Genomic DNA, 71,798 nt, shown 5'->3' on the forward strand with positions numbered 1-71,798 from the left:
TATGGAGGCGAAAACCCAACACTACCTCCTTTTAAAAGAGAACTTACTTCACTCCAACAGTGAAGGCTTTTTATAATCTCTCGCTTTCAGGCATCTGAGCCAGGGAGTCTTACCGGAAGATTGGAGATACTTCAGCCTACAGCCATCCTTAGGGGACAGTGGCCAGTGAACCTTATCAGCAAGAATGAAAATATCCTCCATTCTGCCCTTAACCATTTAATTGCTCAACTTATTAAGGCTATTTCCAGCACGGAGGCAGCTTACTGCTGTCCTGAGGCTCCGTGCCATACAGTGATTGGTGGAAGTCTCGTGCTCCCCCATCCTACCCTATATTAGAGTCAGAAGATTCTGTGCTCAAGTCCTGCTCCTGACACTTTGAGCAGAACATCTAGGCTGACACTCTAAGGGAACGTTGCACTGCCAAAGAGGTCGTACTGAGGGAGTGCTGCTCTGTCAAATGTGCCGTCTTACAGATGAGACGTTAAACCGAAGCTCAGTCTGCCCTCTCAGGAGCACGCAAGCAATCCCACTGCCACTATTTTGAAGAAGAGCAGGGGAATTCTCCATGGCGTCTTGGCCAATAATAATCCCTCAATCAACATCACAAAAACAGATGACCTGGTTATTGCTATTTGCAAATTGGCTGCCACATTTTCTACATTATAACAAAAATACTTCAATGGCTGTAAAACACTTTGAGATGGCCTGAGTTGGTGAAAGGCACTATACAAATGCCCTGAAGACACTTCTTGAAATCTACCTCTTTGACCAAGCATTCAGTTACTCACCCGAATATCTCATTTGGTTTGGTGTCAAATTTTTCACTGATTCGCTCCTGTAAAGTGCCTTGGGATGTTTTGCTATATTAAAGGCACCACCTAGTTCTCTCCGCTGTTTAGTTTATCTGTTATCTGACACAGCGGCCCCGATATTTACGGACAGGCAGGGAAAGTGGAGGAGTGAGAAGAGAAACCCAACAATCTCCGAGATGCAGAGGCCCTGCTGAATTTAGTGGTAGCTCCTCATTATCATTTTCTTCTTCCACATGCAGAGGTCATTGGGGGCTTGGTGATCGGTGGTAGGGGATAAGGGGTGGGAGCCTGGTAATCAGGAGGGAAAGAAAGATCAGGGTTTGGAGGCAGGCCAATTGTGACAGAAATGAGAGGTTGCAATAGGTGGCAGGGAGGCCAAAGATTTGCACAACCAGCCCACAAGCAGTACTATAAAAAAAAACACTTCACCCACTGCAGTCAGCTTCTCCTGTCTACCTCTTACTACCAGGGTTTCCGAGCCCTGTGAAATTTAAATTAAGCTCTCAGCTATACTGTGGGAGCAAGTTTTAAATATCATAATGAAGTGTCCCGCCTGTGCAAGAGGGGACACAAGCACATCTCACAGCACATCACTGTAAAGAAACCAGCCACATAAATACTGTGGCTGCAAGTGCAGGTCAGAGGCTGGGAATTCTGCGGCAGGTAACTCATCTCCTGACTTCCCAAAGCCTGTCTACCATCTACAAGGCACCAGTCAGGAGTTTGATGAAATATTCTCCATTAGGGCGGCACAGTGGCGCAGTGGTTAGCACCGCAGCCTCACAGCTCCAGTGACCCGGGTTCAATTCTGGGTACTGCCTGTGTGGAGTTTGCAAGTTCTCCCTGTGTCTGCGTGGGTTTCCTCCGGGTGCTCCGGTTTCCTCCCACATGCCAAAGACTTGCAGGTTGATAGGTAAATTGGCCATTAGCAATTGCCCCTAGTATAGGTAGGTGGTAGGGAAAATATAGGGACAGGTGGGGATGTGGTAGGAATATGGAATTAGTGTAGGATTAGTGTAAATAGGTGGTTGATGGTCGGCACAGACTCGGTGGGCCGAAGGGCCTGTTTCAGTGCTGTATCTCTAAACTAAACAAACATGAGTGCAGCTCCAACAACACACAAGAATCTCGACACCATCCAGGACAAAGCAGCCCACTTGATCGGCACCCCATCCACCACCTTCAACATTTACTCCCTACACCATCGGCACACAGTAGCAACAGTGTTTACCATTTACAAGATGTACTGCAGCAACTCACGAAGGTTCCTTTAACAGCACCATCAATACCCACGACCTCTAGCACCTAGAAGGACAAGGGCAGCAGACACATGAGAACACCACCACCTGCAAGTTCTCTTCCAAGCCAAACACCACCCTGACTTGGAACTATATCGCCGTTCCTTCACAGTCGCTGGGTCAAAATCCTGGAACTCCTCCACTAACAGCACTGTGGGTGTACCTACACCACACAGACTGCAGCAGTTCAAGAAGGCAGCTCACCTCCACCTTCTCAAGGGCAATTAGTGATGGGGAAAAATTGCTGGCCTGGCCAGCGACACCCTTAAACGAACAAAAAAAGGCAACTGGCACGTTTGCAACTTTTTATCTCTGCCCCACTCTGACCCATCATGACCCTAGTCCCTTAGGACTGGTGAACTCCTCATTCCCCATTCTTCCCTTCCTCCTTTACAACCCAAGCCGCAATGTCACTGCCTCTCAATTTACCTCACCCTCTCTGCTATCCTCTTTAAACTTAATGGTGTGCTGTACTGTGGGCCTTTGGCATTTAAGTAACTTTCTCGAAAGTTTGCGCGTGTAATGTGCACTAGTCAATCTCCAGTCATATTGCACAAGGGACGTTTAAGACCAAGTGTGCTCTTAAGGTGAAGTGATGAAGTTAATCAGACCAGAGCTTATCGATGTAATTGTGTTGCTATTTTAAAGTCATGCAGTCTTTCCTAATTTTATATTTCCATTACATAAATTCCTATGTTCATATTTGTAATGAAAATGTCCTATGTAAATTTGACTTGCTGTAATTATACTCTCCTACCAGCTGCAGCACCCCAACTGGCAAAAAGGTGTAATTAAAGCATGACAAGTTTACATAGGCAGTTGTTGAAAGTTGACATGAAGTGGACACAGATATAAAATGTTTGATATACTACCTAGCTAGCAGCAGGATACGAAAGCGTTGGCATCATAGAAGGTTCAGCTGACAGTACCAACAATGAGTGATTGCATTGATCACTATTTTATGTGCATTACAAGGCTAATTCTGTTCAGGAAGTTGCCAGGTTATTTGCTGCCTTGCATGCATGCAGTTATCGACGGCTGTGAGTGAGCACTTAATTGAAGGGTTCACATACAAGCCAGGAGAGCAAAGCTAAAATAGTTCTCTGGCATCTCCTGAACCCTCGAGATTAAGTTACAATGTAATAGTCACTTTCTACCAGTGACCTTAGGCAGTGAAAGCAATGCTAATGGTAAGTTAAAGTGGAGTGAAGTGGCACGATAGGCAGTGAGGCTATCAGCAGCACATCATTGTCAAGGGGACAGAATAAGGGAAGAATTATGTAGATCTAAAGTAGAATTAAATGGATGTTACCTCTTACATATATTAGGCGCAGAATCTGCCATTTGTGAGTGTGAGTTATCATGTCGCGTCTTGTAGTAATGTTCTGACTTAGGGACCATAGATTATTATACAGTGCTGTACAGTGGAGATTCCGGCACACACTCTGCACCTACATTTACACGACAGGTCCTGCTGTCTGAGGCTCTCCACCAGGAATGCAAAGTCACAAAGAGGACACCTTCTGTATCAAGGACTGTGTCTAGAATGTGGGTAAAACCCATTCTTGGAGTGTGGGCATCGCTGGCAAGGCTGCTGTTTGTTGCCCATCGCTAGAAGGTGACGATGGACCTTCTACTTGAACAGTTGGTGTTCATGAATGCCATGAATGCGTGTGGTGGACAGAGGGGATGTTTAAGGTGGTGGATGAACTGCTGATCAGGTTGATCAGAAGCTACTACTGATCCACACTCACCAGGAAGCACGGTCACATATCCCACTAACATTCAATGTCTCGTCTCACATATGAAGAATAAGCACTGGGGTCAGCACAAGATGAGATCCTAAAGGTCTATTGGAGCTACTAATGAAAAAAGGGCTCCTCTAGTAACAATGGTGCCGGCAAAAGTGGTTTCTGACCAAACCCTACCCTCACACTAAACCCTAATAACTTACCCTGACCCTGAACTACTAACCCTCTTTTTTTTATTCTTGGTGGGCGTCACTGGCAAGGCCAGCATTTGTTGCTCATCCTTAATCTCCCTTGACAACTGAGTGGCTTGCTAGGCCATTTCAGAGGGCAGTTAAGAGTCAACCACATTGCTGTGGGTCCAGAGTCACATGTAGGCCAGACCAGGCAAGGATGGCAGATTTCCTTCCCTAATGGGTATTAGTGAACCAGATGGGTTTTTATGACAATTGATGATAGTTTCATGGCGCCATTACTAAGACTGCCTTTCAATTCCAGACTTTTATTAATTAATTGAATTTAAATTCCACCAGTTGCCATGGTGTCCCCAGTGCATTAGTCTGGGCCTCTGGATTACCAGCTCAGTGACATTACCACTATGCCACTGTCTCCACCATCTTTATGGGAAGCTACTTTAATGTCTGAGTGGGTGTTCTACTGACCCATAAATCCCAAGAAAGTCCCAGATACCACCATTCATCTATACTGAGTTAAGCTGAATTGAACCCAGGTGAAGATGCAGGCTCTATGTCCCTGAGCTAAGGCAGTTTGTTAATCTTTATTGCAATCTGGTGATCCATCCTGCAATGTGCATGTGCGAACAGGATTAGGGCCAAGTGTTGTACAGGCTGGTCCTTGTACAGGGAAAGTGATAGTAGAGGGCCACCCACACCCAACATGGGTCATCAGCTCCACCAGCGAACAGGAAACAGCTGAGAGGAAAAGACACTCTCTTTGGAATTGTGAATGTTTTCCAGCCTACTCTGATCAATGAAGACAGAACTGCAAGATGATTAGTTCTAGGATAGGGGAATTTATTTGTTTCGGTGCTAGTTATAATTCCTAGGACTGAACACTTGCTTTAATTCCTAGTGATATCCATGAAGGCACTCTGATCTTGACAGGCTGTGCGTCTCTGACAGAGGATATGCCACCTTGTCCTTGATACAGAGATTGATTTACAAGGGGCCCTGAGTGCCATGACGGGATTGACAGAATCATACACACTACACCCCAGCGGATTCAGGGCAGATCTTTTATTTTCTTAAAATTCACCGTCTAAAAATGCTCTAATTCAGGATCAGAAGAGTTTTCCAAAGCTATGGTGCCGAGATTGACAACAGAGCTGGTTATGTGAGACTGCAGCACCTATGACTTCCGGATCTGCTGATCAATTGGGTAAGAGAGGAAGACCGAAAGAAAGATTTGCAATTACCTAGCGCCTTGTATGACCTCAAAGCTTTTGTAGTCATTGTTGTAACGTAGGAAATGTGGTGGCAAATTTGTGCATAGCACAAACAGCAATGAGAGAATGACTGGATAATCTGTTTTTAGTAATGTCAGTTGAGGAATAAATATTGGCTAGGCACTGGGGATAACTCCCCTCATCTTCTTCCAAAAGATGCCATGGCATCTTTTACATCTACCTGAGAGGGCAACAGGGCATCAGTTTAACATCTCCTCCAAGAGGCAACACCTCTGACAGTGCAGCACTCCCTCAGTAGTGCACTGGAATTATCAAACTGGATTATTGGCTCAAGTCTTTGGAGTGGGACTTAAACCTATAACCTTCTGACTCAGAGACAAGAGTGCTACCCGTAGAGCCACGGCTGACACCATCTTCAGGAGCTTGGAAAATGGACTCTAACAAGTGGACAGAAAATTATCATCAAAGCTGCAGCAGATTTTACTGAAAAAGAACTCTGGAACTCTCTCTCCAACAGGCTATGGATGCTGGGGATCAATTTTCAAGACTGAGATCAATAGATATTTGTTGGGTAAAGGTATCACAGGATATGGAACCAAGGAGGGTAAATGGGGTTGAGTTACAAAGCAGCTATGATCTCAGAGAATGGCGAAGCAGGTCCAAGGGGCTGAATTGCCTCCTCCTGCTCCTAATGTCTCTATCTCTTTCTGTCTTTCTTTCTATTTCTCTCTCTTTGGCTCTCTGTCCCTCTTCCTTTCTGTCTGTTGTTCTACTTCTGTCTTCCTTCCATCCATCTGCCTAAATCAGAGAATGATACAGCTCAGGAGGAGATCATTCAGCCCATCACGTCTGTGCTGGCTTTTTGAAAGTGCTATCCAATTCGTTCCACCACCATCCCTAACTGATTCTTCCCCCATATCCCAGCACTGTTTCCTTTTTCAAGTATTTATCCAATTCCCTTTTGAAAGTTATTATTGAATCTGCTTCCACCACTCTTTCAGGCAGCGCATTCCAGATCACAACAATTCACCATATAAAAGCAAATTCTCATTCCGCTTTGGTTCTTTTACTAATTACCTTTTACTAATTATGGCACAGTGGTTAGCACTGCACCCTCACAGCTCCAGTGACCCGGGTTCAATTCTGAGTACTGTCTGTGTGGAGTTTGCAAGTTCTCCCTGTGACCATGTGGGTTTCCTCCCACATGCCAAAGACTTGTGGGTTGATAGGTAAATTGGCCATTCTAAAAAAAAAATTGCCCCTAGTGTAGGTAGGAGAATTGTGGGGATGTGAGAGGGAAAAATGGGATTAATGTAGGATTAGTATAAGTGGGTGGTTGATGGTTGGTGTGGACTCGGTGGGCCGAAGGGCCTGTTTCAGTGCTGTATCTCTCTATGATCTTAAGTCTGTGTCCTCTGGTTACCAAACCTTCAGGCAATGGAAACAGTTTCTCCCTATCTACACTATGAAAACCCATCATGATTTTGAACACCTCTCTCAAATATCCCCTTTCTTAAAATTTATTAATTCATAGGATAGGGGTGGGGCATGGGGAAGAGGAGTGAGAGAGGGACGAGGAAGAGCTGACAGTATTGCCATGTCTTTGCAACAAAGGAAAAGTCTCAGTTCAGGTTCCAATTGGATTTATATTGGCCTGGTATGATTAAAACACAACCTTCAATCTGAAACGGTTCACAACTCTCCATGCTGAATGGAGCAAGGGAATTAGGACCGGCTGGGCCAGGAGCAGCAGATGCAGTGGGAGGCCCCAGGCATCTGGGCTTGAAGCCGTTTGGCAGCGGACCTGAGGTTGCCTTGGCCAGCAACAGCGGATGGAACAAGGGACGGTCCAAAAGTATATTTATTAGCAAATGTATGACGTTCTCAATCTGTCCGATAACATCTTTGGCATCGCTGGACAAGCTGCTCCATCAACAACTAAAGCCAATGTAAGAGAAGTTTGTAAATAAGAAGCATTCAGAACATAGAGACTGTGTTTAAGGTGTATTTAAGAGGAAGCTGGATAAGAATGCAGAGCAGTGACCTACTAAGAGGACTATTATGAAGGAGATAGATAGGGTAGAGGTAGAAAAAATATTTCCACTTGTGGGGGAGACCAGAAATAGAGGCCATAAATAAAAGACATTCACTAATAAATCCAATAGGAAATTCAGAAGAAACTTCTTTACCCAGAGAGTGGTGAGAATGTGGAACTCGCTACCACAGGGAGCGGCTGAGGCATTTAAGGGGAAGCTGGATAAACACATGAGAGAGAAAGGAATAGAATTATATGTTGATGGAGTGAGATGAAGAGGGGGTGGGAAAGGCTCATGTGGAGCATAAACACTGGCATGGACCTGATGGGGCCGAATGGCTTGCTTCTGTGCAGTAGACTTGATGTAACTTGGTGTGTTTATCTATGCAGTTATTCATCCTCCTCCAACCCCCAATCACATTTTCTCTGCTCTTTCCCCAGGAGTGCTGAATAATGCAGAGGGAGCTCTCCAGCGCCTTGGCACAAAGTGCCCCTTTTGATCCCAGACATTGAACATGACCAGGGTAGTGGCAGCTGAGCCTGGTTGGTAGCACTCTTACGACTGAGTTAAGGTTTGTGGGCACAAGTCTCACACCACATACTCCAGTGCTGGGGATGTTGCATCATTAATCATGCCATCTTTTGGATGAGACGTTGAACCAAGACCCTATCCACCTGCTGAGGTGGAAATTGAGGTTCCTGTGGCCCTATTCAACGAACAGCAGGAAAGCTTTCCTGGTGGCCTGGCCAATATTTATCAAGCAACTCCACCAAAACAAATTAACTGGTCATTTATTGCATTGCTGTTTGTGGGATCTTGCTGCGTGCAAGTTAGCTGCCAATGAAACAACTGGCATTTATATAGCACCTTTAGCAACAGTAAAACATCCCAAGGCGCTTCACAGCAATGTAATTGAAAAATAATTGGCAACAAGCAAAAGAAGGAGATATTAAGACAATTGCCTCAAAGCTCGGTCAAAGAAGCAGGTTCTGTGTCTTAAAGGAGGAGGAGAAAGCGGTGGCGAGGTCTAGGGAGGGAATTCCAGAGCTTTAGGTGTAAACAGCTAAAGGCACGGCTTTTAATGATAAAGCAAAGGGAGTGGAAGATGCACAAGAGGCCAGAGTTGGAGGAGCACAGAGAACTCAGAGGATTTTGGGTTGCAGGAACTGGAGGATAGGGAGTAGCGAGATCGTAGAGGGATTTGAAAACAAGGATGAGAACTTTAGAATCGAGGTGCTGTTGGGCTGAGAGCCAATGCAGGTCAGCGAGAACAGACTACACTTGAAAAGTATAAGTAAAGTGCTTTGGGTCATCCTGAGGTGTTAGAAATGTTATTTTTACATTGATCTGAGAGAAGAACGAAACTGTCAGCGCGAGACACTGAGGAAATGAATTAAGCGAATTGGTTGACTTGTTTCCTGGCACTTGCTCATTCTAGATTGCTGCCTTTGAAAAATGAATAATTTAATGTTTTGTCATATTTGTTGGTTGCTGATTGGAAGCTTTCCCTCTATTTAGAAAATGGATCTAGTTTTTGATATCTCATTGACTAAATACTGAGCAATCTGAATCAATCAGCATTGCTAATATAACTAAGAGTGGATAGTTAGTTAGTTTGCTGCCACGTCCTGCCTATCAGAAGTGTGATATTGTGAGTGCTAAATGTAAGATATTTCACTGTATAGATATTACAATTGTGCTCTCCTACACCTGCTATCCTTATGCCCTCTGAAACACATTGCGCAGTTACTACTAATTGTTGCTGAATTATGGCACAGTGCTGTAGACGCATGGCCACTGGGAATTGGGTTATCGTTCCCCAAACTCCTTTTAATCAGGTCAGTCAACAGCTGCCAGAAATAGAGACAGAAGTAAGGAGTGAGAGTGAGGGTGAGAGAGATACAGAAACAAAGAGACAGATCTCATTGAAACATATAATTCTTAGAGGGCTTGAAAGGGTAGATGCTGAGAGGCTGTTTCCCCTGGCTGGAGAGTTTAGAACTAGAGGTCATAGTGTTAGGATAAGGGGTCAGCCATTTAGGACTGAAATGAGGAGAACTTTCTTCACTCAGAGGATGGAGACTCTTTGGAATTCTCTACCTCAGAGAGCTGCGGATGTTCGGTCGTTGAATATATTCAAGGCTGAGAGCGATAGATTTTGGGCACTAAGGGAATTAAGGGATATGGGGATCGGTGGGAAAGTGGATTGAGGTAAAGATCAGCCATGATCTTATTAAATGTGCATCAGGTTTGAAGGGCCGAATGGCCTGTTCTTGCTCCTATTTCTTATGCTGTTAGTGGGATCTTGCTGTGCACAAATTGGCTGTCGCGTTTGCTACAACAGCGACTTCGCTTCAAATGTTCTTCGTTCAATGTAAAGCACTTTGGAATGTCTTAAGGTCATGAAAGGCACTATAGAAATGCAAGTCTTTGCTATCTTCCCCTTATCAGTCGATTACCGAGAGAGCTCCTATTGAGAGAGCTCCTATGATTATTAGGTTGAATACAGCATCCGGTTGATTTCAGATTCAGAATGGCTTTAGTTCATCAGCCGGCGAATGTTGATCACTGATGCAGCATCCAATGTGTTGAAGGGTCTAATTCCCTACCAGCCCCTGAAATATTTGTTTTATTAGCAGGTGGCTGTTGCAGATAGAGCAGAAAAACTCAACAATAAAATGAAATAAAATATTCAGAGCAAGGTTCAGCTTCAGAATCATTCAGTAACAGCCAGCGTTCACAATGACAACTCATGAAAAGCAGACAGGAAATTTACAAAAAAAAACTATTGGGCCACGCACAATGGAGGAAACAAAATCTAAAAATAACAAGATTTAATTGTTTTCAGCATTTAATCTTGTTTGAGCAAAGTGTCTAAGCAGCTTTGTCTAGAAGGAAGTCAGGTTTATTTTTGTGCTGCTGATGTTTGCATTGGGGCCAGAGTGGAATATTTATGACATAGTTTCCGACTGATTTCATATTATTGGCCAGCCTGAGTCAGTGAGTCAGGCCTAAGCAGTTCATTGGAGACTGGAGAATGGCAGAATGAGCTTGCATTTATAAAGCGTCTTTCACATCCTTGGGACATCCCTAAGCGCCTTACAGCCAATGAAGTACTTTTTGAAGTGTAGTCACTGTTGCAATGTAGGAAACATGACAATTTACACACAGCAAGCTCCCACAAACAGCAATGTGATAATGGCCAAATAATCTCTTTTTGTGATGTTGATTGAGGGATAAATATTGGCCAGGACACCAGGAAAAACTCCACTGCTCTTCTTCGAAATAGTGGCCATGGGATCTTTTACATCCACCTGAGAGTACCAACAGGGCCCTCGGTTTAATGTCTCATCCAAAAGATGACACCTCCAACAGTGCAGTGTTCCCTCAGTACTGCAATGAGAGTGTTGTTCTGGATTATGTACTCAAGTCTCGAGTAGGGCTCAAACCCATGATATTCTGATTTACAGGCTGGAATGCTAAACACTGAGCCACGGCTGACAGATTACGCAAAACCTCCTTGATGCAATATTGCTGCAATGACAGTGTCATCAAGTTCACAGCAAGCTAGGAGCAGACAAATAGATTTAACGTAAGGGGCAATAGATTTAAGGTAAGGGGCAGGAGGTTTAGATGGGAATTGAAGAAAAAAATATTCACCCAGAGGGTGGTTGGAATCTGGAACGTACAGCCTGAAGGGGTGGTAGAGGCAGGAACCCTCACAACATTTAAGAAGTATTTAGACGAGCACTTGAAGCGTCATAGCATACAAGGCTACGGGCCAAGTGCTGGAAAATGGGATTAGGATAGGTGCTTGATGGCCAACACGGACACGATGGGCCAAAGGGCCTGTTTCTGTGCTGTATAACTCTATGACTCTATGTGCCTTGATAGTAGAGGCTCGATGGTTCAGCTGGCCATTTCCTGTCCATCATTTTCATCTGTTCCTAAGTGTGAGAAGGTGAGAAACTTGACCAACGTTCTAATGACTAAGATCACTGACAATGTGATACACACACCTAGAATGTAGGGTTACCAACTCTGATTGATAGTATAGCTGGAGATTCATCACATTTCCTCCCATCACAAAGTGCCCTGCCCTCGCATTCCCACCATTGGTCCATCCTCTGAATGCCCTGCCTTCTCACAGCCAATTGGAAAAGGCAACAAGACTTTTTGTTGTTCAATTGGATTAATCTTGACTGTTAATGAAACAGCCCATTTCCAATATGTTTATAACAAATCAAAGTCTTTGAAGAAATTGAAAAAAATAACAATTCTGTTTAACACCTCTATGATTTTACTCCGGGAGATGCTCACAGGAGTGACCTGAAGATCAATTCATGGAAACTCCAGGACAATCCTGGAGGGTTGGCAACTCTGACTACAAGGGCCCAGGTTCAGTGCCTTGTTCTGCACCAAGTTTTTTTTTTTGCGTACTTTAATAACAAACAACAGCAAAGTGCCTTTCACTTGGCCAAAATGCTATCACTGAGAAAGTGAGAGGCGACCTGCATGCTATCAGTCTCCTGCCAGAATGTGGCAATGTGGGGCTGTGTCAAGAGCTCAGAAATGTGACATTTACGTTGGCTGGAGATTAGTGGCGAGTCAGCAATGTTACTGTAAACTCACCCTAATTGGGAAAACAATCACAGATTAGTGTTTGTAACACACAGAACAGGGTCATTAATCTGCAGTTTATGTGTATGCTGCTTACATGAATCGCACAGCTATACATTTCAGAGCACATTACCCAATTCATTAATACAGTAATACTCTTAATATGTCATTTGTGGCTTAGTGTATTGCACTCTCGCCTCTGAGCCTAAAGGTTGTGGGTTCAAATCCCCACTCCAGAGAATTGAGTCCATAATCCAAGCTGACACTTCCAGTGCAGTATTGAGAGAGAGTGCTGCACTGTCAGGGGTGCTGTCTTTCAGATGAGTTACTAAACTCATCTCTCACAGGTGGATGAAAAAGATCCCAAGGCACTTCTGAGGAAGAGCAGGGTAGTCCTCCCTGGTGACCTGGCCAGTATTTATCACATTGTTGAATGTGGGAGCTTGCTGTGCACAGTTTGGGTGTCACATTTCCTACATTACACAGTGACTACACGTGAAAAAGTACTTTATTGGCTGTAAAGCACTTTGGGACATCTTGAGATTGTGAAAGGTGCTATTAGAAATGGGAGTTCTTTCTTTGAATTAAATTGGTTCGTACAACTTTCTGATTCAGAGGCACGAGTGCTGCACACTGAGTCATGGCTAACACTTAATTCACTGCTACGTTCACTTCAACTTTTTTCTTCATCTCAGTGAATGGAAAACCACTGAGATCAACTCACCAACGACAAGTGACAGGTCGATAAATATTTGGAGTTGTTGATGCTGGCATTAGCTTCAGAATAGAGCATGCCAGGAGCTAAAATCCGAGATCAGAACATAAAATCAAAGTCCCACAACCCCCTGTTGAGAGCAGAACAAAGCTCTCAGGCGGGATGCCTGCAGTCTGACTGTGTTCGATAGATCAAATTGTGGCTTTGAAGAAACAGAATAGGGTCATGTTATGACTTTCCTTAACTCCTTTGTGTCCTTCCCAACACTGAGGTCAACAGATTTTTTTTAGTTGGTCAAGGGTATGAGGGACATAAAACTAAGGCGGGTACTGTGGAGTGAAGGTGCAGATCAGCTGTGATCTAATAGAATGGCGGAGCAGCTTTGCGGGGCTGAATGGCTTCCTAATATTCCTCTAAAAGTATTCCAACTCCCTGATAATCCTCACGTCGATACGTACAATTTCAGAAGAAGCATGTTGCATGACAGATTAATATTTGAATTTGCAGTGAATCTGGTCATGTTTGCCTGCTACAGGTCCTGTAACTCCACCAGAATTGTAAGCCTTGTAGATCTCTTTTTTTTTTAGGAAAGAGTTTGATACCCAATAACTAACTGCCCAAGGTATCAACACAGGAACTGAGCTGGTGGGTCACTGTGACGACAGTCCATGGTGCATTGCCCAGAATGGCCCTTGGCTGGGATTCTGCCATTCAATAAGTAAGTAGTGACTAACCGTGTTGTTCTGACATTGGGATTTTAGAGAGCAGAATTCAATACGCAAGAAAATAGCAAAACAAAAATGGCAAAAGCGCTACCAGTCACAGAATTTGAGTTTCATCCAATGGAGGGAGAGATTTAATAGAGGTGTTCAAAATCACGACTCCAGGACGTCCCAAAGCACTTTACAACCAATTAAGTACTTTCTGAAATGCAGTCACTATTGTAATGGAGGAAACATGAAAAGATAGGGAGACATTGTTTCCTGTGGCAGGAGGGTCAGTAACCACAGCACACAGGTTTGTAAATGGCAAAAGAACTAGAGGGGAGATGAAATTTCTTTTTAGTTGTTGTTGATATGGAACATACCTTCTGAAAGGGCAGTGGAAGCAGATTCAACAGTAGCTTTCAAAAGGGAATTGGAGGGGGAAAATCTACAGGACTATGGGGAAAGAACAGTGGAGTGGAGTGGAATTAATTTGATAGCTCTACCAAAGAGCTGGCACAGGAACGATGGGATGAATGGCCTCCTTCTGTGCTGTACAGTTCTATGATTCTCGGAGTATGCATTATCCAAGACATGCAACATAGCACAGATGCCAGCTAACTGGGCCCTGACAGCTGTGGCTCAGTGGGTTGCACTCTTGACTCTGAGTCAGAGGTTGTGGGTTTAGGCCCTACTGCAGAGAGTTGAGCACAATATCCAAGCTGACACTCCCAGTGCAGTAGTGAGGGAGAAATCTTTCTGAACTATTTTTGTATTTGTGGAATAACACCAATAAAGGTAGTTTCCATGGTGACAAGGCTTCAGGAGCTGTTGCCATCCCTTGTTCTTACGTGATCTGTGTCTAGTAATGTTTGAAGAAAGCAACATGCGGAATAATAAAAGAGGGGGCTATAGCCCAGAGCTGACAGAGGCCTTGGTGGTGGGGGGGGGAGTTTTCCCATCCCGTTGAGGTGGGTTTGGAGGCGAGAGGACCGAGGAATATGAGAAAAAAAGACATTGCTTAAGAATGCAGACATGTTCTCGCCAACACCCACCCACATCCCCACGCCCCGCCGCCGCTTTTCCCAGAGGCAGCTTCTGTGCGCTGACGGCAACTCGCTCGGTAGCAGCAGACAGCCAATTGAGGTTGTTAATGAAGCAATTAGCAGGCATTTTCCAAGGGCAATGCAATTTTCCTGGCAGTGCACAGGACCCCCACAGTGTCTGCAGCTCGCCAACTCACAGAAGGCAAGAGCACAGCAAGAGGTCGGAGCACCATGAAAATGATATGCAATCTGCATGTTGAAGGTGCAAATCAGCAAGACTGAGGTCATCCGCAGGCAGAAGCTGCAACTGCATGATTAACAGCTGGAGACTGATGTCAGGGATAATTCTGGTGGTGAAGAAGTGGCTGCTGTTTCTTCCAGCAAGGACTGTGCGGTGGTCACTCTTAACAATACTGTCATGGCCAGTAGTTTGATGAGGACGAGGTTAAGTATGTTTTTCCCTCTTGTTGGTTCCCTCATCACCTGCCGCAGACCCAGTCCAGCAGCTATGTCCTTTAGGACTCGGCCAGCTCGGTCAGTAGTGGTGCTACCGAGCCACCCTTGGTGATGGACATTAAAGTCCCCCACCCAGAGTACATTTTGTGCCCTTGCTACCCTCAGTGCTTCTTCTAATTGGTGTTTAACATGGAGGAGTACTGATTCATCAGCTGAGGGGAGTGATAGGTGGCAATCAGCAGGAGGTTTCCTTGCCCATGTTTGACCTAATGCCATGAGACTTCAATACTGAGTCAATATTGAGGACTCACAGGGCAACTCCCTCCCAACTGTATACCACTGTGCCGCCACTTCTGGTGGGTCTGCCCTGCCGGTGGGACAGGACATACCCAGGGCTGATGTTGATGGTGTCTGGGATATTGTCTGCAAGATATGATTCTGTGAGTATGACTGTGTCAGGCTGTTGCTTGACTAGTCTGTGGGACCGCTCTCCCAATTTTGGCACAAGCCCCCAGATGTTAGTAAAGAGGACTTTGCAGGGTCGCCAGGGCTGTGTTTGCCGTTGTTGTTTCAGGTGTTTCACACCTCCATTTTGTCCCGCCCTCTCATCCCATTCCCCCCAGCGGCACTCTTACAGCGAAGGCTGACAGTCAGCCCCACAATCGCACGTACTGAATCGCTTTCCCACCTCCTCAACCTGCCCACCATCCCTAATTGGACAGCAATCCCAGACACGCCTTCTGAATTGGACACCTGCAAGATTGTACCAGCTGTCCCACTGCTGTGACAATAGGGTTTGCAAATCAAAAATGGCACCACCAGTAAAAACCTAAGTTGGGAAAATTCAGCCCCTTGTATCCAAGTCAGCCTGACAGAATGTGCAGGCTCAGGTGCTGGGACAAGTCTAACAAGCCGAGAGGGAATTGGAGGCTGGGGCTTGGAGCCAGGAGCTAGAACGGGTGTGGGCTTGGGCCTAGGGGCACAATAGAGCAGGGCTGGGTGATGGGTGAAGGACAGTGCAATGCAGATAGAGTAAAAGAAAGCACATAGGACGTGACACATGGAACCTAAACATTTGGTGGGAATAAAGCAGAGGAGGCGGTGTCGTAGTGGTAATGTCACTGGGCTATGGCCCAGGCCAATGGTCTAGGGACATGAGTTTGAATCCCACCACGGCAGATGGTGGAATTTGAATCCAATTAATAAATCTGGAATTAAAAAGCTAGTCTGATGGTGATCATGAAACCATTTTTGTAAAAACCCATCTGGCTCATGTCCTTTCAGCAAGGCAATCTGCTGTCCTTACCTGGTCTGGCCTGGCCTACATGTGACTCCAGATCCATGGTAATGTGGTTAACTCTGAAATGGCCTAGCAAACCAATCAGTTGTATCAAACTGCTACAAAATCTAAGAGAAGGAATGAAACCGGACAGACGGACCACCCAGAACTGACCTAGGCACCGGAAACGACAACTGCAAACCCAGCCCTATCGACCCTGCAAAGTCCTCCTTACTAATGTCTGGGGACTTGTGCCAAAAGTGGGAGAGCTGTCCCACAGACTAGTCAAGCAACAGCCGCCTGACAAGAGTCATACCTCCCAAACATCACCATCCCTGGGTCTGTCCTGCCAGTGGTGGTGGTGGCACAGTGGTATACAGTCGGGAGGGAGTTGCCCTGCAAGTCCTCAACATTGCCTCCCAACCCCATGAATTCTCATGGCATCAGGCCAAGCATGGGCAAAGGAAACCTCCTGCTGATTACTACGTATCATGCTGCCACCCACCTCAGCTGATTTTTAAGTGCTTCTCCACGTTGACATCAAGGCAGCATTTGACCGAGTATGGCATCAAGGAGCCCTAGCTAAACTGGAGTCAATGGAAATTGGGGGAAAACTCTCCACTGGTTGGAGTCATACCTAACACAAAGGAAGATGGTTGTGGTTGTCGGTTGTCGGTCATCTCAACTGCAGAAGTTCCTCAGGGTAGTGTCCTAGGCCCAACCATCTTCAGCTGTTCCACCAATGACCTTCCCTCCATCATAAGGTCAGAAGTGGAGATGTTCGCTGAAGATTGCACAATGTTCAGCACCAGTCACAGCTCCTCAGATACTGAAGCAGCTCGTGTCCATATGTAGCAAGAGCTAGGCAACATCCAGGCTTGGGCTGATAAGTCGCAAGTAACATTTGCACCACACAACTGCCAGGCAATGACCATCTCAAACAAGAAAGAACCTAACAATCTTCCCTTGACGTTCAATGGCATTACCATTACTGAATTCCCCAACATCCTGGGGGTCACCACTGACCAGAAACTGGACTGGATCAGCCACATAAATGCGGTGACTACAACAGCAGGTCAGAGGCTGGGAATTCTGCAGCGAGTAACTCACCTGCTGTCTTCCCAAAGCCTGTCCACCATTTACAAGGTGTAAGTCAGGAGTGTGATGGAATACTCTCCACTTGCCTGCATGAATGCGGCTCCAACAACACTCAAGAAGCTCAACACCATCCAGGACAAAGCAGCCCACTTGACTGGCACCTCATCCACCACCTTCAACATTCACTCCCTCCACCACCGACGCACAGTGGCAACAGTGTGTACCATCTACAAGATGCAGTGCAGCAACTAACCAAGGCTCCTTCGACAGCACTTTCCAAACCTGCAACCTCTACCAGATGCAAGGGAACACCACCACCTGCAAGTTCCTCTCCAAGTCACACACCATCCTGACTTGGAACTATATCGCCATTCCTTCACTGTCACTGGGTCAAAATCCTGGAACTCCCTTCCTAACAGCACTGTAGGTGTACCTAACCCACATAGACCGCGGTGGTTCAAGAAGGCAACTCACCACCACCTTCTCAAGGACACTTAGGAATGGGCAATAAATGCTGGCCCAGCCAGCAACACCTACATGCCCAGAACAAAAAAAACAAAATCACAGAGGATGTCACGTGTGGAGAGTACAGGATGAGGATAGTAAAGAAGATCGAAAGATCTTACATTTCTATAGCGCCTTTCACGACCCCAGGGCATCCCAAAGTTCTTCACAGCCGATGAAGTACTTTTTCGACGTGTAGTCACTGTGGTATTGTAGGAGATATGGCAGTCAATTTTCACACAGCATGATTCCACAAACAGCAATATAATAATGACCAGAACATCTTTTTTCGTGATTTTGGTTGGCCCCAAGACACCGGGGAGAACTTCCCTGCTCTTCTTCAAAATAGTGGCCGTGGGATCTTTTACCTCTGCCTGACAGGTGCAGGTTTTGGCAGGGTCAAGGCTCAAGGTCATGAGTGAGCTGTCCTGAGATGTTGGGCACCATGGGATTTCAGGTCCGGAGTGTGTGGCATCGAGTGAGGGACAGAACTGGGCTTGCTGTAGTCGATCCCCCTTTCACCCCTCCAACAACCCCAAAAAGCCCCACCCCACCCAGCACAATGGGAATGGGCAGACAACCCTTCCTATGAGCTTCAAACATGAATAATGTGTAGCTAAGCACAGTGCAGGACGATCAGCACCCGTGCAACCAATGCACCAGGGAGGAGAAAGGTCAGAGAAAATTGGCAGCGAGCCACCCCACTTGTTAAGAGAGAAAAAATCTGAGAGCATTTTGCATGCTACACATGTATTTAATTTAAAATTGGTTGTTGGAACTTGAGCTCAGAGGGACTGCTAAAGGAATTATCTCATTTATAATGCATGGAACACTCTGCTTGTCAGTGCTGTCAGATTGTTCTGTATTCCCCCATTCCCCACACATCATCCCCCACTTCCCCACCCTCCCCAACTTTCCCTGCTGCTCTAAAAACCATTTAAAGAGATCTTGCAAGCTGTAGATTCGAAACTGCACTGTGCTACAGCAAGGGAGATACTCCCCAGGCTGCTCATCTTTGACTCACATCTCCTCCCAACAGAGTCTGTAACAAGGTTGTACCACCTCAGCGTCGTGCGTAACGTGCAAGTCATTATCAGTAACATCAACAACTTGCATTTAAATAGGGCCTTTAATGGAGTAAAATATCCCAAGGTGTTACACGGGAGGCAATTAGCAGACAAAATATTAACTCCGAGCTACATAAGGAGATATTAAGACAGGTGACTGAAAGCTTGGTCAAAGTGGTAGGTTTTAAGGAACGTCTTAAAGGAGGAAAGGTGGAAAGATTTAGAGAGTGAATTCCAGAGCTTAGGGCCCAGACAGCTGAAGGCACGGATGCCAATGGTGGAGCAATGGAAAGCGGGGATGTGCAAGAGGCCAGAATTGGAGGAGCCTGACTACCCACTGAACCAAGGCTGACATTCAGCCCATCTATCTAACCTTCTACGGAGCCCCACGATTCCCCCCATCACATGTAAGTGCTTCTTGAGTAATTGCAAAGTTTTTGGCTCCGTTCATCATGCCTATTTCAATCATTAATCACTCTGTGTGAAGTGTTCCTGAAACTGGCATTTCCCAATTGTGGTGGGTTGACTGGCAGTGGAGGTGAGGATTAACACTTCTATTTCCAATGGGCAGCACTCTCGCCTCTGGGTCAGACGTTCATGGATTCAAGTCACACTCCAAAGAGTTGAGCCCATAATCCAGGTTGACATTCCCATTGCAGTACTGAAGGAGTGCTGCATTGTCAGAGGTACCATCTTTCAGATGAAATGTCAAACTGAAGCCTGTCTGCCCTCTCAGGTAGACATACAAAGATCCCAAGACACTATTTCAAAGAAGAACAGAGGAGTTCACCCTGGTGTCCTGGTCAATATTTATCCCTCAACCAATATCACTAAGAAAAGATTATCTGGTCATAACCACATTGCTGTTTGTGGGAGCTTGCTGTGCAAAACTGGCTGCCACATTTCCTACATTTACAAGAGTGACTACACTTCAAAAGTACTTCATTGGCTGTTTGTGATGTCCCTAGTCATGAAAGGTGCTGTATATACCACACCTGGATTCCCAATTCACCACATGTGGCAAGTGCCAGTCTGTGGGGAATAAGGAATTGGTTCAGCAAGAAAAGGTGATAGAACCACAAAAATATTTGATCCTTTTCAGCAACAAAATCAAAATTATAGCAATGTTTCAATTCGTATTTCCACCTGTTTTTAAGGGAGTTCCTTCCAATCCTCTTTCGTGCATCTCCAAACACCACATCGGGCACAACTGCGTAAGCAGTTCTGTGTCAATGCTGCTTCCAAACCAGTCTCTAGGAGGTTCCCATCAACAATCCAATGTGTGGGAGGGAAGAGGAGGAGGAAAACAAAGTCCCTGACATGTTGCCTTCCTGCCCTATGGGCAAAAACTGACTGGCATTATAACACTTTACCACAACAGAATGGGTTGGACAGGAACTCAAAACTTAGGGGCCAGACCCCCAATACTGAGCAGTTGGTCAGAATTGGACTTCTGGTTTGTTTTGCAATCCTTGCCTGTGTGTCTGTTGAGAATGTAAAAGGTTTACTCCTCTCAGGAGTATCAGTGTGGATTTTCAGTGCACAGACACAACTCAACCATCTGTTGATCCAAAATTTCAACCAGGTTATCATAGTATCACGGAGCACAGAGAAAAAGCCAATTGGCCTATCGCAACCGTGCTGGCTCTTTGAAAGAGCTATCCAATTAGTCCCATTCCCACTGCTCGTTCCCCACAGCCCTGCAAATTTTTCTTTTTCGAATATTTATCCAATTGCCTTTTGAAAGTTACTACTGAATCTGCTTCCACAGCTCTTTCAGGCAAAGGATTCCAGATCACAATCCACTGAGTAAACTATAAATTATCCTCATCTGTTCCCCCCCCTTACACTGGCTTTTTTTCAAATTATTTTAAATCTGAGTCCTCTGGTTACTGACCCTCCTGCCACTGGAAACAATTTCTCCCTATCTACTCTATCAAAACCCCATCATGATTTTGAACACTTCTATTAAATCTCCTCTTAACTTTCCCTGCTCGAAGGAGAACAATCCCAGCTTTCCAGTATCTTCCCATGACTGAAGTCCAACCACCCTGGAACCATCCTAGCAAATCTGCTCTGCACCCTCTCCAAGGCCTTGACATCCCTCCTGAAGTCTGGTATCCAGAATTGAACACAATATTCAGCTGAACCAGTGATTGATAAAACTGGGGTAGTAACTCAGAGAATTTGTTTGGGGTGTCTCAGAATGCAGTGAGGGGGGGAGGTTGGGTGGGGAGAGGGGTAAGAGAACAATTATCTTGACAGCGAAGTGCTACAGTGTCAGTAGATCAGCAGAGAAGCTCCTAACAGTTAGCATGGTTGTATTTAAAAATAACTTTAAAAACAACGATTCTTGGGAGAAACCAAGACACAATAGGGTGAAATCAAGGTGAATTCACAGCTCCAAGAAATGGTACAAAAACCAGGATTTTGATCAACACATTTGTACCAAATGTGTATCAACTGTCACATCGACTTTCCAGACTGAATCAGGAATTATTGAACCTCCCTGGTGCAACCCGAGATCAGCTTGATCCATATCCTTTTGCAAACATTCCACCTCTCTCTATTCCCCCTTTCCCCCTCATGCTAACATGCACTGTTTCTTCCACTTTCATATAAAGCTCACTGAGGCATCTTCCCACACAGGGGAGCTGGTGTTCTTGTGGTTTGTGCGACCTGGCATGCCAATTAATTTGGGCAGCCTCAGTCTAGTGGGCACAGGCATAAAATGGCACTAAACTGCCGTCTCACTCAGAGAGGCCACAGAATAACTCTTGTGGGAAGTGGAAGAATGTCAGACACAATAGGGACACAATTCTGCAGTGGGGGAGGAGGCAAAGGCATATTGTTGGAACTGTGTAGAGGGAGCTTTACTGTGTATCTAACCCCTTTTCGTTTGTTTGATTGGACAGTGTAGAGGGAGCTTTATTCTGGATTAAACCCTGTGCTGTACCTGCCCTAGGAGTGTTTGATGGGACAGTGTAGATGGAGCTTTACTCTATATCTAATCCTGTTTTTTTTTCTTTTTTTTTTTTACAGTGTAGAGGGAGCCTTACTCTATATCTAACCCCGTGCTGTACCTGCCCTAGGAGTAGGATTGTTTGATGAGGACAGTGTAGAGGGAGCTTTACTCTATATCTAATCCTGTTTTTTTTTCTTTTTTTTAGTGTAGAGGGAGCTTTACCCTGTATGTAACCCTGTGTTGTACCTGCCCTAGGAGTAGGATTGTTTGATGAGGACAGTGTAGAGGGAGCTTTACTCTGTATGTAACCCTGTGTTGTACCTGCCCTAGGAGTAGGATTGTTTGATGAGGACAGTGTAGAGGGAGCTTTACTCTGTATGTAACCCTGTGCTGTACCTGCCCTGAGAGTGTTTGATGGGTTAACATTTCCGTTTAAAATAAGGGACAAAGGAATTGTGTACAAGTATGTTATGTGATTGTTCCCTGCTGTCCACACAGGGTAATTTCAAGGCCTGTATTTATTGCAGCTCCTGTGTGCGTGGGCGTTGCTGTTTTAAAGCTTTGCCCTTGTGGTCACCCAGAGCTTAAAGCACACTCTTTGCTGCCATCTAGAGGGCATCCTCAACCAGCCCTGTTTCAAACTGATTCACAATTAGAACACGGCCAGTTGCCTACTCTCCTGAAGGCGATGACTCATTACTGGGGCAGGATTCCACAGCCATGGCAAACTGGAGTTCCTTACCTAAGCAGCCATCCCCATTGGCTCCACAGCAATCATCGGCAGGTAATTTAACCATTGAGGAGGAACAAAAGGAGAATTAACAATGCTGTTATCATCCAATATCCCCACTTCCCAGCAGGGGCTACCAACTGGCTGCTCTGTTCCTTCCCAGTCCCAGAATTGCAACAGATAACTGTTCACAGCCCGGGGAATGCACCTTAGTTCTATGCCCCACGGACTAGTTCAAATTTGTTTATCTGTACCCCTAGGTTCCTCTGTTCTCTACTCCACTTAGGCACTTACTTTCCAAGGAGTTTGTGGCCTCCTTAATCTTCCTACAAAACGTACTACCTAGGACTTGTCTATATTGAAGTTCATTTGCAATTTACACATCCATTCTGCAAGTTTATTGTCTTTCTGTATTTTCTCGCTGTCCTCCTCTGCATTAACAACACATTCCCCACCCCAATTTGGTGTCAGCCACAAATTTTGAAATTGTACTTCCGATTTCCGAGTCCAAATTATTCATAAGTGATGAACAACAGTGGTCCCAGCACCAATGCCTGCACAGCACTACTTTCCACCATTTGCCAAACTGAGTAACAAAGAACAATTACATAGAATTTTAAGCACAGAAACTGGCCATTTGACCCAACTAGTCTGTTCTGGTATTCATGGTCCACATGACCTTCCCATTCATCTGCCTCATCTCAGCCTCTCAGCATATCTTTCTATTTCCTTTTCTCTCATGTACTCGTCTAGTTTCCTTTTGAAAGCATCCAAGCTATTTGCCTCAACCACTTCCTGTGGTCATGACTTCCACATTCCAACCACTCTGAGTAAAGAGATTTCTCCTTATTTCCCTATTGGATTTATGAGTAAGTAACTTGTATTTATGGCTTCTCATTTTGGATTCTCACATGATTTGAAACATTCTCTCCACATCTACCCAGTCGAACCCATTCATCACTTTAAGGACTTTTATCAGGTCTCATCTAAGTCTCTCTTTACTAAAGAAAAAAACCCCACCCTGTTCAATCTTTTCCAATAGCAATAATCTCTCAGTTCTGGCACCATCCTTGTAAAATCTTTCTGTGCTTTCTTCAGTGCTTCTATGTTCTTTCTCTAGTATGGAAACCAAAACTGTGCACGGTACTTCCAAGTGCAGCCTGTCTAGGGTCCTATACAATTTTAACATAACTTCATGACTTTTGAATTCTATACCCCTGGAAATAAATCCCACTGCTTTGTTAGCATTTTTAATTGCTTTGCAAAGTTGGAAGGAGGTGAATTATATTGCTTGAAAGGTTCAGTCTGTGCTTGGTCTGCCAGCATCTATACAGCCTATTCCCAAGACTAGTGACTACTGCACAGGGAAGCATGGTGCTGCTTGCAGCACAAACTATTCACTGCACTCATTCTGACTTCAAAACTGATGATACGCATCACTCTCTGTGCCTCTATTTCCCAAGGTTGAGCCCAGCTGGGGGGTGATCCCACGTGGGGCTAGTTACCAATGTTTCCTCTAACTATGCTTTGTTGTGCATGGCCAATTTATTTCAATGCGTGGTACCTTTGAATGTTTTTTGCGTGGCCCCACACAGGGAACAATTTGAGCAGCTTGCAAAGTACGTCCCAGTTTGCTGTGCAGCCACACATGCACACAGCTCAGCAAAATCATTACTAGTTACTCTCTGATACCTCGCTCAAGTTGCCTTTTGCCACGAGAGGGTCTGGACAGTGTCAGCGGGTTATTCATTTCTTTTTTTATATTCATTCGAGGGATGCGAGTGTCACTGACCAGGCCAGCATTTATGGCCCATCCCTAAATGCCCTTGAGAAGGTGGTGGTGAGCTGCCTTCTTGAACCACTGCAGTCTTTGGGGTGTAGGTATACCTACAGTGCTGTTAGGAAGGGAGTTCCAGGATTTCTTATGACTATCACAGCCAAACCTGAGCCAGTTGTCCACACATGGGCTATCCAAGCAGCGATTGCTGGACAGTGATTAGGAGCAGGAATCCTGGCTGATTTCCCCTCTCTCCAACCCAGGATTACTATATGGTAATCAGGAGCAGGAGCCATGGCTGATTTCCCCTCTCTCTCCAAACCAGGACTCACTGGATAGTGATCAGGAGCAGGAACCCTGGCTGATTTCCCCTCTAACCCAGGATCACAGTGCAGTGATTAGGAGCAGGAACCCTGGCTAATTTCCCCTCTAACCCAGGGATCACAGTGCAGTGATTAGGAGCAGGAACCCTGGCTAATTTCCCCTCTAACCCAGGGATTACTGTGCAGCGATTAGGAGCAGGAACCCTCGCTAATTTTTCATTTCTCCTCTAGTTACCCAAGATCCCAGCTGCTGCTGATCTAGCCAAGACAGCACATGTCCAAATTCCTTCGCCTCACCATTGGCAGCTATGCTTTCAGCTGCCTAGGCCCCAAGCTCTGGGATCCCTTCTCTAAACCTCTGAGGAAGAACATTTTTGTGCAGCAAGTGGTAATGATCTAGAACTCGCTGCTCATGAGGGTGGTGGAAACGGAAACAATCAGTGATTTCAAAAGGAAATTGGATGGGCACTTGAAGGAAATAAACTTGAAAGGGCTATGGGGATCGAGCAGGGGAATGGGACTGACTGGATTGCTCTGCAGAGAGCCGGCCTGGACTCGATGGGCTGAATGGTCTCCTTCTGTGCCATAAATGACTCTATGACTGCTCCACCTCTCCCTCCTCCAATATAAGATGCTCCTTAAAACCCAAGCTTTTGGTCACCTGTCCTAAAATCTCCTTCTTTGGCTCAGTGTTAATTTTTGTCAATAACGCTACTGTGAAGTGCTTTTACTGCATTAAAGATGCTATATAAACGCAAGCTCTTGTTGTTGCTGCTTACCCAGCTGCCTTAGCACTGACCGTGAGTAATCTAGAACTGGCTAACAAAATGGCAGAGCAGGCTCGCTGAACTGAATGGTTCATTTCTCTTCCTACATATCTATACAGTATTTGGCATCTTTAGCTTGGCATCAGTGACAGGACAGCATGCTGGCAACCAAATCTATGTTTAAATTGGCTAGCTGTCCCACTCCACAACATTGATTTTAAGCATCTTAATCTGTGCATCACCACGATCAATAAGATATCCTGCTGGAAAGGGGTCCCGTCTTTTAATTTTCCTGAAGAAGTAATAATTCAGCTTGCCAGGGGAGCGGTGCACTCCAACTGACTGCTACCCTTTGCTGCTTTCACCCCACATTGTCGGTTTAGCCAGAGGCACGGTGGGAAAATGAGACGCTTCCTGAGAAGGACAGAACCTGCATTTCAAACCCTGCTCAAAGAAAATAAAGTCCAAATCCATTTCACATAGTGTAATCTAGCCTTTCAGCATTGCTGCAGTTGTTAAATACAACAATATCCATCCAGCAGCTTAGTGACAGGATAATATTAATCCTCAGAGTGCCACTGTAGCACTTCCCCACTGTTTCAGTTTAGTCAATGGACACAATGAGTACAATGAATCTGGTTAACAGCAGAACATAAATGATCCCATGGCATTATTTCAAAGAAGAGCAGGGGCGTTCTCCCCGGTGTCCTGAACCAATATTTATCCCTCAACCAACATCAAAGCACTTCATTGACTGTAAAAATGCATCAGAATGTCCTGAGGCTGTGAATATAAATGCAAGTTCATCCTTTTTTAGAATAGTCCGAAAAGAAAACCGTGTTTAAAAGAAGTGAAGATCATCACAGCCAATTAGATGTTGTGAAGCAGGTGTTTTTTTTAATAAACTGCTTGATAAAAGTAAAATTACTCCACATAACTGGGCCAGGGGAGCTTTAAATATAACATGGCAGAAGCTGATGGAAGCAGACTGCCCCTTCACTCTGAGTCAGTGAACTCGGAAATCAGAACCTCGTTGCCTGCCAACCTAAATGTCTGCATTGGCCATGGAACTCAGACAGAATAACAGACACACAAACTGAGCTGTTTTACATGAAACCCTTCCCCAACTGTTACAGGAACTACCCCATCATTCCCACCTAAACTGAAACTGACCTCTAACTGTTGCTCAAAACACAACATCTTGTATCTGGTCCCAGTGCAGTAGATCGTGTGGCAACTCTTTCAGACATATCTCCTGTTTGACAGGGACATAGAGAGAAACAGAGAGAGAGAGAAAGACAGAGAGAGAGATCAACAGAGAGACAGTGTTGCCCAGCTCAGACTAGGGCAGGATGGCTCACAGTGATGGAAAATACAAGCGGGAGTCTACATTCTGGCAGAGGCAAGAGTTGAAATGCCGGATCCTGTAGCTTGCAGAGGTTTTGGTTATAATGCAATCACTCTGCGAGGGCTGAAAGAGGGGGTGATGTGGACATGCCTGTGAGGGAACAGTGTCACACGATGGACCGGATGTGTTCTGACTTCTCCTTGTACATGCGGTGAAACGCTCCAGCCAGATTCTGGAATGGGGCGTCGCAGTTCTCCATCTCTTTCTGTAAACACACACAAAATAAAAGAGGCTGCAGCTAAAGTCCAAAGTGCAACAAGCAGCCCAATCACCCAAGGCCCAAATCACCCACTCACAGTAACGCCCGGCTACCTGATCCGAACCCGACTAGATCCAACTACATGTGTCGGATTCGGGTTGGGTTGGGTCTATATTCTGAGTCCAGTATTTGAGTCAGGTCGGGTCGGGCTGGACACTGCTTCCGGGAAGTCCCGGGATCAGGCTTACCCATGATTCCCCACAGCATCTGCAGGAATAGCCTGCTGCCGGAACAGATGAAGGATATTCATGTAGGGTCAGGTCGGGTGCAAAAAAAAATTGAAGGACTCAGGTCGGGTTCGGGTTGGCTTTTGTCGGGTCAGGCCCAGGTCGGCTTTTAATTTTGTACCTGAGCCAGGCTTTAGCCCACGGCCCAAATCAATCACCCACAGTCCTGCCAATGGTATACGCCATTTCTCGTGCAATCCCAATCCAGTCAGCTGCACGTCATTATACAAAGGTCTCTCCTTTTTATTTTTAATTGTCTTACATTCAGTTCCTACATCGTGCAGTTGTATGTTTGGCCTCCAGGTCGTTCACAGGAGCCTCAGCATCAGCTACATGCTCAATACAGTGGTGTTACACAGTTCACAATCGGTGTGACAACAGGTTGGATTTGTAGCAGGAGGTGTGTGGGTCGCAGCCATGAGTAAGAAGCCTCGCTGATTTATTTTATTCACTGAGACCTATAGCACCAGCTTACTGTCAGAGGCTCAATACCAAGAGAATGCTGCACTTTCAGAGGAAACGTACAAAATCCTGTGGCACTACTTTGAAGAAAGTTGTGGAGTTTTCCCTGGTGACCTGGCCAATGTTTATCTCTTAACCAATTTCATTATCACACTGCTAATTGTAGGATCTGGCTGTTGTGTTTCCTACATTACAACAGTGACCACACTTGGATAAGTATAACATTGGCTGTAAAGCACTTTGGGGCACCCCGAGGTGGTGAAAGATGCTCCATGGTCTTGCTGACACTCCCTGTCTCACTTTTGAATGGCCGCTTGAATGAGGTACTGGACGACTGTTGACATCTAAAGAGCTGAAGCCTAGCAAGTCAGTGCCTTGAGGAGACAGAGAAAGTTGGGATTATTCTCTTCACTTACCGCAGAGGTCTCGAAGTACTCCAGGCCCTGACTCGCTGCCCATTCCTGTGCCTGGGTGTAGTCCACAGTACGCCTGCAGGCTAAATCCATCTTATTGCCCACAAGAACTCCTGCAAACCAATCAAAGGCAATGACTGGTTGAGAAACCAAATTCACTGTTGTCCCTTTATCTACATTCTACAATGACACTCCCGGAGCACTGACCTGCCAGTTGGCCGCTGGGAGCCTGGGCACGGGCCCTTTCCAGCCACTTTGTACAGCTGTTGAAGGACACCTCATTGGTGATGTCATACACAAGGCAAATGGCGCCCGCAAGCTCCCACTATTTAAATAAAGGAAATACAAGGTATAAAAATGGCAAGGGACTGCACACAGTATCCTGTCGTAGGTTCTGGAGATTCACGAAGGTGGGCTCTAATCAGCTGAGAATAGTCTTAAAGCTTCATTCTCCATTTCAACACAATATCCAAGCTACAGAGGCTGATGGCAAGGTTCAAACTCACCACAAGAACACAGCAACACTGGAAAACAAACCCTGGCAAGAGCTTTCAACTTCCTGAACTAATATTCCAGAGAAGTCAGTTCATAATCTCACTGCAGCAGTTTGAGAATTTGAATTCGGTTATATGGGAATCAGTAAAAGTCACCACAAAACTGTTAAAAATCACTTTAAGGAAGGAAACCTGCCCACAGCAGTATGCCATGCACACTTTCAACTTCAGCAGCCATGTAAAATGTATGATATCAGTCAGGTGCCCAATCTACCCCCCACCTGAAGGCACGTAGGTGCGGGACTGGAGTCTATAGATAGAGGCCAGCCCAGGTAAAGCCAGCAGGTATCCTTTCTGAAAGTGATCATGTCATATCCAGCCTGGATAGCAGGGATGCCCTGTTGGGGCTGGGAGGAGAGTTAAAGTACAAAGTATCCTCAAAGAATGAATGACGAAGTCTAAGCCTCTGTAAGAAACAAACCCCACTAATCGATCTCCATACCTGGCTTTCCACCATGTCATAGAAAATTTCTTTTCCTGAAGAATCAAATATGAAGAGCTCCTGGAGACAGGGAGGGAGAAGAACACAAAGATCAACATCCACTTGTCGAAAGCCTCTCTGTTCTCAATCACAGTTCAATGCTTCAAACAAGATGATGACGCCCTCTTCTTAAATACTCACCACGCAGTCATCAGTGTCTGGGATGGGGACTGGATTAACAAAGACTTCCACTCCAGTTGTCTAGACAGGATAAGGAGAGTTAGTATTTCGACTCTCAGACCCACATTCCGCACCATTCTGGAGCCTCACCAACTAGACTTCTATAACTAAACCTCCTGCTTGTAAGATTCAAAGCTGATTACACCCCCAAAAGATGAATTCCAAGAATGGGGTATCAAACCTGATGAAATCCAGGAATGTCAGTTCGGGCATCCTGCAGCTATGCTGCGACACTTGTGGCCACTGTCCCCTGACTAGTGCACTCCATCTTCTCTCTAGATAGTGATGGCCTGAATGCACCTTCAGTAGCCCCATGCCTTTTACAGATAGCTGAACAAGGGTCAACGAGGCAGCAGATATCACATGCCATCCCCATTGAGTTAATTTATGAAGATCATTATAGAAACATAGAATTCAGCCCCTTGAGCCTCCCATACCATTCAATTAGATCATGACTGTACAACTCCATTTACCCAACTTTGCTCCATATCTCTTGATACCCTTACCTAACAGAAAGCGATCAATCTCAGTCTTGAAAGCTTCAATTGACCCCTAGCATCCACAGCCTTTTGAAGGGGGAGAGTTCCAGATTTCCACTTCCCCTTTGTGTTGAAAAAGTGCTCCCTGATTTCACTCCTAAATGACCTTTACTTTTAAGATTATGTCCCCTTGTTCTGGATTCCCCCACGAGAGGAAAATTTCTCCGTATCTATCAAATCCCTTTATCACTTCAAACACATTGATCAGATCACACCACAAACTTCTAAAAGCAAAGGAATACAATTCAAATTTATACAACTTGACCACCTAATGTAACTCTTTAAGCCCTGATAATCATATTTATTATTCGCTGTTAAATTAAAATTCCGTCTAATATTTTGTGTTATAATTCTGACCCCAAACAGCATGTACCTCACAGCTAATTTCTAAAACTTGAATGCCAGGAAAGGTCTGGAAAATCAGAAGCCTTTAAATAACTGAGTCAGATTAACGACAAGCATGTTTGGAAACTCTCAGCGAAAACATAGGGTACAATCCCAGCAATGAAAAGGGTATGCTTTGATGTTCTGATCACAACATTGACATGGGGAATATAGGGACAGGTGGGGATGTGGTAGGAATATGGGATTAGTGTAGGATTAGTATAATATGGGTGGTTAATGGTCGGCACAGACTCGGCGGGCCGAAGGGCCTGTTTCAGTGCTGTATCTCTAAATCTAAATCTAAATCTAAAACGAAGACCAGCATTCAGTTGGTTCCAGCTCATTCCTCTCAAAAGGACTGTGGTATCATCCAGTCAACCAGAATGGCTCTAGGATCTCTGCTGCTGCTACTCCACCCCGAGTCCACTCCACATCTCGTTCATTCTGTATGAACTCGCACCAAGTTCTGTTCACCCATCACCCACTGTGCTTGCTGACCTACATTGGCTCCTGGTCCAGCAATGCCTCTGTTTTAAAATTTCCATTCTTGCTTTCAAATCCCACCCATGGCCTCTCCCTCCCTCCTCTAGCTCCACACACTTCCGAAATCACTGCACTCCTCCAGATCTGACCTCGTGCACATCCTGATTTTAATTACTCCACCACTGGTGTCTCTGCCTTCAGCTGCCTGGGCCCTAAGCTCTGGAATTCCCTCCTTAAACCTCTCACTCCTTCTTTAAGCTGCTTCTTAAAACCGACCTCTTTGACCAAGCTTTGCTTGAATCAGCTACATTTCCTTAAGTAGCTTTGTGTCAAATGCGGCTTGGAAGCACCTTGGGACTTTTACTATGTTAAAGACACTCTGTAACTGCAAGTTGTTGTTGTAGAGTGCCAATTTTTTTAATATTCATTCTCAGAATGTGGGCAAGGTTGGCATTCATTCCCATTTACCTTTCTTTATATACTGCTTACTGCCTTATGTGGTTCTGTAATATCTGATAAACCTCTCTACTGCCCCTTTCAAGGCTGAATCACTGCTCAATAGACATACCAGGGTATAATTTTTCAGAAAGTGAGCACTTTCACTGCGAAACACATGCACCAGTGCGCTCTTCCCAACAGTGGAGTCACCTGGGAGAAAGAGAGTAAAAGAAGAGCATTGTGAGAGGAGGGCCAGAAATATTGACAAAGACCACAGCACAGCTTACATCTTTACTGGGTACGTACACTGGTGTAATGATTATATGACTGGACTAATAAGCCAGAGGGTTTCTTCTAACAATCCAGCGTGAACAACAGTCCAAATCTCACCATGTTTGAGAATTTAAATTGAGTTTTAAAAACAGAAAATAAAAATTTGACGTCAATGAAAGTGAGGCCGCCACAAGAACACCCAACTGATTCACTAATGTCCCGTTAGGAAAAGAACCCTGCTGTCATTACCCACCCTGGGCCTATATGTGACTCCAGTCCCACACCAAGTTGGTTGACTCTTAACTGCCATTCTAAAGTGACCCAGTAATCCACTCTGCTGTACTAAACTATCACCCAGTGATTTACAAAGACCCACTACTACCTTCTCAACAACAACAACTTCTATTTATATAGCACCGTTAACATAATAAAACATCCCAAGGCACTTTACAGGAGCATTATAAAACAAAGTATGACGCTGAGCCACAGAAGGAGATATTAAGTCAGATGACCAAAAGCTTGGTCAAAGAGGTAGGTTTTAAGGAGTGTCTTAAAGAGGAAAGCAAGGTGGAGAGGCAGAGAGGTGTAGGGAGGGTATTTCAGAGTTTAGGGCCTGGGCAACTGAACGCACAGCCACCAATGGTAGAACGATTAAAACTGTGGATCTACAAGAGGCCAGAATTAGAGGAGTGCAGATATGTTGAAGTGTTGTGGGGCTAGAGGAGATTACAGAGATGAGGAGGGGCGAGGCCATGGAGGGATTTGAAAACAAGGATGAGAATCCTAAAATCAAGATGTTGCTTGACCAGCAGCCAATGTAGGTCAGCAAGCACAGGAGTGATAGGGGAATGAGATATCTCAAGGAAACTAGGTGATGGGCAACGCCAGCCTTGTCAGCAACACCCACACCCCAAAGATTTTTTTGGTGAGTGAAATGGCCAGTGTTGAATTGAGCCACACAAGCCAGGAAAGTCCCATCGTGGTCTGGACCAGGTAAGCTATATGGTGAGGTGAAGTAGGATGGAGGAGGCTCACATGGAGCATAACACCATCAGAGACCAGTTGGGTCAAATGACTTGCTTCTGTGCTGTGAAATTCTGAGTAATTCTACTGCACTGGACAAGATAACTTTCTCTTCTCTTCCCCCTCTCCTGAAGCTGCTGACAATTGTTGGATCCACAGGTAGGTGTCAGCAGCCACTCTTACTGTGTCTGAGTCACCACTCTTCATAGTGTGAGTCCAGAGGGCAGGCAAAGTCAGCAGGGATTTTTCGGGATGCACTAGCTGCTGGATGAGAATCCCCCTCAGCTGAATGTTCTTGGAAAGCTGACCCTAATGTGCTAATTCAGCATTATCCAATATATTAACCAATACAGGGCAGCTAATGTTCAGGCTTTCAGAACTGAGAGGTGAAAACGGAGGTAAAATACTCAAAAGATCAAAACCCACTCGTACACTCTGCTTCTCATCTTAACCATCTGACCCATAAACTCACAAGGTTAAAGTAAACAGGTGGCGTCACCATGCAAACATGAGTATTGAGATCACATAACCAATGAATGTCTATTACTCATTTTTTATTTACTAATCAGAAACACAAATAACCAAATCTGAATTTCCAATTAGCCACAGGCTGTGCAGGTACACTCTAAGGATTTCAGGACACTATCTGAAGAAAAGTAGGGCAGTTCATCTGTTGTCCTGGATAATTTTTTAATATTCTCTTGGGACATGACCATCATCAGCAAGACCATTAATTAATTGCCCATCCCAAACTGCCCTTGAGACGGTGCTGTTGAGCCACCTTTTTGAACCGCTGTAGTCTGTGTGACGTAGGTACACCTACAGTGCTGTTATGGGGGAGTTCCAGGATTTTGACCCAGCGACAGTGAAAGAATGTTGATATATTTCCAAGTCAGGATGGTGTGTAATTTGGAGGGAACTTGCAGCTGGTGGTGTTCCCATGTATCTGCTGTCCTTGTTCTTCTAGAGGTCGAAGGTTTGGAAGGTGCTGTCGAAGGACTCTTGGTCAGTTGCTGCAGTGCATCTTGTAGATGGTACCCACTGCTGCCACTGTGCGTCGGCGGTGGAGAATGGGCTGCTGATCAGGAGATCTGAGGAAAGAGGGGGTGAAGAGAAACTGGGGGCTTTTATTAACCTTTAACCAGCTTTTCAAGGGAAATAATGTAGACTTTTTTAAATTTCATTCCTGGGATGTGGGTGTCGCTGGCCAGGCCAGCATTTATTGCCCATCCCTAATTGCCCTTGAGAAGGTGGTGATGAGCTGCCTTCTTGAACTGCTGCAGTCCATGTGGGGTAGGTTCACTCACGATGCTGTTGAGAAGAGAGTTCTGGGATTTTGACCCAGCGACAGTGAAGGAATGGCAATATAGTTCCAAGTCAGGATGGTGTGTGGCTTGGAGGGGAACTTGCAGGTGGTGATGTTCCCATGCATCTGCTGCCCTTGTCCTTCCAGGTGGTAGAGGTCGTGGGTTTGGAAGGTGCTGTCTAAGGAGCCTTGGTGCATTGCTGCTGTGCATCTTGTTGTTGGTACACACTGCTGCCACTATGCGTCAGTGGTGGTGGAGGGAGTGTATGTTTGTGGATGAGGTGCTAATCAAGTGGGCTGCTTTGTCCTGCATGGTATTGAGCTTCGAGTGTTGTTGGAGTTGCAACCATCCAGGCAAGTGGAGAATATTCCATAACACTCCTGACTTGTGCCTTGTAGATGGTGGACAGGCTTTAGGGAGGCAGGAGGCGAGTTCCTCGCCGCAGGATTCCTAGCCTCTGACTTTTTCTTGTAGCCACAGTATTTATATGGCTACTCCAGTTCAGTTTCTGGTCAATGGTAACTCCCCAGGATGTTGATAGTGGGGGATTCAGCAATCGTAATGCCGTTGAATGTCAAGGGGAGATGATTAGATTCTCTCTTTTTGGAGATGGTCATTGCCTCGCACTTGTGTGGCGCAAATGTTACTTGCCACTTATCAGCCCAAGCTTGATATTGTCCAGGTCTTTCTGCATTTCTACACGGACTGCTTCAGTATCTGAGGAGTCGCAAATGGTGCTCAACATTGTGCAATCATCAACGAACATCCCCACTTCTGACCTTATGATTGAAGGAAGGTCATTGATGAAGCAGCTGAAGATGGTTGGGCCTAGGATACTACCCTGAGGAATTCTTGCAGTGATGTCCTGGAGCTGAGATGATTGACCTCCAACAACCACAACCACCTTCCTTTGCGCTAGGTACGACTCCAACCAACGGAGAGTTTTCCCCTGATTCCTATTGACTCCAGTTTTGCTATGGCTCCTTGATGCCGTACTTGGTCAAATGCTGCCTTGATGTCAAGGGCAGTCACTCTCACCTCATCTCTTGAGTTCAGCTCTTTTATCCATGTTTGAACCAAGGCTGTAATGAGATCTGGAGCTGAGTGGCCCTGGCAGAACCCAGACCAAGGGTCAGTGAGCAGGTTATTGCTAAGCAAATGCCTCTTGATAGCACTATCAATGAGACCTTCCATCACTTTACTGATGATTGAGAGTAGGCTGATGGGGCGGTAATTGGCCACGTTGTGCTTGTGCTGCTTTTTGTGTACAGGACACACCCGGGCAATTTTCCAGTGTTGTATCTGTACTGGAACAACTTGGCTAGGGGGCGTGGCAAGTTCTGGAGCACTGGCCTTCAGTACTATTGCCAGAATGGTGTCAGGGCCCATAGCCTTTGCAGTATCCACTGCATTGTCGGAGGGTCAGTACTGAGGGAGCGCCCCTCACAGTTGTGGGGGGGGGGGGGGGGGGGGGGTCAGTACAGAGGAGTGCTGCACTGTAGGAGGAGCAGTACTGAGGGAGTGTTGCACTGTCGGCAGGTCAGTACTGAGGGAGCACTACACTGTCTGAGGGTCAGTACTGAGGAAGGGCTGCCCTGCCGGAGGGTCAGTACTGAGGAAGGGGTGCCCTGCCAGAGGGTCAGTACTGAGGGAGCACTACACTGGCGGAGGGTCAGCCTTTTGGATAAAACATTAAATCAAAGCCTTCCCTCTCAAGTAGACATAAAAGATCCCATGGTCACTATTCGGAAGAAGGGCAGGACAGGTCTTCCTGGTGTCCTGGGCTATATTTATCCCTCAACCAACATCACTATCACCAGTTCCGAAGAAGGGTCACTGACCCGAAACGTTAACTCTGCTTTTCTTTTCACAGATGAGTGGTTCCAGCATTTCTTGTTTTTATTTCACTATCACGTTGTTGTTTGTGCAACTTGTATCTTTTTTGTGCAGCGCTTGGCTGCTGCATTTCCTGCACTACGACAGTGACTGCACTTCATTGCTTGCGAAAACCTCTGGAATATCCCGAGGGGGTGACAGGCGCTATAGGAATGCAAGTGCTGCCTCTTCCACTCACTCACCTGCCAGGACACATTTGGCTCGCAATTTCACCATGGCTCCCGGCTAGTTACCTCGCCCCGTAACGCTCATTAACTGGTTAACGCCATCAATAATAACCATTGCCACAACTTTCCCTCAGTTACTGCAGGCCGCCATTACCAGCTCCTCGGTTACTGCTCCCTAGCAACACTGGCTCCGCCTCCGCCCTCCTCCCATTGGCTGCGGTTCCCCCTTTCTAATTGGTCAATGAGCCGTCAATTAAGCATCTCTAGCGTTTGATTGGATGCAATGAGTGCCAGTCAAAACGTAAAGTATTTCCGCCGGCAGTACCCGCCCCTAGTGCTCCAGGGGAGGTTGGTGGCTTATCCAAATGTCTCTGTGGGGGGCAGGGGTTAGTAATTTTATTTTTAAAGTATCATTTTTTTTTTAAATAACCGTCCTGTTGCTATTCCACATAATTTGTTAGTTCCATATTCCATCTTTTTTCTGCTAAGCACTGGACTTGGCCACATATGTTCAGTTGGCTTGACCTCAATGGTGAAATGGATGGTGGTTTCATAGTCGAGAAATACAGTAGTGAAACAGGCCCTTCAGCACACCGAATCTGTGCCCACCAACAACCACCCATTTATATTAATCCTACATTAATCCCATATTCCCTACCAAATCCCCACCTTCCCTTAATTCTCATACCACCTACCTACACTAGGCAATTTACAATGGCCAATTTACTTATCAACCTGCAAGTCTTGGAGCACCCGGCCAAAATCCATGCAATCACAGGGAGAACTTGTAAACTCTGCACAGGCAGTACCCAGAACTGAAGCCGGGTTGCTGGAGCTGTGAGGCTGCGGTGCTAACCACTGCACCGCCCTTTATTGTTTATTGGATAACTTGTTCTCAACTAACCAACTCTTCGGAGGCCGAGTGTCCTGTGCCTCCAGCTTTCTCGCCAAACAGGCTTATTCTCTTACAACGGCTTGTGCCAAGTTAAACCCATTGCACTGAGCACCCCATTTGTACTTGACCCAGCTCTTCATGTCCACATCAGCAAGTCTTGTAGATTCAGTGTCTGTCCAAAACAGAAACAGGTCATTCTTCCAAACTGGTCTTATGTTGGCATTTGTACTCTTCCCACACACTGTGAAAGACACTACAGAAACACACAACCTTACTTTTTATTCCATCACCCCCAGGTCCAGCCCAGGCTACACCACCTGCTGGTGTCAGTGGATAGATAATGAAATGGATTTATGACCCTGAAACCAGGAGGGAAACCAGTTTGACCAACATAAAACAGGATCTATGACACCAACATTGAAAAAGGAAAACACTAACTTACAGCCATAATTACCACTCATTATACAAATGAACAAAGAAAACAGGTATAGAATCAGGTTAACAGGTATAGAATCAGGTTAACAGGTATAGAATCAGGTTAACAGGTATAGAATCAGGTTAACAGGTATAGAATCAGGTTAACAGGTATAGAATCAGGTTAACAACCATACAACTAACCAACCTGCAACTTCTAATCCAGTATGTAAGAATTTTTTTTTTTTAGGGTCAGTGAGCAGTCAAGGCCAGCAAGGGTAGACATCTTGAGGCAAGAGAATATCCTTTGCAGGTCTCATTTTTGGAGATTGCATGACATAAAGGCACTATATAAATGCATGTTAAAGTTTAAGGTGCTTCACAAGCATTGAAACAATTTTAGCACAGCCATCCAAGATACAAACCACCAAATGTCTGGTCAAAGATGTAGGTTTTAAGAAGGATCTTGCCCTTCCTTTAAGGCTTAGGGTTAGGGAGGGAATGCCTGTGCTTAGCCAGCTGAAGGCATAGTTACCAATATTGGACTGATTAAGTTCAGGGATGTACACAAGCCACATTTGGAGGTGCATGAACACGACATCAGTTAGGTCAGCAACCTTTTCCTGAAAATTTTTATTTTTTTTTAAAACTTCTGTAAAATAAAAACTATTGAGAGCCACAAAAAAAATTTGGCATTTCTAAACCAATACTTAAAAATTGCCAAGTGTCTGGTAGAATGCATAATTTGGATATATAATAAAAAGCATGTTGAATAAATCAGTTAAAAAAAATTGAAATAGACCCAACTTTAAATTATTTGACTTCATAACTGCCTGACTTTATAATTGCCAGTAGTTATCTTTAAAACAAATTGATTCATAATTTAAGCCATTGATTCATGATTAAAAATAGCCAACAGCACATTTTCTCAGCTATATTAGAAATAATGGTCAATCATAACCCGTTCCTTGAATCAGGCACATTGATAACCATGGTTTAGCTAGATCACTAACAGGTTTAGCCGATGTTTGTTTAATCATTTGAAATTGTAAAGTGCAGCATAATGATCAGCCAATTATTCCCAATAAAAATATGGCTCTATTTAAAAACCTTTTTCTTCATGTTAAAATGATCCAACTGGAAAAGGTTGGGAAGCCATAAATGAAGTGTTAAAGAGCCACAGGTTGTAGAACCTTAGATTAGGCCAGTGCTCCTGTATTGTAACTTGTACTAAGTGCACTCACCCATCACCCAGTGTTCACTGACCTACACTGGCTCCTGGTCTAGCAATGTTTTTAAAAGGAGAATTTCAAAATCAGGCAAAGTGCTGCAAATACTCAGCAGGCCTGGCAACATCTGTGGACAGTTAATGCTTCAGGTCAATAACCTTTTATCAGAACTGATGAAGGGTCATCAACCTGAAACTGTTAACTCTCTCCAGATGCTGCCAGACCAGCACTTTATAGCATCTGCAGTATTTTGCTTTATTTGAAATTCTCATCTTTGTTTTCCCCCAGTTGTTTTATCGCCTCAACCTTCCCAATCTCCACTCTTCCAGGACCAAGATCTCTGCACTCTTCAAATTCTGGCCACTCGCACAGATTTCCATCATTTAATTCCCTCCCTTAATCTCTAATCCACTCCTCAAACAGCTTTGTTTATCTCAAACACCAAGCCAGAAGTGAAAAGCTAAACTCATCTATAACTCAAAAACAGAAATGCCCAACTAAAAGCAGCAAGCTACATATCTGAGGCAGGAGAAAGCCACAAATATCCATTTTGCTGCAAAGCCAGATGGTGAGAAGGGCAAGCTAGTAAGCCCATACTGAGCCAAAGGACAGAAACAGGTCCTTCTCTTCAAACCTGCAGCTTGCAATATACACATGAATGGTTTGCACCTTTAGACTCAGAACTGATTGCTGCAGAGAATTTGGGGCTCTTTAACAGTTTGTTATAACTATAAGGCAGAAGCACATCAGAATTTAAACAGAACACAGCCTGAAACTGTTGGAATTTAAATGGAATGGACAAAAACTAAGCCAGCAATTTTTTTTTAAAAAAAAGCATTTATTGAAAGCTTCAAACACTGCAGCAACAATGCAACAATTGATGAAATTGGTCCATGGTTTATGCAGCCTCTTCCCTGGCAATTCGATCCTTCTTCAGTGGTCCCTGCAAGCAAAGAAACATACAAGTGTCAGATAAAAGGGCAAACCACAAGAGCTGGATGGAAATCATGCAATTCACAAAAGAAAGTTAGGCGACAGTGATTGCAAGCAGTGATCTCTTGTACCCTCAGACTGTTACTATTTACAAAACTGCAAAGATTCATTACAAACATGGCCATTATTATTTCACATAAACAGTCACTCACCATAAATGCCTTCTTCTCCTCGATGGTCTGGAAGCGGCCGTGACCAAACTTGGAAGAGGTGTCGATGAACTTCAGGTCGATCTTCTCTGAGGCACGACGATTGGTCTGCACCAACAGGGACTGCAGGGTTTAACAACACAATTCAATGCTCAATGTACTGGAGGGAACTACCAACTAACTCCAAACAGACATTCTAGTAGGGCCAGCCCACTGACAGGATCAAGTCCTGACTTAGTCATACATTAGCTATTCCTTAATTTGTTACGGGTCAAATTCCTACTCAGAATTGGGGAAAGCACCTTTACCAACAGACTGCAATGGTTTAAAAAGGTGGCCCATCATCTTCTCAGGGCCTAGGAATGGGAAAACTATGGCCTTGGTAAGTTCGTCAACATCCTTTGAAGGATTTTTTTTTTTTTTAAATCACTGGGATCAGGGACCCTTCTGTCCTGGAAACTTCTTAGCATCCCAGGGAGGCCACTGTTCTCTGGGCCAGGGAAGAGTAGGGTCAGTGGGACATCTGAAGAGCAATAGGGTCTCTGGTTAGATGCACAATCTGAACACTCAAGGGTTAGTTTTAGAGATACAGCACTGAAACAGGCCCTTCAGCCCGAGTCTGTGCCGACCATCAACCACCCATTTATACTAATCCTACACTAATTCCATATTCCTACCACATCCCCACCTGTCCCTATATTTTCCCTACCACCTACCTACACTAGGGGCAATTTCTAATGGCCAATTTACCCATCAACCTGCAAGTCTTTGGCATGTGGGAGGAAACCGTAGCACCCGGAGGAAACCCACGCAGACACGGAGAACTTGCAAACTCCACACAGGCAGTACCCGGAATTGAACCCGGGTCGCTGGAGCAGTGAGGCTGCGGTGCTAACCACTGCGCCACTGTGCTGCCCACTACACTATTCTTCCACCACCCACCCAGCAACTGGGGAAGATTGAACACACTTCAGAGATGGACAATATTAAAAGGAAAGTTCAGTAAGTGTTCACCTTGCGCAGTGTGAGCACACGCTTCTTGGTACCAACAACACAGCCCTTCACCATCACAAAGTCATTGGTCACTTCACCATAGTGAGGAAATCCTCCCTGTCAAGAGAATCAGAACACCAGTAAACACAAAGTCCAGAACTACATAAGCCACATGGTGTGGAATGCCTTGGGATAGTTGGCTTAAAAACTCACCAGGGGGTTGATGCTCTTGTCAGTCAGGTCATATTCAGTAGCAGCATTGTTCTTCAATAATCTGCCATCCTTAGTTTGGTAACCTGCTCCAATCCTGTAGATCTAGTGAAGAGAAGTCAGTTTTAGTACACATCGCTGAAGATATTGTGGTAGGACAGAAGTGCCTTTAGAGCTACTAACCAAAGTGAAGATAACTGGGCAACACAGTGGTTAGCACCACAGCCTCTCAGCTCCAGCGACCCGGGTTCAATTCTGGGTATTGCCTGTGTGGAGTTTGCAAGTTCTCCCTGTCACTGCGTGGGTTTTCGCCGGGTGCTCCGGTTTCCTCCCACAGCCAAAGACTTGCAGGTTGATAGGTAAATTGGCCATTATAAATTGCCCCCAATATAGGTAGGTGGTAGGGGAATTGAGGGAAGGTGGGGATGTGGTAGAAATATGGGATTAATGTAGGATTAGTATAAATGGGTGGTTGATGGTTGGCACAGACTTGGTGGGCCGAAGGGCCTGTTTCAGTGCTGTATCTCTAAATAAACTGTTCAGGTATGGCAGTGCTAACCACTGTGCCACCCCAAGCTGAAAGAAATTGATTTTAAAAATGCTATCAATAATTGACCCTTGAACTGTTGGATTGTTGTAAAGACCAAACTGGTTCATTTATGTCCTTCAGGGAAGGTAACTTGCCATCCTTATCCAGTCCAGCCAATGTGGCCGAGCAAGCCATTCAGTTCAGGGCAACTAGGCACAAACACCTTGCCAGCAACATCCACATCAAGGTGAGAATCCCTCAGCTATTTCAGATCACATCTTTAAACATGGATTACCTTCTTGTTGATCTCTGTGCGGTGATGGTAACCCTTCTGACCTGCACGGGCAACAGAGAAAGCCACACGAGCAGGATGCCAGGCTCCAATACAGGCAACTTTACGCAGCCCCTTGTGAGTCTTCCTGGGCAGCTTCTTTGTGTGCCAACGGCTGGTGACCCCTTGGGGAGAGAAGGAACAGCTATGAGCAACACTGAGATGATAACACAATTCTTCACTAATTTACTATTGGAGTAGCTCTCAGAAGGAAGGCAACATGGAATGGCTCCTCATCAGAGTCAGATGCTATTAACATATTCCACATTATCATCACAGAATGCTCCAAGGCATCAAATACAGACATGCTGACCCAAAGACCATTAAAAGCAACACATCAACTCAACATATTAGACAAGGTTACAAAAAATTTGAGACCCAATTACAATTAACCAAGACCCTTTAAACAGCTGAATAATGTGTTCCATACCCTTGAAGCCATGGCCTTTAGTTACTCCAATGACATCAATCATCTCATCCTGACCAAACACCAAGTTGATAGGAACTTGCTGTTCCAGCTTCTCTTTTGCCCAATCAACTTTCTCCGCAATTGTCCCACCATTCAACTGGATCTCCATGATGTGGGACTTCTTCTGACGCAATGGGAGCAGGCGCATCTGCAGAGGAAGCATTCCGATCCAGCATATTAGAGCAAGTAGAACTCACCAAAAGGGCAACACAAGAAACAGGAGCAGTAGACCATATGCTCCACCATTCCAAACGATCATGGCTGAGCTTAGGCCTCAACTCCACCTTCCCACCAGATCATATCCCTTCATTCCGTGACCAAACAAAAAAAATAATCGGTCAATCTCAGCCTCAAAATGTATTCAGTGATGGGAGCATCTACAACCCTCTGAGGTATAGAATTTCAAAGATTCACAACCCTTTACAGAGATACAGCACTGAAACAGGCCCTTCGGCCCACCGAGTCTGCGCCAATCAACCACCCATTTATACTAATCCTACATTAATCCCATATTCCCTACCATATCCCCACATTCCCTCAATTCTCCTACCATCTACCTACATTAGGGGCAATTTACAATGGCCAATTTACCGATCAACCTGCGAGTCTTTGGTTGTGGGAGGAAACCAGAGCACCCGGCGGAAACCCACGCAGTCACGGAGAACTTGCAAACTCCGCACAGGTAGTACCCAGAACCGAACCCGGGTTGCTGGAACTGTGAGGCTGCAGTGCTAACCACTGCGCCATTGTGCTGCCCAAACTTCACAGTGAAATAATTTCTCATCTCCAGCCTAGATGATCAGCAAGATCTGACTACAGACCTTATAATCTCCAATCTGCAAATCTCACCTCCAGCATTCTATGCTCCTCCAATTCTGGCCTTTAGCTTTTTCAACTTTAAAATCACTCCACCATTCACAGCCACGCCTTCGGCTTTCTTAGGCTCCAAGCTCTACAATTCTCTCCTTCTCAGGCTCAAAGTCTACCTCTGCCTGTCTGACTATCTACTTAGGAGTGGCTTGGTGTAAAATTTGATTACACAGGAGATTATCCTCTTTTAAAGCACCCTGGGATGCTTCGCTACATTAACCATTCATCTAGATGAGTATATCCAGAGAATGCAACCTTACCAGCATTGGAAGGCAAAAAGGCAGCACTCTTGATAAATCAGTCACAGGACATGGCATGGACTCAATTACAGGGGGATTCCCGTGAAAAGCACAATACTCAGTGGCCTCATTAAGAGTTTTGTGCAACATTCCAAGATTCAAATGCACCAGACGACGTAATGAAGTGGACTATACAAGATTAGCAAGCAAGACCCCCATTTAATTGCAAGCTGTTGTACTCTAAATTACCCAAACCTCACTGAAGTGGATTAGCCCTAGTGCCTACCTGTGTGTGAGCAATGATGCGAATAACTTGGCAGTATTTCTTCATGCTGTTGAAGTCCTTCTCCAACTGTTTCTTGCCATCCTCATCCTGCCATTTCTTGCAGTATTTGGTGAAAGCCTTCTTTTTGGACTTGTACCTTTATAAAGAGACAAAAGGCTATTTGCTGCGACCCTTCATCACAATGTGAGCGGAAGGAATCAGCACCTCATTGAATCAGCTCATCGTTGGGATCAAAGGACATTTTCCTCCAACAAACAGAGCCTGGGCTCATCAGCCTATGTTCCATAGTTGAGCGGAGCCACTGATAATTAAATCCATATTAGCATAATTCCACATATCTTTAAACTGTTTCTAAAATTATGGAAATGTTTGATATATTTACCAGTTCTTGTAGAAGCGTCGCTTGCATTCATCGCTGATGTGCTCAGCAAAGACGGTCTTGAAAGTACAGAGACCACGGGGTGTCTCAATATAGCCGACAAGACCAACAATTACCATTGGAGGAGTTTCAATCACAGTCACTGCCTCTACTACCTCCTTCTTGTTCACCTCTGGAGGAGATTCAGAAATTTGTTTAAAATCATTGATTATAAATTGTGTTCTGACAACAGATCACTGACCTGAAACATTAACTGTCTCTGCACAGATGCTGCCAGACCCAAGTAGTTCCAGCATTTTGCTTTTATTTAATGAAATAGTTAGCAGCCATTTCTAACAATCACAGCACAGCTAGTCTGGCCAGTTACCAGAATTGGTTATGACTTAACTGACAGATTAAGCAGCAACCTTCCCAAATGGACACACATTAAGCCAATCCATTGGCAAGCTTTTCCATACCACCTATCAAACATTAGCTATACTCTGATGTAGGGACAGAAGAGAAATCACAGGCTCAAACCAGCTTGCACCCTGGGAAGGGCAACATCTTTGCAGTTACCGAAGTCTACATTGAACTACAGTCAGCAAACTCGACATTCAGCAAAAACCACCACTGGTGATTATTTATGACCGCCCGTCGAATTTATCATCACTTGTAGTTATTCCAGTTAACAAGTCTAAAACTGAATTTAACAGATTGAAAACAGATTATAAAACAGCACATGCTCCGGCCCAAAGGGAGCTCATCACCACTGAATAGCTACTCGCATCTAAATCTGATCCTTGCAACTACCTCCCATGATGCAATTAAATGGCTTGAAGGGCTGAATGGTCTACAATGTGGGGAAAGGACACTGTCTAATGGAGCTGTAATTTCAGACCAGCCTTCCCCAACACTATGGCCCAGTCAGATCTCACCAACATGAGGGTACTGTAGGGTAGTTAATTTCTGCTTCATTGCAAGCAGAGGCCCTGAAATGCTTCTGTGCTGGGGTAAAAAATTAAATATTTAAAACTCTCCCCTTTCATCCTCACCCTCCAAGAGATGACTTATACCAAGCCAGAAAACTTTTTAAATTAAGCCTCAAGTTGTGACAGATGCATCTTTAAAGTGAGCGAGAGAGAGACAGACAGGCATTGGGAAACTAAGGTGAACAAAATCTTGACAAGCCATCCCATCCAAGCCTAGCTTCAGTTATTTGCTATCTAAGCAATGCCTGGGCTACTTGTAAATTTCACTCAGCTTAGTTCCTGCCAAACACACAGTACCACAACTTATAGGTACAAAGTAGACAGCATTCCAAAAGATAGGGAACCAGTTCTGGATAAAAGTACAACACAAACTCACTGCACACACGGGTGGTGGAAGGAGACAGTGATTTCAAAAGGAAATTGGATGGGCACTTGAAGGAAACAAACTTGCAGGGTTATGGGGATCAAGCTAGGGAGTGCAATCAAGGACTGGTGTGAATCAATGGGCCAAACGGCCTCTCTCTATGCCATAAATGACTGACTATTGATCAGGCCCTTCCCAGTGTCAGACACAGGCCCACTTGATTCTGTTGTGGGCCGAGTCCTTACCCAACAAACTGACCCTCAGCGGAACTACAGCATGCGCAGGTCTGGGTTGCAGCGTACACAGCATTCACTCAAAAATTAGCGTCTAGATAATCGCTTATGAGTGTAGCATCCCCATTAAGCAAATTAAACATTACTCACTTGAACCAGGTCTATCAACATCACGCACAATGTGGGTCATGCCAGCCTTGTAGCCCAGGAAGGCAGTCAGATGGATGGGTTTGGAAGGATCATCCTTGGGGAAGCCCTTCACCTTCCCCCTATGCCTGCGGCTCCTCTTGCGGGGCAGGAAGCCCAGGGAACCATGTCTGGGGGCGGAGAACTTGCGGTGAGACTGGAGGAGGCAAAGAAATTTCAGAGGTTAGAGAAGGGTAAATTCAGTTCAAACATAATCCGTTTCTAAAGAATTATTTTTTTAAATAGCTACATGCTTTAGATAAAAAAAAAGTGAAAATGCTCAACATAGATTGCATACATGTGGCCCATCCTGTCCCTGCCAGCTCTTTGCAAAAACTCCCACAGCCCTGCAAATTTTTACTCAACATTTATTCAATTCTCTTTTTTAAAAAATGATCAAAACTGCCCCCAATACAGTCCAGTGAATTTAAGATCCTAACCACTCATTGCATAAAAAAGATTTCCCTCATATCACCATCACTTTTGCCAATCTTAAATCCATGCCCTCTGGTCCTCAACCCTTCTGCCAATGGGAAGAGAGTTTCTCTACTCTGCCCAGACCCCTCAATTTTGAGCACCTCTATCAAATCTCCTTAAATCTTCTCTTCAAGGAGAACAGCCCCACCTTTCTCCAATCTATCCACCTAACTGAAGCTCCTCATCCCTGGAGCCATTCTAGTGAATCTTTTCTGTACCCTGTTCAATGCCTTCACATCGGAGTGCCCAGAATTGGACATAATACTCCAGCTGAGGCCAAAACAGTGTTTTTATACAGGTTTATCATAATTTCCTTGCTCTTGTACTCAATGCCCTTATTTATAAAGCCCCAGATCCCATACACTTTATTAACCACTTTCCCAACCTGCCCTGCCACCTTCAACTTGTGCACATATACCCACAGGTCCCTCTGCTCCTAGACCCATTTTAGAATTGTTTCCTTTATATTATATTGCCTCTCCCCATTCTTCCTATCAAAATGATTCATTCACACTTTTATACAGTCAAGAGTTTTACAGCAGAGCAACAGGGCCTAATTAAAAGCAAAATACTGCGGATGCTGGAAATCTGAAACAAAAACAAGAAATGCTGGATTCACTCAGCAGGTCTGGCAGCATCTGTAGAAAGAGAAGCAGAGTTAACGTTTCGGGTCAGTGACCCTTCTTCGGAACTGACAAATATTAGAAAAGTCACAGATTATAAACAAGTGAGGTGGGGGTTGGGCAAGAGATAACAAAGGAGAAGGTGCAGATTGGACCAGGCCACATAGCTGACCAAAAGGTCACGGAGCAAAGGCAAACAATATGTTAATGGTGTTTTGAAAGACAAAGCATTAGTACAGATTAGGTGTGAATATACTGAATATAGAACATCAGCAAGTGCAAACCTGAAGAAAAACAACCTGAAAAAAACAGTGGGTAAGCAAACTGAACAAACTAAGATGAAATGAAATAAATGCAAAAAATGTAAAAAGGAATGCAAAAAAAAGGAAGAAAAAATAACTAAAAATGAAAGTAAAGTGGGGGGCTGTCATGCTCTGAAATTATTGAACTCAATGTTCAGTTCGGCAGGCTGTAGTGTGCCTAATCGGTAGATGAGATGCTGTTCCTCGAGCTTGCGTTGATGTTCACTGGAACACTGCAGCAATCCCAGGACAGAGATGTGAGCATGAGAGCAGGGGGGAGTGTTGAAATGGCAAGCAACCGGAAGCTCAGGGTCCTGCTTGCGGACTGAGCGGAGATGTTCCGCAAAGCGGTCACCCAGTCTGCGCTTGGTCTCCCCAATGTAGAGGAGACCACACTGTGAGCAGCGAATACAGTATACCACATTGAAAGAAGTACAAGTAAATCGCTGCTTCACCTGAAAGGAGTGTTTGGGGCCTGGGATAGTGAGGAGAGAGGAGGTAAATGGGCAGGTATTACACCTCCTGCGATTGCAAGGGAAGGTGCCCTGGGACGGGGACGAGGTGGTGGGGGTAATGGAGGAGTGGACCAGGGTGTCGCGGAGGGAACGATCCCTTCGGAATGCTGACAGGGGAAGGGAGGGGAAGATGCGACTGGTAGTGGCATCACGCTGGAGGTGGCGAAAATGGCGGAGGATGATCCTTTGGATATGGAGGCTGGTGGGATGAAAAGTGAGGACAAGGGGAACCCTGTCACGGTTCTGGGAGGGAGGGGAAGGGGTGAGGGTAGAGGTGCGGGGAATGGGTCGGACACGGTTGAGGGCCCTGTCAACCACAGTGGGGGGAAATCCTCGGTTGAGGAAAAAGGAGGTCATATCAGAAGCACCGTCATGGAAGGTAGCATCATCAGAGCAGATGCGTCGGAGACGGAGAAACTGGGAGAATGGAATGGAGTCCTTACAGGAGGTAGGGTGTGAAGAAGTGTAGTCGAGGTAGCTGTGGGAGTCAGTGGGCTTATAATGGATATTGGTAGACAACCTATCCCCAGAGATGGAGACAGAGAAGTCGAGGAAGGGAAGGGAAGTGTCAGAGATGGACCATGTAAAGGTGAGAGAAGGGTGGAAATTGGAAGCAAAGTTGATAAAGTTTTCTAGTTCGGGGCGGGAGCAGGAAACGGCACCGATACAGTCGTCAATGTACCGGAAAAAGAGTTGGGGGAGGAGGCCTGAGTAGGACTGGAACAAAGAATGCTCGACATATCCCACAAAAAGACAGGCATAACTAGGACCCATGCGGGTACCCATAGCGACACCTTTTACTTGAAGGAAGTGCGTGGAGTTGAAGGAGAAGTTGTTCAATGTGAGTGGTCTAATTAATATCATTTCCCTGCACTTGGCCCGTGGCCTTGTATGTTATGGCATTTCAAGTGTTATCTAAATACTTAAGAGTCATAGACATACAGCACTGAAACAAGCCCTTCGGCCCACCGAGTCTGTGCCGACCAACAACCACCCATTTATACTAATCCTACATTAATCCCATATTCCCTACCACATCCCCACCATTACAACCTACCTACAACTAGGGGCAATTTACAATGGCCAATTTACCTATCAAGCTGCAAGTCTTTGGCTGAGAGGGGAAACCGGAGCACCCGGCAGAAACCCACATGGTCACAGGGAGATCTTGCAAACTCTGCACAGGCAGTACCCAGAACTGAATCCGGGTTGCTGGAGCTGTGAGGCTGCAGTGCTAGCCACTGCACCGCCCTTGAATAATCGTGAGTGTTTCTGCCTCTACCACCTCTTCAGGCAGTGTGTTCCAGATTCCAATCACCCTCTGGGTGAAAACTCTTCTCCTCAAATCCCCTCTAAACCTCCTGCCCCTTACCTTAAATCTATGCCCCCTAGTTATTGACCTCTCCGCTAAGGGAAAAAGTTTCCTCCTATTTTTCTGCATTAAACTTCATCGGCCACGTGTCCTCCAGAACATCGTCAGGCTGGTGGAATAGATGATTTATCACCATCCTCCTCATAATTCATAATATTTGAAAACTAATGCCCTCCACCACAGAACTATGCAGCAGCTGCAATTGCTTTTGTTACTCTATCCTCAATCATCTTCCACATTTGATTGCTGTGCAATAGCAGAATTAACATACAATTGTCAACTATCTACAAAAGCCACTAAAATGCTGTGTTTCTCTCCCAATCCATTCGAGCCCCTGGAAGTCACTCACTCACGGAGCTGGCCCGAGAGTTGAGTCTCCATTTTGGATCCAGCTTCCAACATTTTAAACGTTTGATCGAAGTACAGCTCGAGAAACGACGGCATAAACGTGAAGTTAGCCTAACACAACAATGATATCATCAACTATGGGAGGTTGATGAATCAGGATGGCGCTGATGTTACTCGGATTGCTGTCACCGAACAAGCCGGCAGCCGCCATTTTGTGCAAAAAGTATGGGTTAATTTATAGCCATTTTACCGACATTATCCTCAAAACATTCAATCAACATAACATTGATGCGATAGTTAAAAGCCGTCTGTTCAAGTATCTGTCTGCAGTAAGTCTTTATGTGCGCGGATTGCTGTGATATTAATTAGATTGAAGTCACTACCTACCATCTCAAAATCAGGCCTGAAAGAGGGAGGTGCTATCGCTCCATTCCTTTTTATACTGGAGTGAAAACGTCATTTCCTGGCAACTTCTTAACCTTTTGTAATTCATCCATAATAAATTAATCTCTTTAATTTTTTAATAATTTTCTACGCATTTAAAAAATATAACTCCTCCATATATTAATATTTACTCTCCATTTCTACCATAAACTTACATCACTTCCGTTGTCATTCTTTAACTCTCTGTAGATCAGAGCAAGGCACGTTTATGTCTAATTTAACAAAAATAGTTCTTTAACATTCTTTTAACCATTGAGATTAAACTGTCATTGTTGTTTTGTTAGCTTTCTTGCCCTTTTCTTCTCTTCTGTTGGGGTAAATTTCCTTTGCCCCCACCCCTCCCCCATATCTCAACCCAAAAGCCATTCTTCAGAGTAGGCTGCTCAACCACATAAGACATTTCAGTCAAGCCCAGCTCAATTCTATCTTCACCCAAAGTCCATACTCACAAAGATGGAGGCACTGAGGAGGGAGAATGGAAACCTGAAAACTTGGCCATTTTTAGAATAGAATAGAACATTACAGTGCAGTACAGGCCCTTCGGCCCTCGATGTTGCGCCGACCTGTGAAACCATCTGACCTACACTATTCCATTTTCATCCATATGTCTATCCAATGACCACTTAAATGCCCTTAAAGTTGGCGAGTCTACTACTGTTGCAGGCAGGGCGTTCCACGCCCCTACTACTCTGAGTAAAGAAACTACCTCTAACATCTGTCCTATATCTGTCACCCCTCAACTTAAAGCTATGTCCCCTCGTGTTTGCCATCACCATCCGAGGAAAAAGACTCTCACTATCCACCCTATCTAACCCTCTGATTATCTTATATGTCTCTATTAAGTCACCTCTCCTCCTCCTTCTCTCCAACGAAAACAACCTCAAGTCCCTCAGCCTTTCCTCGTAAGACCTTCCTTCCATACCAGGCAACATCCTAGTAAATCTCCTCTGCACCCTTTCCAAAGCTTCCACGTCCTCCCTATAATGCGGTGACCAGAACTGCACGCAATACTCCAGGTGCGGTCTCACCTCAATTATTACAGGGAGACCTCTTGTATCTTCCTCTGTGAAGACAGACACAAAGTAATTATTTAGCTTCTCTGCCAATTCTCTATTGCCCATGATAAATAATCCTGTCTCTGCTTGTAAAGGCTCACATTTGTCTTTGCTAATTTTTTCCTTTTTACATACCTGTAGCAGCTTTTACAATCCATATTTATATTTCTTACTAGTCTGCAAACGCGACATGAAATCGTGTGACATTGATCACAAATCGTGGGAGTCAGTTGCCAGCATTCGCCAGAGCTGGCGGGCAGCCATAAAGCCTAAATTGTGGCGAGTCGAAGAGACTTAGTAGTTGGCAGGAAAAAAGACAGAGGCGCAAGGGGAGAGCCAACTGTGCAACAGCCCCGACAAACACATTTCTCTGCAGCACCTGTGGAAGAGCCTGTCACTCCAGAATTGGCCTTTATAGCCACTCCAGGCGCTGCTTCACAAACCACTGACCACCTCCAGGCGCGTATCCATTGTCTCTCGAGATAAGGAGGCCCAAAAGAAGTTTACATTCATATTCTATTCTCTTTATCAATTTCTTAGTCCTCTTTTGCTGGATTCTAAAATTCTCCCAAACTTCCAGCTTACAACTTTTTTGGCAAATTTATAAGCCTCCCCCTTTGATCTGATACTATCTTTAACTTCCTTTGTTAGCCACGGCTGACTAGCTTTTCCTATTGGGTTCTTTTGCCTTAAAGAAATGTATGTGTTTTGAAAATCATGCATTAATTCTTTAAATACTAGCCATTGCCTATCTACTGTCAAATCAGTAGAATTTAGGGAGCTAGGAAGGAGATTGAAAGGCAGGACATCTGAGGCAGAAATCTCATGGTTACTCCCAGTATCACTTGCTAGTGAGCAGAGAAATAGGAAGATTAAGCGAATGAACATGTGGCTGGGAAAATGGTTTAGGAGGGAGGGCCCTCTGAAGGAGGGTCACTGACCTGAAATGTTAACTCTGCTTCTCTCTCCACAGATGCTGCCAGACCTGCTGAGTATTTCCAGCATTTCTTGTTATTATTTCAACTAGGGAACAAGCTATTTTGGATCTAGTATTATGCAATGAGAAAGGACTAATTAATAATCTGGTAGTAAAAGAACCTTTAGGGAAAAGTGACCATAGCATGATAGAATTTTCCATCAAGTTTGAAAAAGATGTTGTTCAATCCAAAACTAGGGTCTTAAATCTAAACAAGGGCAATTATGAGGAGCAAGTTGGCCATGGTGGATATCCAGCTCGTAGCCCTGGCTAGTGACTGCTATTGACTGTCAGAGAGATACAGCACTGAAACAGGCCCTTCGGCCCACCGAGTCTGTGCCGACCATCAACCACCCATTTATACTAATCCTACACTAATCCCATATTCCTATCACATCCCCACCTGTCCCTATATATTTCCCTACCACCTACCTATACTAGGGGCAATTTATAATGGCCAATTAACCTATCAACCTGCAAGTCTTTGGCATGTGGGAGGAAACCAGAGCACCCGGAGGAAACCCACGGCCTTGGTATCATTCAGGTGAATCTGCATTGCAACCCCTTCAAGACGAGCATATCCTCCAATAGTGCAGTGCCCAGAACTGACCACAGTTCCAGTGAAGTGACAGATGTGAAGCCTTGATAATTTCACACTCTTGAATTACAGCACTGCTCCTTTTCTCAGGGTGCACTGGCATTCATGAGTAATCGAGGCTGATAACGCAAGACACATAAATTAATATATACACCACTGAAATGACATAATCAGTGAAGCGCCTCAGATTAATGGTCGATTCTGCAGATTTTAATTTAACTGCCTGGGTGCTCTCTGGGGCTCTCTAAATGGTTCCAGGCAGTTCTTCCAATGATGTCATTGGCGCACATGCTTTCAAATGGAAACATTAAATCAAGCAAAGCAGAAAAAAGGCACAACGAGATTTTTATGACAATTTAATTTTTCTTGAAAAGAATTTGTTCCCATCATAAGATTTCCTTCTGTGTTAATTGCGAGAACCCAGCATTGTCACTGCATCAACAAGCCACTGAAAACGCATTTAAAATAAAATTAAAGAACTTGCATTTATATAGCATCTTTCACCACCTTAACTCCGTGATACAAGGAGTTTTACTAGTAAGGCAGATGATTTGAGGGTGTTGATTAACACATGGGATTATGATATTATTGCTATCACAGAGACATGGTTAAGGGAGGGGCATGGCTGGCAGCTCAATATTCCAGGGTATAGAATCTTCAGGCGTGACAGGGAAGGAGGCAAAAGAGGAGGTGGTATTGCACTGTTGCTAAAGAAGTCAATTACTGCAGTAAGGAGGGATGATTTCTTAGAAGGTTCCTCAAAGGAGGCCATATGGGTAGAACTTAAAAACAAATAGGGGGCAATCACTTGGCTATGAGTGATTTGGGGGCAGCACAGTGGTGCAGTAGTTAGCACCGCAGCCTCACAGCTCCTGCGACCCGGGTTCAGTTCTGGGTACTGCCTGTGTGGAGTTTGCAAGTTCTCCCTGTGTCTGCGTGGGTTTCCGCCAGGTGCTCCGGTTTCCTCCCACAGCCAAAGACTTGCAGGTTGATAGGTAAATTGGCCATTGTAAATTGCTCCTAGTGTAGGTAGGTGGTAGGAGAATGGTGGGGATGTGGTAGGGAATATGGGATTAATGTAGGATTAGTATAAATGGGTGGTTGTTGGCTGGCACAGACTCAGTGGGCTGAAGGGCCTGTTTTAGTGCTGAATCACTCAATGAGTGTACTACAGGCCTGCAAACTGTCAGGGCGAGATAGAGGAGCAGATATGTAGGCAAATCTCAGAGATAAAAATAATAGGGTAATAATAGTAGGGGATTTCAGCTGCCCCAATATCAACTGCGATAGTCTTAGTGCAGAAGGATTAAAGGGGGCAGAATTCTTAAAATGCATACAGGAGAGCTTTTTGAGCCAACACACAGAAAGTCCGACAAGAGAAGGGGCAGTACTGGACCTTATCCTAGGGAATGAAGTCGAACAAGTGGTAGAAGTGTCAGTGGGGGAGCATTTCGAGGATAGTGACCAGAACTCTAAGATTTAAGGTAGTTACGGAAAAGGACAAAGACGGGCCAGAAATAAAGGTACTGAATTGGGGGAAGGCCGATTTCAATTTGATAAAACAGGATCTGGCCAAAGTGGACTGGGAGCAGCTACTTCAGACCAGTGGGAGTCATTCAAAGAGGAAATAGTGAGAGTTCAGAGCCAACATGTTCCCGTTAAGGTGAAGGGTAGGACCAACAAGTCCAGGGAACCCTGGATGTCAAGGGATAAAAGAGGATTGGATAAGGAAAAAAAAGGAGGCTTATGGCAGATTCAGAGCGCTGAAAACAGCGGAGACACTAGAGGAGTATAGAAAGTGTGGGAGGGGGGAACTTAAAAAAGTAATTAGGAGAGCGAAGAGGGGACATGAAAAAGGCAAGATAAAGGAAAATTCCAAGGCATTTTATAAGTATATTAAGGGCAAGAGGATAACCAGGGAAAGGGTAGGGCCCATTAGGGACCAAAGTGGCAGTCTGTGTGTGGAGCCGGAGGACTAGGTGAGGTTTTAAATGATTACTTTTCATCTGTGTTCACTATGGAGAAGGACGATGTAGGTGTAGAGATCAGGGAGGGGGATTGTGATATACTTGAACACATTAGCATTGAAAGGGAGGAAGTATTAGCTGTTATAGCAGGCTTAAAAGTGGATAAATTCCCATGCCCAGATGAGATGTATCCCAGGCTGTTATGTGAGACAAGGGAGGAGATTGCAGGGCCTCTGACACAAATTTTCAAATCCTCTCTGGCCACAGGAGAGGTACCAGAGGACTGGAGGATAGCGAATGTGGTGCCAATATTCAAGAAGGGTAGCAGGGATAAACCAGGTAATTACAGGCCAGTGAGTCTAACATCAGTAGTAGGGAAACTATTGGAAATAATTCTGAGGGACAGGATTAATCTCCACTTGGAGAGGCAGGGATTAATCAGGGATAGTCAGCATGGCTTTGTCAGGGGGGGATCGTGTCTAACAAACTCGATTGAATTTTTTGAGGCACTGACTAGATGTGTAGATGTGGGTAAAGCAGTTGATGTAGTCTACATGGACTTCAGTAAGGCTTTTGATAAGGTCCCGCATGGCAGATTGGTTAAGAAGGTAACAGCAGATCCAGGGCAATTTGGCAAATTGGATCCAAAATTGGCTTAGTGACAGGAGGCAGAGGGTGATGGTCGAGGGTTGTTTCTGCGAGTGGAAGCCTGTGATCAGTGGTGTACCACAGGGATCGGTGCTGAGACCCTTGCTATTTGTAGTGTACATTAATGATTTAGACGTGAATATAGGAGGTATGATCAGTAAGTTCGCAGATGACATAAAAATTGGTGGTGTCGTAAATAGTGAGGAGGAAAACAGATTACAGGACGATATAGATGGGCTGGTAAGATGGGCGGAGCAATGGCAAATGAAATTTAATCCTGAGAAGTGTGAGGTGATGCATTTTGGGAGGACTAACAAGGCAAGGGAATATACAATGGATGGTAGGACCCTAGGAAGTACAGAGGGATCTTGGTGTACTTGTCCATAGATCACTGAAGGCAGCAGCACAGGTAGATAAGACGGTTAGGAAGGCATATGGGATACTTGCCTTTATTAGCCGAGGCATAGAATATAAGAGCAGGGAGGTTATGATGGAGCTGTATAAAATGCTAGTTAGGCCACAGCTGGAGTACCGTGTACAGTTCTGGGCACCACACTATAGGAAGGATGTGATTGCACTGGAGAGGGTGCAGAGGAGATTCACCAGGACGTTGCCTGGGTGGAGCATTTCAGCTATGAAGAGAGACGGGAAAGGCTAGGGTTGTTTTCCTTAGAGCAGAGAAGGCTGAGGGGGGACATGATTGAGGTATACAAAATTATGAGGGGCATTGATAGGTTAGATAGGAAGAAACTTTTTCCCTTCGCGGAGGGGTCAATTACCAGGGGGCAGAGATTTAAGGTAAGGGGCAGGAGGTTTAGAGGGGATTTGAGGAACAATTTTTTCACCCAGAGGGTGGTTGTAATCTGGAACACACTGCCTGAAGAGGTGGTAGAGGCAGGAACCCTCACAACATTTAAGAAGTATTTAGATGAGCACTTGAAACGCCATAGCATACAAGGCTACGGGCCAAGTGCTGGAAAATGGGACCAGAATAGTTAGGTGCTTGATGGCCAGCATGGACACGATGGGCTGAAGGGCCTGTTTCTGTGCTGTATAACTCTATGACCTCACGATGCCCCAAAATGCTTCACAGCCAATCAAGTACTTTTCAAAGAGTAGTCACTGTTGCAATGTAGGAAACGTAACAGCCAATTTGCGCACAGCAAGATCCCACAAACAGTAATGTGATAATTACCAGATTTTGTGATGTTGGTTGAGGGATATATATTGTCCAGAACACCGGGAGAACTCCCCTGCTCTTCTTCCATTAGTAGCTGTGGAATCTTTTACCTTTTTAGCCAGAAATATACATTGTGTAAATTGCTGACCGGTGGTGATAGATGGTGACAGAAGAATGATCATCTTGAGGGGGAAGTGGGTGGTTGGAAAACGAATGAATTTTAACTAGACATTAAAGCCAGGTATGGTATCCAACCCAATGCACACTCTGAAACACACACACTACTGATCAACCAATTCCCTATGGAATGTAGTTTCATTAAATCTTCATTTCCATATTGGATTAGAAGGTCACATTGTCTTAATCAGAGGTTGTACCTTCACCCAGTGATGCATCTGATATATTTCAGAACAAACACACACATTGTTTGGTTATACTCAGGATGTTCACTTGCCTGTTGAAGAGGGAAATGCTGTTGTTTTATTAATGAGGAAACTCAATAAAATTCAGTTATTGGTTGAATAAAAATGCAATGAATGATTAGTGATTAAAGGGACACATCCAACATCGGGAAGAGATGCGGAATTATTCTGCATTTGACTAAACACTCAAAGAGATTCACAGCAAAAGTGTTGCAGTGTAAGGGGCGTGTCCAAACCTGTCATCCTCATGAGCTGTCTTGGTGTGTGCATCAGGAGCACTAGATGTAAAGTTTAAATTCATCATTTGCGGACGTCTTAGGTTGCTGATGCTGGGAGCTCTTGTCTTCTGATTTAAGGATTTATCCACCAATATTGCAACACTAATAACAGCCCCAATCCAAACCTCTCAAATTTCAAACTGGAGGAACCAGCAAAGAAAGAAGTGTATGCTCTGCCTCAGCCGATCTGCTGCTGAAACCTTCATCCATGCTTTTGTTACCTCTAGACTCGACTATTCCAACTCTTTCCTGGCCGACCTCCATAAACTTCAACTCATCCAAAACTCTGCTGCCTGTATCTCAACTCGCATCACCTCCTGTTCACCCATCATCCCTTTGCTCGCTGACCTACATTGGCTCCCAGTCTGGCAGCACCTCGAACATACGAATTAGGAGCAGAAGTAGGCCATTCGGCCCCTCGAACCTGCTCCACCATTTAATACGATCATGGCTGATCTGTTTGTGTCTCCTCATCTTGGCCCTAAAAGGGCGACCCCTAATTTTAAAACAGTGCCCCCTAGTTCTGGACTCCCCCACAAGAGGAAACATCCTTGTCAAGACTGTTCAGGATCTTATAAACTTCAATCAAGTCTCCCCTCCAATCTAAACTCCAGTGAAAATAAGCCCAGTCTGTCCAACCTTTCCTCATAAGACAACCCACTCACTCCAGGTATCAATCTAGTAAACCTCCTCTGAATCGCCTCCAATGCATTTACATCCTTCCTTAAATAAGGAGACCAAAACTGCACATAGTATTCGTGATGTAGTCTCACTAATGCCCTGTATAACTGAAGCATAACATCCTTACTTTTATTTTCAATTCCCCTCATAATAAAGGATAGCATTAGCCTTCTTTATTACTTGCTGTACCTGCACACTAACCTTTTGTGACTCATGCATTAGCACACCTAGATCCCTCTGCACCTTGGAATTCTACAGTCATTTTCCATTTAATGCTTTTTTATTCTTCCTGCCAAATTGAACAACTTCCCATTTTCTCACATTATACTCCATCTGCCAGATTTTTGCCCACTCACTCAACCTATCTCTATCAGTCTGCAACCTCCTTATGTCCTCTTCACAACACACTTTCCTACCTATCTTTGAGTCATCTGCAAATTTAGCTACCATGCCATCGCTCCCCTCATCTCAGTCATTGATATCAATTGTAAAAAACTGAGGCCCCAGCACAGACCCCTGTGGGACTCCACTCGTCATATCCTACCTATCAGAAAAGGACCCATTTATGCATACTCTCTGTTTTCTGCCAGCCAGCCAATCTTCTAGCTATGCTAATATGTTACCCACTACACCATGAGCTCCTACTTTGCGCAATAACCTTTTATGTGGCACCTTGTCAAATGCCTTCTGGAAACCCAAGTACAGTACATCAACAGGCTCCCCTTTATCCACTGCGCATGTTACTCCTTCAAAGAACTCCAATAAATTAGTTCAACTTGATTTCCCTTTCACAAACCATGCTGACTATTCCCAATTACCTTGAGTTTTTCCAAGTGCTCAGCTATAGCCCCCTTAATGATCAATTCTAACACCTTCCCCATGTCAGATGTCAAACTAACTGGCCAACAGTTACTGGTTTTCTGCCTCCCCTCCCCTTCCCTTCCCTTCTTGAATAGAAGGGTTATATTTGCTATTTTCCAGTTTGATGGAACCTTTCCAGAATCAATTTTAAAATTCTCAACCTTGTTTTCAAATTGTTCCACAGCCTCACCCCTCCCTAACTCTGTAACCTCCTCCAGCCCCACAACCCAAGGATTTTGGGAGTAGAGGTGTGGGTACCCTGAGCAATGACATATTGCATTGCAGTAAAAACAATGCACAACCACTCAGCTCTTTGTCCTCTGTGTTGTGAAGTTAGTACCTTTTATGCAGGTCCTCATTAACAGCTGTGCATTTTAATAGACCTATTAGACCACAGTATTAATGAATGGGTGACGCATGTGTCCTGGCTTTGGAGATTACTTTATAGGGAAGCCTGGTAGGTCGGACCCATCAATTGGTTTCCTAATCATTCTAACCTGACTGTTGTGTCTGACTTTAAGACTTGAAAGATGCTTCATCACCTTGGGACAAGTTGGACAGTTTTCTGATAACTAACTACAAATATTCCTGTATTCTCTCCTGCCTCTCGGGTGCTGTTCCACAGTTACCGTTAACACCTACTGCCTCAAACAAAGCTCCCATCCTCCACGTTCAAACCGAGATAGGGTCATCAGAGGGTTGTCAGGCTGAGCCAGATCTGAGGAACATTGGAACAGGAGGAGGCCATTCAGCCCCTCGAGCCTGTTTTGCCATTCAGTTAGATCATAGCCCAGAATTGTTACAGCACAGCAGGAGGCCATTCAGCCCATTGCATCTGCACCAGCTGTCCGAATGAGCAGTTCATTAGTGCCATTCCCTGCCTTCTCCCCGTAACTCTGCACATTCATAACCCCATTTACCCACCTTTGCTCCGTATCCCTTTGATAGATTTTTGATGGATAAAAAGTATCAGTCTCATTCTTGAATGTTCCAGCATCCACAGCCTTTAGGGAGTGAGAGTTCCAGGATACCTTTTTACATAAAATTGTTTCCTTATTTTACTCATGAAAAGCCTGGGTCTAATTTTAAGATTGTGCCTCCTTATTCTTGATTCCCCCATCAGAGGAAATAGTTTTTTTCTATCTATTGAATCCTTCTCACATTTGAAACCTCTCAATCAGCTCTTGATTCCCTTAGTGTCCAAACATCTATCGATTTCAGCCTCAACGACAGAATCCACAGCTCTCTGGGGTAGAGAATTCCAAAGATACCCAAGTGAAGAAATTCCTCCTCATCTCAGTCCAAAAAGGCCAACCCCTTATCCTTACACTATGATTCCTGGTTCTAGACTCTCCAACCGGGAGAAACAGTCTCTCAGCCTCTACCCTGTCAGCAATTTTATACATTAAACTTGTATAAAACACTGGTTTGGCCTCAACTGGAGTATTGCACCTAGATCTGGGAGCCGCATTTTAGGAAAGATGTGAGGTCATGTGAGAAAATGCAGAAAAGATTCACGAGAATGGTTCCAGGGATGAGGAACTTCATTTACGAAGATAGATTAGAGAAGTTGGGTCTGTTTTCCATGGAGAAGAGAAGGCTGAGAGGAGATTTGATAGAGGTATTCAAAGTCATGAGGGGTCTGAACGGAGTAGATTTGGAAAGCCGGTTCAGTGCGTGTTTAGGATCTGGAATGCACTACCTGAGGGTGTGGTGGAGTCAGGTTCAGTGCGTGTTTAGGATCTGGAATGCACTACCTGAGGGTGCAGTGGAGTCAGGTTCAGTGAGTGGTTAGGATCTGGAATGCACTACCTGAGGGTGTGGTGGAGTCAGGTTCAGTGCGTGTTTAGGATCTGGAATGCACTACCTGAGGGTGCAGTGGAGTCAGGTTCAGTGAGTGGTTAGGATCTGGAATGCACTACCTGAGGGTGCAGTGGAGTCAGGTTCAGTGAGTGGTTAGGATCTGGAATGCACTACCTGAGGGTGTGGTGGAGGCAGGTTCAATCAAGCCAGTCAAAAGGGAATTAGTTATCTCAAAAGGAAGAATGTGCAGAGTTACGGGGAGAAGGCAGGTGAGTGGCACCAGGTGAACTGCTCATTCGGAGAGCTGGTACAGGCACGACGGGCTGAATGGCCTCCTTCTGTGCTGTAACAATTCTGTGATTCCATGATTTCGATGAGATTATGTCTCATTCTTCCAAACTCCAGCGAGCATAGGCCCATTCTATTCAATTTCTCTGCATAGGACAATCCTCTCATTCAGAAATTAATCTGGTGAATCTTCGTCACACTCCCTCTAAGGCAAGTATATCCTTCCTTCGGTAAAGAGACTAAAACTGTACATAGTACTCCAGGTGTGATCTCACCAAAGTCCTACATAATTGCAGCAAGACTTCCTTACTCTTATACTCCATACTCAAAGCCCCTTTGCAATAAAGGCCAACATAACATATCTAGACATACATTTACTCAAACTCCGAGTCATTCAGGACTGTCACGCATTCAAATCTCACTCCAGAGAACTGAAATCACAATCCTTGCTAACACTCCCAATGCAGTATTGAGGGAATGCTGCAATGTCAGAGGTGCTGTCTTTTGGATAAGAGGGCAGACGGGGCCTTAGTTTGATGTCTCATCACTGAGTCACAGCTGAGACATCATTAGTCACATGTGGGCCCAATGAGCATTGGCAGGCTGTTTGACCTTAGCAGGCATCACATTGCAAACCTAAATCTGTCCTCACCAACATGCTCACAATGCACACCTAACCTCCAGAAAGGATGCTGATTAATTTCCTCCCTGTCTAGCCCAAGAATGCTGAAGTCAATCACGGTGCCTCTGATACCTCCCAGATTAATTCAGGATGGATCAGGGATTGAACCTGTGACCATTCTGGTATGGACAGTTCAGCTAGTCAATGGTCAGTCTGCCCTGACTGATCTTCTTACTAATAGTTCATGTCCCATTGATATTTGGGGTGCATCACCCCAGGTTTGAAGAGTGAGTCAAAGCAAGATAATTTCATTTTGGGGTTTATACAATAACAAATTGTTGCAATTTCTCCCAATGACCATCAATTTCTCTGTGTAAAATATTAATTATCACTTATCATTCTCTATATGACATGGATGAATTTAATTCAAAAACTCTATCCTTTTAACATAATACTATTTAATGTATTTATTATATTTTAAAATATATTTACAGGATTAGTTAGAAAGCTTAGTAATATTTTAAATATATTTACATGATTATTTAACATGCATTGTGAAAGTTTTAGATACATAAGATTATTTCACAACATTTTAAAATATATTTAAATGATTACCTAAAATGCATAATAATATTTTTAATATACTTGCAAGATTATTTAGTATGCAAATTAATATATTTTGGTACATTTACAAGATTAAACATGAACATTGATATTTTTAAAAATATATTTACAAGATTATGTAGCATGGTTGTAATATTTTAGCTACATTTGCATAATTACTAAACATGCATTGTGAAAGTTTTAGATACATAAGATTATTTGACAATATTTTAAAATATTTTTAACCTAAGATGCATCATTACATTTTGAATATACTTGCAAGATTACTTAGCATGCAAATTAATACCTTTTGGTACATTTACGAGATTAAGCATGAACATTAACATTAAAACAAAATTTACTATGTTATTTAACAGGAACATTAGTGTTTTAAAAATATTTTAAGATTAATTAACATGCATAGTGTTATTTTAATAATTAAGGCAAGAATTCATGATATAATGCGAACAATTAAAATATGTTTCAATTAATAATTTATATTTTTGCAAAAGGATTGCAATGTTGCATTTTGTGTCCCTGCATCTTCTTTGCTTTCGAATTCTGTTTGTGAATCGCCTTTCCCCCCCTCTCCCTCCCTCCCTACCCTGTGCTGGTGCCTTGCGGCTTCCATTGCTGATAGTGCGCGCTCCCGCGCTGCCCAGTGCGCGCTCCCGACGCTGAGAAGAGGCTGGAGGAAGATGGAGACTGCAGCAGTCTATGGAGCTGGCAAGGCTGGAGGAGCTTTTGATCCCCTCACCTTCATCAAGCAGCCTCAGACCATCCTCAGGGCTGTCAGCTGGGTGAGTGAGGGGGTGAAAACAGCCTTTGGAGGGGGGGGAGGTTAAACCAGGCTTATGGGGTAGAGAGAAGGGTTAAACCAGCTTTCTGTGGGGGGGGGGGGGCTTAAACTAGGCCTAGGGGGCAGACAGGGGGGAACCAGCTTTTTGGAGGGGAGGGGTGGGGGGGCGAGAGAGACAGTGGGCTAAATCAGACTTTGGGGGATAAGAGGGGGTCAAATCAGACTGATGGGGGTTAAATCAGACTGGGGGAAAGAGGGGGATTAAATCAGACTGAGGGGGGTTAAATCAGACTGTGGGGGTAAGAAGTGGGGGGGGTTAAATCAGAGTTGGGGGGAGAGAAGGCGTGTGAAATGAGATGGGGAGAGAAGGGGGTTAAATCAGACGGAGGGGTTGACGGGGCTAAACCATGTTTTTTGAGGGAGATGGGGTTTAAATCAGCTTGCTTGGGGGGGGGGGGGGGGAGGTGGAAGAGGGATTGAATTAGTTTTTAGGTGGTTAATCACATTTAGGGGAGAAAATGGGTTAAAACCAGAGCGGAGGGGTCTTGGATTAGGTCGTTAGTGTGTGTGTGAGAGAGAGAGATGATGATGGAGAGATAGAGGGGGAGGGAGGGAGATGATTTTAGATTTGGGGAGGTTTGGGAGAGGGTGAGCAATGTCAGCTAGCAGTCAAACACGATAAGACATCAGCTTGACACGCAGCTTTTCAAAATGTGCTGCTTTGTGTTAATTAAGAATCAATGCACATCCCGTGTCCCTTTCCTTCGGCAGCTAATGGATTTTAGGAGCAATTGGAATCTGTTCCATTCCAATTAACAACAGGTTTGCTGACCTTGTTTATGAGATATTAATATATCTGATCCTGAGTGCTGCATAATGTGTACGGTATAAGTTTCTGGTTTAAATCTTCACTCTCCTCACAATACTCTGGGATTTCTGCAATATTGATGATGATGGGCAATACTTAACAAAAGCCACAGACCTGAGCATTCAATGGGGTTAACTCGGGCGCATTAAAAGTCCGATTCTTTTTCAGTATTAGAGTGCATTTCTGTTGGCAACAGCTTGTACAAATATCAATGTTTAATTTTTTTTTAATGTAGAATTAAACATAAAAATGTTATAAAATCCCTTCTCACCCAAGAACAAAATCAAATTTTTAAAAATAGATGTGACTATAATGTTTCTCTGTGTATCTCTCTCTCTCTCGCGGTGTGTGTGTGTGTGTGTTTCTCTGTTTCTTTTATTCTTCTGTGGTTTGTGGGCGTTGCTGACAAGACCAGCATTTGTTGCTCATCCCTAACTGCCCTTGACAACTGAGTGGCTTGCTAGGTCATTTCAGAGGGCAGTTAAGACTCGACCACATTGCTGTGGGTCTGGAGTCACTTGTAGGCCAGACCAGGTAAGGACAGCAGATTTCCTTCCCTAAGACATTAGTGAACCAGATGGGTTTTTAAGGCAACCAATGACCGTTTCATGGCGCCATTGCTGAGATATTTCTTTTTAATTGAATTTAAATTCCACCAGCTGACATGGTGGGATTTGAACCTGTGTCCCTGTGGCATTAGCCTGGGCCACTGGATTACTAGTTCAGTGACATTACCATTACACCACCTCCTGTGTCTCCTCTCGCCCCTCTCTCTCTGCGCCTCTCGCCCCTCTCTCTCTGCGCCTCTCGCCCCTCTCTCTCTGCGCCTCTCGCCCCTCTCTCTCTGCGCCTCTCGCCCCTCTCTCTCTGCGCCTCTCGCCCCCCTCTCTCTGCGCCTCTCACCCCTCTCTCTCTGCGCCTCTCGCCCCTCTCTCTCTGTGCCTCTCGCCCCTCTCTCTCTGCGCCTCTCGCCCCCCTCTCTCTGCGCCTCTCGCCCCCCTCTCTCTGCGCCTCTCGCCCCCCTCTCTCTGCGCCTCTCGCCCCCCTCTCTCTGCGCCTCTCGCCCCCCTCTCTCTGCGCCTCTCGCCCCCCTCTCTCTGCGCCTCTCGCCCCCCTCTCTCTGCGCCTCTCGCCCCCCTCTCTCTGCGCCTCTCGTCCCCCTCTCTCTGCGCTTCTCGCCCCCCTCTCTCTGCCCACATGTGTGTGTGTCATGTCGGTTGATGTGATAGAGATCACTGTGATCCCCTCGGGGCAATGGAAGGTGGATTTTTACGATGTTCTGTGAAGGATGCATGGTTGCTGGAACCCAAGAACCATTTTATTGCACAGAGGTCACTGGGACTCGGTGGGGAGTTTGACTCTTAGTGAAGGAGAAATGTGGGAGATTTGTAGCAAAGAACAAGTCCACAAAATGGATGGGAACTCTCTCTCTCTCTCTCTCTCTCTCTCTCTCTCTCTCCAGTCAATCAATTTCACGCAGACACAAGAGAAACAAGTATCTGTTGAGAAGCAATATTTAATTTCTTGAGCCTTGGGCAAGATGTAGAAAAAGAGCAACAGAAAAGAGTGGAATAATTGTGCTTTTGAACCTGGACTGAATGATGTATAAAATCACAGCACAATAACACCAAGGAGGACACGTCATGGCAAGCTTTCCTCTGTTGCATCTCAAGTCATTTTAGCAAGAAGCTGATTATTCAAAGTTTCTTCGTGTTTGGAATGGAAGGGCAATGTTTTATTGGTCTGGTGATGTGTGGTGGCGAACTCCAGGTCTAGTCTCCTCTTTGTGGTTCATTTAATAGGCATACAGGTGTTAAAAATAAACATTATCCTGCATGGGCATTTTTTTGACTAACATTGGGTTGTCCCAGGAATCATCACAAATTCCTTTTTAGAGTTCCCCTTATGTAAGAGAGAAACACAGTCAAACTAAACTGTGCCAAAATAAAGACAGATGAATCCAACTGAAAGGATACATTTCCAACTTGATCAATGCTATCAGTGTCTAAACTCTAAAGCAACTTGCTCCATAGACAGCACCTTCCAAACCCGCGAACTCTACCATCTAGAAGGACAAGGGCAGCAGATGCATGGGGAACACGACCACCTGCAGGTTCCCCTCCAAGTCACACACCATCCTGACTTGGAACTATATCGCCGTTCCTTCAGTGTCGCTGGGTCAAAATCCTGGAACTCCCTTCCTAACAGCACTGTGGGTGAACCTACCCCACATGGACTGCAGCGGTTCAAGAAGGCAGCTCACCACCACCTTCTCAAGGGCAATTAGAGATGGGCAATAAATGCTGGACTTGCCAGCAATTACCCACATCCCATGAAGGCTACAGATTAGAGTGTATTGAGTGTACTATTGTCTGCTGTGTGCTGCTTGCCTAGGACAAGATTAGTTCTCCTGCCTGATGTAGGAGGATCTGTCACTCAACGGGAGTGGCTGCAGATAAATTGTGCTCAGTGAGTGTGTGCACAGAGCTGGTCTCTGGTCAGCAGGACTGGGCGTAAGGTCAGTGAGTGTGCAATGTGAACAGTTGTGCTCAGTGAGTGCAAGTGGGGTGTGTTAGTCATTTCAGTGGGGGTGATGGGGGTGCATCACAGTGAACTGGAGTGTAGATGGGGGTGCAATATAGGATTTCCCCAAGAGAGAGTGAGGGTGTGTGTGTGCGTTAATGCAGATATTTGCACCCCTACTCCTCATTTCCTTCACCCTTGTCCTGGCAGGTTCACTATACTCTGCGTCATCTATCTCCATTGGAGATTACAGAATAAAAAAATCCCACGGCCACTATTGGAAGAGGAGCAAGGGAGTTCTCCCTGGTGTCCTGGGTCAATATTTATCCCTCAATCAACATCACAAAAACTGGTGATCCAATCATTATCACATTGCTGTTTGTTGGATCTTGCTATTTGCAAATTGGCTGTCGCATTTCCTGCATTACAACAGTGACTACGCTTCAAAAGTACTTCATTGGCTGTGAAGCACTTTGGGACTGTCTGAGGTTGTGGAAGTTGCTGTAGAAATGGGAGTTTATTCACGTTCTTTCACCTCCTGAAGGTGGCGATTCTCAAATTCAGCTCTGCAGTTACCAGCAGCCTCAGCATGTGGCCAGTATTCTTGTCCATTAGGCTGTTCTGTTCTGGAAGACAGATCTGATCCTGCTTGCTCCTCTGTGTGTTCACTCTCGCCCTTGCAAACTTTCCAGCAGGCGTCTCCGGACAGTGATCTGGGACCCATTAGTCCCCTTCCCAGATGAAGGGTGCTGAGGCCAATTTCAGTGCTTCTGCAGGTGGAGATGAGCACTGATTGGGAAAGTGGATTCTGGGAACGTGCTGCTCTGTAGCTGAGTATTACTCAGGAGAGAAGGAATAGTTAAAGTAGAGATTGTTTTTGCTTATCGGTACAAAAACTCTATTGGTAGACTTGTAGCTACTACAGTTTACATAACATAAGAAATAGCAGGAGTAGGCCATTCGGCCCCTCAAGCCTTCTCCACCATTCAATAAGCTCATGGCTGATCTTCTGCCTCAACTTCCACTTTTCCCACCCGATCCAAATTCCCTTAGTCCCGAAAAATCTAATAATCTCAGTCTTGAATATACTCAACGGGGTAGAGAATTCCAAAGATTCACAACCCTCTGATTAAGAAGTATGTCATCATCTCGGTCTGAAGTGTCTGACCCATTATTCTGAGACTGTGACTCCTAGCTGTAGACTTTCCAGCTGGGGAAACAGCCTTTCAGCATCTACCCTGACGAGACCTCAATGAGATCCACTCTCATTCTTCTAAACGCCAAAGAATATAAACTCATTCTATTGCAGTTAAAATATTTCATGTACAACCCATTCCCTCCCTCCCCAAGCTGTCAGCATTTCAGCACTTCCCCATCCGCTCTCATTCAATAGTGGGACTGTCACTTTTAACTCTGATGTTTTTGCAGTCGTGCAGTGCCCTGGGAGATGTCGACACTGTCTGTGAAAGCGATGCCATTCCAGGCACACGGCAACGATTTAGATCTGTGGAAACTAGTATTTCCTTCAATCATAAATGTATTTACAGGCTGTCTCTGCACTACAAAGACCAGCGTTAAGCACTGGGTGGGGGCAGTTGGGAGGGAGTCATGTTTTTGTGCCAGAACTGGCTTCTAAAGGAAGGAGAGGAAAGGACTCCCATTTCTGTAGCACCTTTCACAACCTCAGACATCCCAAAGTGCTTTACAGCCAATGAACTACTTTTTGAAGTGTAGTCACTGTTATAATGTAGGAAACACAGCAGCCAATTTGCACACAGCAAGATCCCACAAACAACAATGTGATAATGACCAAATAATCTGTTTTTGTGATGTTAGTTGAGGGATGAATATTGTCCAGGACCCCGGGGAGAACTCCACTGCTCTTCCAGTGGTGGCCGTGGGATCTTTTACATCCACCCAAGAGGATGGGTCCTTGGTTTAATGTTTCATCTAGTACTAGGAGGAGAGTGTGATTTCTGCTTTGTCTTGTATATGTTTTTAAAGTGCTGATCTTTGAACACTCCCATTGCAAGAATTGGGACCTCAGTACTGTATTAATGTAAGGCAAATATTGAGAATCTATTTGTAGGGAGAAAGGGCATTTGCCTTTCTGTGCTAGATTTAAGCAAGGTTGATGGGCAGCCCCGTCTCTCTGTTCAAAGGAAGCAATTGAACCTGTGCGGTGATCTTTCTCATAATGAGATTTGGGAAGGAACAAGCTCCATACCCAGGGTCGGCAAGGTTGGTTTCAGAGACTTGAAAGATATCGCGGGTGTGCAGTTTGGTGTTACTTGTCATTCCTACCTGCAGGAGATGTTCTACAGAAGCAATGACAGTCGTAGACGATTGACCTGTGATGGTCTCCGTATGCTGTCCATTTAACTGTGTCGTTTTGTACTTGGTCCAGTGGTTTTATTTTTAATAAATTGTGTGTAAATAAGTCAGATTTTTTATTTTAGCCTGTCAAAATGTGTCTTAACAGATGATATATTCTGTGTTAGGGTTGGTATTTAACATTGAGCTATGCAGCCCTGGATCACAAGGACTGGTGTGGCTTACTTACACAGAGCCTGATACAACTCTCACTTAAACCCTTGATGTGTACAGTATTTCTGTGCAGGGTGCATGTGTCAAGCTATGAGAATTATGAATAGGCTCTGTGTGTACAGGTGTATGGTGTGTGGTGGTGAGGGTGTGCTAGGATGCAGTGTGTTCCTGTTTCACCAGAGATCTTGTTGACAGTCTCTCTGATCCTTTCCATTAAGGTCACTGGAGGATTTACTTCCTCGATGGAATGAAACTGATGGGCAGAGAAGCATAGGGAGGCACAAAAAGGAAGATTACTAGAGAGAAAACTGGGAGTGAGTTAGAGAGAATGCCATTTACCGAGAACCATCCATACTCATTTGGAACGAGATTCACCCATTTCGGTTCAAAATTGTAGCTTATTTTCAGAGTGTTCATTCTTAAACCCACACCATTCTGAGTGTTTAACTGGTTTTGTGATCTATCCCATTCTTGTTGATCATGGATCTCATTCCTTGCAGTTCCCTGATCTTGACAACTCTGGCTAACAAGGAAGGGAGCAAGGGAAATCAGGAAATAGTTGAAGCGATGTGTAGCTTGACAGGGACGGAGAAATAATGGTGAAAGAGGAGAATGGCTGGAAAGGGGGAAGGACAGGGGAATTAATGAGGAGAGTAAGCCTCGTGTGAGTAAGAGTCATTCGCACTACAGCAGACAAGCAAAGCTCGTGGAGAAATTCCAGGAGCGTTACAGTATAAATTCTGTAAGCTACCCAGTGTACAATATGCTCAGTCCTTTCAAACCCATTTCCTACACATCTTCCAGTCCCGTCACTCCTGAACAACCCGCTCCAGTCTTTAATGTAGACATAAACACAGGCAAAACCAGAGTGTACAAATCTGAGGAAGTCGTGAACAAACTGTATTGTGATCTGGTCAGACCTCACCTTTTGTTAATGGTTCAGTTCTGCTCATGGAGGCACAACAACAATCTGCATTTATATCACATTTGTAATGTAGTAAAATATCCCCAGGTGCTTCACGAGAACGTCATTAAACAAAATTTGACATCGAGCTACATAAGGAGATATTAAAACAGGTGTCCAAAAGTTTGGTCAAAGAAGTAGGTTTTAAGGAGAGTCTTAAAGGTGGGGAGAGAAAGAGAGAGGGGCGGAGAGGTTTAGGAAGGGAATTCCAGAGATTAGGGCCCAGGCAGCTGAAAGGCACAGCGTTAATGGTGGGGCGATGAAAATCGGGGCTGTGCAGAAGACCAGAATTGGAAAGATCTTGGAGGGTTGTAGGGCTGGAGGAGATGACAGAGATAGGGAAGGGTGAGGCCAAGGAGATTTGAAAGGAAGGATGAGAATTTTAAAATCGAGGTGTTGTCGGACTGGAAGCCAATGTAGGTCATAGGGGGTGTAGGAGCATGGGGGTGATGGGGAATGGGACTTGGTGCGAGTTAGGCTGTGGGCAGCAGAGTTTTGGATGAGGGTGGAAGATGAAGTGGCCAGCCAGGACAGTGTTGGAATACTCAAGGGAGATATTTGTGTGCTGGAGACAGTGCAGAGAGAAACCATGGGGCTGATTCTCAGTGTCAGGGGGTTTGAGTTATGAGGAAAGCTGGAGAGACTTGAGCTATTTGACTTGGGAAGGAGGCATCTGAGAGGTGATCTTATAGAGGTGTATAACTGGTAGGCAAAAAGCAAAGCTGGAATATTACATCAAATTAAATTGCAAGGGTAGGACACAGGTGGCTCAAACTAGTAAAAGGTGATGGATGTCAGGAGGCGCTTCACAGAGAGAGAGAGATCGAGACTCGGAATGAATACTACAGTAGCGGAAATGAAAAACCTGAAATTGTTTAGTGCTTTGAAAGGTTGGTGGTGAGCTGCCTTAATCGCTATAGTCCATATGGTGACAGCTATGGAAGAAGTTCCAGGATTGTGTCTTGAGTCTTGGAGGGGAACTTGCACCCACTGCTAGGGCGTCCTTCTAAGTGTCAGAGGGCACTGAGTTTGGGAGGTGCTGACTAAGGGTGGAATGATAATTACTTCACTCTTGAAATTTTGACCATATCTGAAGACTACGGCAAGAATATTGCTGAGTTTCCAAAATAATCTTTTCTCACTTTCTCCCCAGCCCTGCTCCTCCCCGGTTGCACGGTTACAAATTGGCAGCCCTTTCATCTCCCCCCTCGCTTCCAGCTAGCCCTCCAGCAATAATGTGGAGAACAAAGTGACCACAGTGCAGACAAATTAACGATGGTATTTTTAGGTCCTGCCTGAGGACCACGTGGAGTCAAGACGTCATCCAAGAACCATTTTCGAGGCAGCTGCCACGAACCCTTTCATGTGACTGCCCATTGTTCATTGTGTTGGACACTTGGCGTTTCTGTGTTTTATTTTCAAGCGATAGAACATGAGCACAAAATCCAGACTGACGCTCCCAGTGCCGTACTGAGAGAGTGCTGCACTGTCAGAGGAGCCATCTGTTGATGAGCTATTAAACAGAAGCCCCGCCTGCCTTCTCAGGTGACTGTGAAAGATTCCATTGCCATTGGGTCCACTATTCGAAGAGCAGGGGAGATTCCCCTGGTGTCCTGGTTCCAACATTCATCCCTCAACCAACATCACTAAAAACAGATTATCATGTGGTGCACTGCAAGCTCCCACAAACAGTAATTTGGCTGCTGTGTTTCCTATATTACAGCAACTACACTTCAGTGGCTGTAAAGCACTTTGAGATGTCCTGAGATCATGAAAAGTACCTTTTTTTTGTTTCTGCACTTCTGTCCTTATTTTTATTAAAAATATATTCAGTCCTTTGATGCTTTACTGCACACAGTCTACTACAGTTTTCACATAAAACCAGGTTAGTGGGCAGGAGATAATTGGACTAGAGTGTTCTCGATGTAATTCAGTCCTTGCATAGAATTTTCCAGCACAGAAACAGGCTATTCAGCCCATCTGCTCCATGCTGGTATTTATGCTCCACATGAGCCTCCTCCCACCCTACTTCATCTCACCCTATCAACATATCCTTGTGTTCCTTTCTCCCTCATGTGTTTATCCAGATTCCCCTTAAATGAACCTACACTATTCACCTCAACCACTCCCTGTGGTAGCGAGTGCCACATTTTCACCACTCTCTGGGTAAAGACATTTCTTCTGAATTCTTTATTGGATTTATTACTGACTACCATACATTTAACATGCCTAGTTCTGGTCAACGTGTCAACATCTTCTCTACATCTATCCTACCAAACCTCTTCATAATTTTAAAGTGACCCCCTCAGACATTTTTTCCAAGAGAAAAGAGCCCCACCCTGTTCAGCCATTCCTGATAAGTATAACCTCTCAGCTGTGTTAATACTTTCTCTATGTTTTATAGTTCTACTCCGAACTCCTGTGCCCAG

General features: G+C 44.9%; 3 protein-coding genes and 1 non-coding gene across 5 annotated transcripts in view; 1 reads left to right on the plus strand and 3 right to left on the minus strand.

The window, feature by feature from the left end:
• Window positions 1-21,924: 21,924 nt before the first annotated feature.
• On the minus strand, window positions 21,925-36,052 carry ift27 (intraflagellar transport 27 homolog (Chlamydomonas)). Its single transcript, XM_068019792.1, has 7 exons — window positions 35,881-36,052; window positions 31,330-31,409; window positions 29,317-29,376; window positions 29,137-29,196; window positions 28,348-28,465; window positions 28,144-28,253; window positions 21,925-26,984 (listed from the first exon to the last, which is right to left on the minus strand). The coding sequence occupies exons 1-7, from the start codon at window positions 35,912-35,914 to the stop codon at window positions 26,886-26,888; spliced, it is 561 nt and encodes a 186-aa protein (XP_067875893.1). The 5' UTR covers window positions 35,915-36,052; the 3' UTR covers window positions 21,925-26,885.
• A 3,168-nt stretch (window positions 36,053-39,220) lies between these two features.
• rpl3 (ribosomal protein L3) lies at window positions 39,221-49,685 on the minus strand. Its single transcript, XM_068019793.1, has 10 exons — window positions 49,630-49,685; window positions 45,570-45,762; window positions 43,855-44,023; window positions 43,473-43,608; window positions 42,039-42,225; window positions 41,573-41,733; window positions 40,752-40,853; window positions 40,560-40,655; window positions 39,549-39,668; window positions 39,221-39,346 (listed from the first exon to the last, which is right to left on the minus strand). The coding sequence occupies exons 1-10, from the start codon at window positions 49,630-49,632 to the stop codon at window positions 39,302-39,304; spliced, it is 1,212 nt and encodes a 403-aa protein (XP_067875894.1). The 5' UTR covers window positions 49,633-49,685; the 3' UTR covers window positions 39,221-39,301.
• Window positions 41,808-41,893, minus strand: LOC137354860 (small nucleolar RNA U83B). Its single transcript, XR_010970512.1, has one exon. It is a non-coding gene; the product is annotated as a small nucleolar RNA U83B (small nucleolar RNA).
• Window positions 49,686-62,344: 12,659 nt separating the features above from the next.
• LOC137353473 (synaptogyrin-1-like) overlaps window positions 62,345-71,798 on the plus strand; it is a 22,054-nt gene continuing 12,600 nt past the window's right edge. For both annotated transcript variants that reach the window (XM_068019794.1, XM_068019795.1), the window contains exon 1: window positions 62,345-62,468. In XM_068019794.1, coding sequence (XP_067875895.1) covers window positions 62,367-62,468 — 102 coding nt within the window. In that variant the 5' untranslated portion in view covers window positions 62,345-62,366. The remainder of the gene's footprint in view (window positions 62,469-71,798) is intronic.

Source organism: Heterodontus francisci, chromosome 41 (assembly GCF_036365525.1).
Source record: "Heterodontus francisci isolate sHetFra1 chromosome 41, sHetFra1.hap1, whole genome shotgun sequence".
Lineage (NCBI taxonomy): Eukaryota > Metazoa > Chordata > Chondrichthyes > Heterodontiformes > Heterodontidae > Heterodontus > Heterodontus francisci.

Excerpts from the sequence above, each read along its gene's own strand:
- ift27 (XM_068019792.1), bottom strand. The coding sequence starts at position 35,914 with ATGGTGAAATTGCGAGCCAAATGTGTCCTGGCAG. Across the intron at positions 31,410-35,880 it reads AGCCAAATGTGTCCTGGCAG|GTGACTCCACTGTTGGGAAG; the intron begins GTGAGTGAGTGG and ends TCTTTCTCCCAG. Across the intron at positions 26,985-28,143 it reads AGTACTTCGAGACCTCTGCG|AAAGAGATGGAGAACTGCGA; the intron begins GTAAGTGAAGAG and ends GTGTGTTTACAG.
- rpl3 (XM_068019793.1), bottom strand. Across the intron at positions 40,656-40,751 it reads ACAAGAGCATCAACCCCCTG|GGAGGATTTCCTCACTATGG; the intron begins GTGAGTTTTTAA and ends TTCTCTTGACAG. Across the intron at positions 39,669-40,559 it reads GTGTGCTCACACTGCGCAAG|TCCCTGTTGGTGCAGACCAA; the intron begins GTGAACACTTAC and ends TAAACCCTGCAG.